Source organism: Dermochelys coriacea, chromosome 20 (assembly GCF_009764565.3).
Source record: "Dermochelys coriacea isolate rDerCor1 chromosome 20, rDerCor1.pri.v4, whole genome shotgun sequence".
In the NCBI taxonomy this organism is placed as follows: domain Eukaryota; kingdom Metazoa; phylum Chordata; order Testudines; family Dermochelyidae; genus Dermochelys; species Dermochelys coriacea.
The window spans coordinates 8,705,358-8,777,282 of record NC_050087.2 but is presented as its reverse complement, the minus strand read 5'-3'; the positions used below and the strand labels follow the sequence as shown (position 1 = coordinate 8,777,282).

At 50.1% G+C, this 71,925-nt stretch overlaps 2 long non-coding RNA genes and 1 pseudogene across 2 annotated transcripts in view; 1 reads left to right on the top strand and 2 right to left on the bottom strand.

The window, feature by feature from the left end:
* The first annotated feature begins 23,095 nt into the window (after window positions 1-23,095).
* Window positions 23,096-31,909, top strand: LOC122458371. Its single transcript, XR_006278390.1, has 3 exons — window positions 23,096-23,106; window positions 27,556-27,557; window positions 31,150-31,909. It is a non-coding gene; the product is annotated as an uncharacterized LOC122458371 (long non-coding RNA).
* LOC119845989 lies at window positions 25,012-52,199 on the bottom strand (annotated as a pseudogene).
* A 19,573-nt stretch (window positions 52,200-71,772) lies between these two features.
* LOC119845990 overlaps window positions 71,773-71,925 on the bottom strand; it is a 13,293-nt gene continuing 13,140 nt past the window's right edge. The window contains exon 3 of the long non-coding RNA XR_005289749.2: window positions 71,773-71,925. This exon is cut by the window's right edge and continues 5,369 nt beyond it. This is a non-coding gene — a long non-coding RNA (uncharacterized LOC119845990).

Below are 71,925 nucleotides of genomic sequence, written 5' to 3'. Positions count from 1 at the left end.
TAAAAAGAAGAGAATCATAGAATATCAGGGTTTCATAGATTCATAGATACTAAGGTCAGAAGGGACCATTCTGATCATCTAGTCTGACCTCCTGCACAGCACAGGCCACAGAATCTCACCCACCCACTCCTATGAAAAACCTCACCTATGTCTGAGCTTTGAAGTCCTTAAATCATGGTTTAAAGACTTCAAGGAGCAGAGAAGCCTCCCTCAAGTCACCCATGCCCCATGCTACAGAGGAAGGCGAAAAACCTCCAGGGCCTCTCCAATTTGCCCTGAAGGAAAATTCCTTCCCGAACCCAAATATGGCGATCAGCTAAACCCTGAGCATATGGGCAAGATTCACCAGCCAGATACTACAGAAAATTCTTTCCTGGGTAACTCAGATCCCATCCATCTAATATCCCATCTCAGGGGATTAGTCCTATTTACCCTGAATATTTAAAGATCAATTACTTACCAAAATCCCATTATCCCATCATACCATCTCCTCCATAAACTTATCGAGTAGAATCTTAAAACCAGATAGATCTTTTGCCCCCATTGCTTCCCTTGGAAGGCTATTCCAAAACTTCACTCTTCTGATGGTTAAAAACCCTCATCTGATTTCAAGTCTAAACTTCCTGGTGGCCAGTTTATACCCATTTGTTCTTGTGTCCACATTGGTGCTGAGCTTAAATAATTCCTCTCCCTCTCCGGTATTTATCCCTCTGATATATTTATAGAGAGCAATCATATCTCCCCTCAACCTTCTTTTAGTTAGGCTAAACAAGCCAAGCTCCTTAACTCTCCTTTCATAAGACAAGTTTTCCATTCCTAGGATCATCCTAGTAGCCCTTCTCTGTACCTGCTCCAGTTTGAATTCATCCTTTTTAAGCATGGGAGACCAGAACTGCACACAGTATTCTAGGTGAGGTCTCACCAGTGCCTTGTATAATGGTACAAAAACTTCCTTATCCCTACTGGAAATGCCTCTCCTGATGCATCCCAAAACCGCATTAGCTTTTTTCACAGCCATTGGCAGCTCATAGTCATCCTATGATCAACCAATACTACAAGGTCCTTCTCCTCTTCCGTTACTTCTAATTGATGCATCCCCAACTTATAACTAAATTTCTTGTTATTTATCCCTAAATGCATAACCTTACACTTCTCACTATTAAATTTCATCCTATTACTATTACTCCAGTTTACAAGGTCATCCAGATCCTCCTGTATAATATCCCGATCCTTCTCTGAATTGGCAATACCTCCCAGCTTTGTATCATCTGCAAACTTTATTAGCACACTCCCACTTGGAAGGGACCTCAGGAGGTCATCTAGTCCAACCCCCTGCTCAAAGCAGGACCAATCCCCAACTAAATCATCCCAGCCAGGGCTTTGTCAAGCCTGACCTTAAAAACCTCTAAGGAAGGAGATTCCACCACCTCCCTAGGTAACCCATTCCAGTGCTTCACCACTCTCCTAGTGAAAAAGTTTTTCCTAATATCCAACCTAAACTTCCCCCACTGCAACTTGAGACCATTACTTCTTGTTCTGTCATCTGCTACCACTGAGAACAGTCTAGATCCATCCTCTTTGGAACCCCCTTCAGGTAGTTGAAAGCAGCTATCAAATCCCCTCTCATTCTTCTCTTCTGCAGACTAAACAATCCCAGTTTCCTCAGCCTCTCCTTATAAGTCATGTGTTCTAGTCCCCTAATCATTTTTGTTGCCCTCCGCTGGACTCTTTCCAATTTTTCCACATCCTCCTTGTAGTGGGGAGCCCAAAATTGGACACAGTATTCCAGATGAGGCCTCACCAATGTTGAATAGAGGGGAATGATCACATTCCTCGATCTGCTGGCAATGCCCCTACTTATACAGCCCAAAATGCCGTTAGCCTTCTTGGCAACAAAGGCACACTGTTGACTCGTATCCAGCTTCTTGTCCACTGTAATACCATCCCCTAGGTCCTTTTCTGCAGAACTGCTGCCTAGCCATTCGGTCCCTAGTCTGTAGCAGTGCATGGGATTCTTCTGTCCTAAGTGCAGGACTCTGCGCTTGTCCTTGTTGAACCTCAGCAGATTTCTTTTGGCCCAATCCTCTAATTTGTCCAGGTCCCTCTGTATCCTGTCCCTACCCTCCAGCGTATCTACCACTCTTCCCAGTTTAGTGTCATCTGCAAACTTGCTGAGGGTGCAGTCCACGCCATTCTCCAGATCATTAATGACAGGTTTCAGAGTAGCAGCCGTGTTAGTCTGTATTCACAAAAAGAAAAGGAGGACTTGTGGTACCTTAGAGACTAACAAATTTATTTGAGCATAAGCTTTTGTGAGCTAAAGCTCACTTCACTGAATGTGAATGCATCCGATGAAATGAGCTTTAGCTCACGAAAGCTTATGCTCAAATAAATTTGTTAGTCTCTAAGGTGCCACAAGTCATCTGTATATTGTGTCCACTGTGCCTAGAAATAGTAGGGAAAGGTTTCTTTATTGGGGTATCATTTGTTGTTTTCTCAAATACCAAGGGAGGTTTTGTGGGTCTGAGCTTCAAGCTCCTAAACCAGTCACTGATTCACTGTTTGTTTATGCTTTTGTTTCTCCCCTATTTTACCCAGTTTCTGTACCTTTGCCCTTAAAACACTTACCTTTGTTTGTACTATATTACTTTGTCTTCTCTTTATTTTCAGGTTTCAGAGTAGCAGCCATGTTAGTCTGTATTCGCAAAAAAGAAAAGGAGTACTTGTGGCATCTTAGAGACTAACACATTTATTTGAGCATAAGCTTTCATGAGCTACAGCTCACTTCATCGGATGAAATAAATTTGTTAGTCTCTAAGGTGCCACAAGTACTCCTTTTTTTCTATCATATAGGGAGGGAGGGACACATCTATTGTCAGCTAATCTAACTGGTGACAGACACAGAAAAGAGTTGAGTCTGCCCTTCTGAGAAAAGGGGTTTTCCTTTTCTATTTCCCCCTCCTCTACCATTTCTAGAGTTTTCCCTTTTGAAGAGTTACCTTATTCCCCTTGTGGTAACAATAGCCACTGGATCACCCTTCTCCACATTCTTATTGACCACCTCAAAGAATTCTAGTCGATTGGTGTCTGATAATTCTGTTCTTTCCTATAGTTTCAACAATTTGCCTGGTACTGAACTCAGGCTTACCAGGCATCTGGAAACTTTTTAAAAATTCACTGTCACATTAGCTATCTCGTACAGAGGCCGATTTAAATGCTAGGTTACATACCACAGCACTGCACATAAGTCTGTCTGGATGTCTCATGAGATCTGCAACCTCTGCACCAGGCAGGCAATTTACCATGCGGTTCTCCCAGTCATCACAAACTCAGCTGCTTAGATGTCTATTGATTGAATCCCCCATTACTATTACTTGGCTTTTCTTTGTAAGTGGGGTTCCCACCTCAGGAGGGAACAGACACATTGGGGAAGGTCATGCCTGACTAACTTAATTGCCTTCTATGACAAAATAACTGGCTCAGTAGATGAGGGTAAAGCAGTGGACGTGTTATTCCTTGACTTTTGCAAAGCTTTTGATACGGTCTCCAACAGTATTCTTGCCAGCAAGTTAAAGAAGTATGGGTTGGATGAATGGACTATAAGGTGGACAGAAAGCTGGCTAGATCGTCGGGCTTAACGGGTAGTGATCAATGGCTCCATGTCTAGTTGGCAGCCGGTATCAAGTGGAGTGCCTAAAGGGTTGGTCCCGAGGCCGGTTTTGTTCTATATCTTCATTAATGATCTGCAAAAGAAAGGAGTACTTGTGGCACCTTAGAGACTAACAAATTTATTTGAGCATAAGCTTTCGTGAGCTACAGCTCACTTCATTGGATGCATTTGGTGGAAAATACAGTGGGGAGATTTATATACACACACAGAGAACATGAAACAATGGGTTTTATCATGCACACTGTAAGGAGAGTGATCACTTAAGATGAGCCATCACCAGCAGCAGGGGGGGGAAGGAGGAAAACCTTTCATGGTGACAAGCAAGGTAGGCCATTTCCAGCAGTTAACAAGAACATCTGAGGAACAGTGGGGGGTAGGGTGGGGGGAGAAATAACATGGGGAAATAGTTGTACTTTGTGTAATGACTCATCCATTCCCAGTCTCTATTCAAGCCTAAGTTAATTGTATCCAGTTTGCAAATTAATTCCGATTCAGCAGTCTCTCGTTGGAGTCTGTTTTTGAAGTTTTTTTGTTGAAGGATAGCCACCCTCAGATCTGTAATCAAGTGACCGGAGAGACTGAAGTGTTCTCCGACTGGTTTTTGAATGTTATAATTCTTGATATCTGATTTGCTCATTCACCTCGCCTCTACAAATCTAGCAATGTGATATATGCCATCATGTGCCAGCAATGCCCCTCTGCCATGTACATTGGTCAAACTGGACAGTCTCTACGTAAAAGAATAAATGGAAACAATAATTGCAGATCATTAATGAAGATATTGAACAAAACCGGCCTCGGGACCAACCCTTGAGGCACTCCACTTGATACCGGCTGCCAACTAGACATGGATCCATTGATCACTACCCGTTGAGCCCAACAATCTAGCCAGCTTTCTATCCACCTTATAGTCCATTCATCCAACCCATACTTCTTTAACTTGCTGGCAAGAATACTGTGGGAGACCGTATCAAAAGCTTTGCAAAAGTCAAGGAATAACACGTCCACTGCTTTACCCTCATCTACTGAGCCAGTTATCTTGTCATAGAAGGCAATTAAGTTAGTCAGGCATGACCTTCCCCAATGTGTCTCTGTTCCCTCCTAAGGTGGGAACCCCACTTACAAAGAAAAGCCAAGTAATAGTAATGGGGGATTCAATCAATAGACATCTAAGCAGCTGAGTTTGTGATGACTGGGAGAACCGCATGGTAAATTGCCTGCCTGGTGCAGAGGTTGCAGATCTCATGAGACATCCAGACAGACTTATGTGCAGTGCTGTGGTATGTAACCTAGTATTTAAATCGGCCTCTGTATGAGATAGCTAATGTGACAGTGAATTTTTAAAAAGTCTCCAGATGTGATCCCTGGTAAGCCTGAGTTCAGTACCAGGCAAATTATTGAAACTATAGGAAAGAACAGAATCATCAGACACCAATCGACTAGAATTCTTTGAGGGGGTCTACAAGAATGTGGAGAAGGGTGATCTAGTGGCTATTGTTACCACAAGGGGAATAAGGTAACTCTTCAAAAGGGAAAACTCTAGAAATGGTAGAGGAGGGGGAAATAGAAAAGGAAAACCCCTTTTCTCAGAAGGGCAGACTCGACTCTCTTCCGTGTCTGTCACCAGTTAAATTAGCTGACAATAGATGTGTCCTCCCTCCCTATATGATTCAGTGAAAATAAAGAAGAAAAGGAGTACTTGTGGCACCTTAGAGACTAACAAATTTATTTCATCCGATGAAGTGAGCTGTAGCTCATGAAAGCTTATGCTCAAATAAATGTGTTAGTCTCTAAGGTGCCACAAGTACTCCTTTTCTTTTTTGCGAATACAGACTAACATGGCTGCTACTCTGAAACCTGAAAATAAAGAGAAGACAAAGTAATATAGTACAAACAAAGGTAAGTGTTTTAAGGGCAAAGGTACAGAAACTGGGTAAAATAGGGGAGAAACAAAAGCATAAACAAACAGTGAATCAGTGACTGGTTTAGGAGCTTGAAGCTCAGTCCCACAAAACCTCCCTTGGTATTTGAGAAAACAACAAATGATACCCCAATAAAGAAACCTTTCCCTACTATTTTTAGGCACAGTGGACACAATATACAGATGACTTGTGGCATCTTAGAGACTAACAAATTTATTTGAGCATAAGCTTTCATGAGCTAAAGCTCACTTCATTGAATGTGTATGCATCCGATTAAGTGAAGTGAGCTTTAGCTCACAAAAGCTTATGCTCAAATAAATTTGTTAGTCTCTAAGGTACCAAATGTCCTCCTTTTCTTTTTGCGAATACAGACTAACATGGCTGCTACTCTGAAACCTGTCAATATACGGATGTGAGGCTCAGGACCTTCTGGTTTTAATGAAATCCAACATGGAGTATATGAACTGTGACCCTTGGACTCCATCTTTGTAAGCTGACTCGTTTACAGTTAAGACGCTGGATTCCCCTGGCTCAAACCGGACAGAACCAGCTTTTCCCGCCAGAGCCAACCCCAACATTCTATTCCCTCAGAACTCTCCCCGCCACAGAGACTACAGGAGATCTTGTTCAGCGTCTGCGCAGGGGTTGTCCATTCCAGTGGCAGCACGTGTATGGTCGGGTCTTCCCACTGTGCCAGAGCGAGTGGGAGGAAAACCGTCCATCCCGTAGCGAGACTGTGTCCTCCATCATGCACCACAGGGGCAGCAGGAGCTATGTTTTTAACTGCCTCTAAGGCTTCTGCTTTAATTGGGTACTGCCTATGAGCCTTGTGAGTTGTGAGTTGGTCCTCCTACAACTGTAGGCTCCATGTTCACTATCCTACAATCTTGTTGATCTGTTGCTCAAACTTCAGGGTCAAGGGAACACAGTGTCTCCACTGGACTTCCCCCCCACTCTGGTATTATTGCCTTACTACTAGCAATCATGGCTATATTTTGAGATGGTCTTTCCTGCTTGGACCCTCTGGCCCATTCAATGTTGCTGGCTCTGGGGTTGATTACCACCTCCCCCCAGTTCCTTAAGGAGATCTATGCCGCAATTTGTGTCTCCCTGCTTGGGGCAAACCCAGATTTAGCTTACATATGGTTTGACAGGTAAGAGGGAAGTCTTGGCTGGTTATCGATATTGAGGCTCCCATGTCTATTAACATACTGCACGGTCGGCCCCCCACTCATGCGTTAAGAAACATCCTGGAGTCACCTTAAGTCCCAACCACGGATGCCGCTATTACCTATTTGCTAGCCAGGAGTTTGAGCAAAAAGAGGAGAGACTGAAGGGTGACCATGAGGGGATTCCTGCTGTGGCTCCTGCTGCCCCTGTGGTGCATGATGGAGGATGCAAGTAGCGTGCCATGTGAAAGGGAGGACTGGGAATGGGTCACTAACCCCCCTCCTCCGGTTTTGCTTCACTTTAATTGCCGTACTAAAGAAATGCTTAGCTTTTGCAGGACACGTGCAGTAACCAGTAAACCAGTCTGGCTAGAGGTAAAGGTAGAGCTATGGTTAGGACATGAGCAGTCAGAACATAAGACGATTCAAATAAAATCATTCACTGATGATTATGTCAATAGGGAGACTAGTAAAATCACAATTCTAATAACAGCTGACTGCCCAGTTGTTCGTTGGTGTCAAGTGTCAGAAATTATGGAATTTTATGGAAGCATTTGGTGGGAAACATGGAATTACATGGGATCCCCACTTATAATGAAAGACACTATCAAATCATGTCGTGGCCCTCTCAGACAGAGAGTCTAAATTAATGCAACCAGCATCCAGATTACCTTTAAAGGCGGACAGCTGCATACTAATAGTGAAGGGGAAAACAAGGTCCTGGGCTTTCCCTCATTTAAATATAACTACCTTGCATACTGCAACAATACAGGCATCGAACAAAACACACAGGCCTCTGGACTGGAATTTGCGTCAGACTATGTAGTGAAGAAACCAAGTACTCATAAAAGGTCATGTGCCAATTATACCGGCACAGTGCCTGTGGAGGTTGGGCCTGTTGACTCTGGGTGGGGCCTACCACTTAAGGCACGGATGGAGGTAACCCTGGGAGCATGGTGGACATTTGTTGAACAATGGCCCGAACTAGAATGTCCACAGCTGGGAACAATTAACTGAGTTATCAAAAACAGGGTGGAACCACCCGACTGTGTGTTATGCCCTGAACAAATTCCCTCTTCCAGAGCCAGGATTGGTAATGATAGGACCAATGTTACCGGTCCTCACCTCGGTGGTATTCCACACCTACAGGGTCGAGGTGCACATCCCCTTAGAGAAAGTAAATAGACAATGTGCAAGGGTCAGGCCTCGAATGGGTAGGAACATTACTAGCCTGACAAATCAAATTGGTGAGCGCCTAACTAGACAGAGAAGGGGGTTAGTAGATACTATTGCAGGGTGGTTTGGTGCACATAATTCTGTTGGCAACATCTATGCCATAGCACACCAAACCAAGAGGAGGAACCGACTTGAATCAAGGCTGGCAGATGTTGTAATATCTAATGCCCAGGGAGGATTGGATACTAATAGGGGCAGTCAACTGATCCTAGACAGCTTAAAGGATCTGTCAAACTCTGTATCCACCTCATTGGATATAATAAAATACTTGGGTCAAGAATTCACGAGCCTGTTAATAAAGGTACCAAAATAAAGGAATTGGAGGAAAGCTGTTGGAGAGCAGGGCAAGCATTGGCCATCACCAAACAGGGAATTGTAACCGATCTCCTGGACAGCCGGGTCCACCCAGCCCTTATGGAAGTGGTAGGATCCCATCTCCCCAGTGCCTCTCGATGGGAATGGGGAAACAGAGCATCAATGAGAGTCCACAGACTGGTTTGGACAGGTCACAGCATAATCTTCAGTCTCCTAGTGCTTCTTGGAATCCCTCCCTCACAATGAGCTAGAATGGTGACCTCCCTGCCAGTATGGAGGAGTGGTCATGTTACTAAAATAGAAGACATTGCATATTCTGAGGTCGCTGGGAAAGCATTGTACCCTAGTGAATGTTGCACCCACTCTGATAAGGAAATTCTATGTATATGCCCTTATAATGTTCTAACAAATCTGTCTAGGTTCAAAGTGGCTGTCACTGAGAAACTGGTGCACACGGAGCTGGTCCAGATTAATGGTACCTACTGGTGTGTGACTGCCCAGAACCACTCCATCGAATTAAATGGAAAGCCCTGCTCCTTTACACATCCATCTGTGTGCATGACAATCCCCCGAAGGGCAACCCTGACTGTTGATGGGACAGGGCTCCACCGTACTCTGCCAATGACGGGTAACCTAACATGGGATCTGGAATGGCACTACAGCAGTAAGTATCTAGAGGAGGATCTACAGGCCCTGCAGGCGAAGATTGAGGAGTTGGTGGCCGAGGCCCAGAGACACATTGGGGAAGACCGTCTGAGGTACACTCAGATAGGGGAGACCATAGATCAGGCTGCTGTTAAGTACTCTGAGGCACAGAATCTGGCACTGGAGGTTAAATCAATGGGTAATGCTATCTCAGGTGACGAGATCCCCTGGGGATGGATCTGGGTGCTATTCTTCCAAATTATGTGGGTAGTGTCCATCCTGACATTCCTGATGGTACTGATACTTTACTGGCGACTCCGAAGAAAACGTTAAAATTGTTATATTTGATCTGGCAGGTTAGGGAACCCTAGGGTCAAGAGGAGGGACTGAAGGGCCATAATCCATTTAATGTGGATGTAAAATCTTAACTATAGTTTCTGTTAAGAATTTTTCATATAGGTCTGGATGAGGGCTAGCTAACAGAGAACAATATATGGCTAAGAGAAAGCTGGGGTAAACAGACAACCTTGTGTGTTTCAAGTCAGCGAGCGGAGTCAGCATAACTCCGAATGTAATTGGGTGTCCTGACCGCGAGTTATAGACACATGAAGCACTGAGAAAAGCCTCAAAGCTAACTCCCTAATGCAGGGAGAAGACAGTGGTACAATAACCCTCAGATTCCAGATAGAGTTTGGGGAGAGGCCTAATATGATTGACATGAGTTAGGACATCCTCCCCTCACAGATGTATGCCAATCCTAGCCCACAGAAATGCAAGGGTAAAACTATAAACTATCGTTATTGTTAAGTACTAATTACTGCTTTTTTGCTTTAAAAATCTCCAGGAATGCACGTGTTGACCAATAGAAAGCTGCTACCTCATTCTCCTGGACCCCAAAATTAGGATTTAACCTATACATTTTAATAGAAATAGTTTAAGGGTAATTACCTGTGTGTTAACAATATGTTAATTTGAACCATGGGCGGAGCCATTATGTAATCTTTTAGACCACTGGGTTATTGTGCTTATCTTGTCTTGCTGCTAGAACCTATCCAGGGGCTTGGAAGATCCCATTCCCGTAGCTTCTCTCCGCTCAATGAACACCCTATATAATCTATTGTAATCAATTGTTCTGTAGTATCTCTGAGCCTGATAAGCAAAGTGACACTCCACCAGCGCTGTGCATAATAAACTCCTGTGCTTGACTCTACGTGGTGTCCATTTCTGTTCATTCATTCAAACACCCAATGAGTATTTTATTTAAAAGGTCATAGCTTTAAAACAAAATAATCCATTTCAGGCTGTACAACAAACACAGGTTTTGTATTTATTTCTACCATTTTTAAAAAAAACAACAACCCGACAAACATTTTTAAAAACACATCTCATTTTGCAAAATAAAAACCAAAATGCTTTAAAACCAACTTTTAAAATCCATTTTAAAACACATTTTGCACAGAAATCCCTGTTAGTTGAAACACACCAAACCAATACTTTGCAGCCATATTCTTTTTTAAAAAAATCCAGCAATATACTTTCTAAAAAAAACCACACCTATGTTTTGCACAAACTCACTCCCCCCCAGCAATTTAAAACACCAAACCAACAGTTGTCAACAAAATACATTTTTAAACACCCACACTTATCTCTAGCTTAGGCCCCTGAATCACTAACAATTTAAACATTAAAGCCAACTCTTTTAAGAAGACAAACAACCTGTCAAGGTTTCTTCCTCACTCTAAACTCTAGGGTACAGATGTGGGGACCTGCATGAAAACCTCCTAAGCTTACTTTTACCAGCTTAGGTTAAAACTTCCCCAAGGTACAAACTATTTTACCTTTTGCCCTTGGACTTTCGCTGCCACCACCAAACGTCTAACTGGTTTTATTTCATCAAGAAAGAGCTGTTTGAAAACGTCTTTCCCGCCAAAATCCTCACCAAAACCTTGCACCCCCCTTCCTAGGAAAGGTTTGATAAAAATCCTCACCAATTTGCATAGGTGACTACAGACCCAAACCCTTGGATCTTAAGAACAATGAAAAAGCATTTAGTTTCTTAAAAGAAGAATTTTAATAGAAGTAAAAAGAATCACCCCTGTAAAATCAGGATGGTAAATACCTTACAGGGTAATTAGATTCAAAACATAGAGAATCCCTCTAGACAAAACCTTAAGTTACAAAAAGACACAAAGACAGGAATATCCATTCCATTCAGCACAGCTTATTTTCTCAGCCATTTAAACAAACAGAATCTAATGCATATCTAGCTAGATTACTTACTAAGTTCTAAGACTCCATTCCTGTTCTGTCCTCGGCAAAAGCATCAGACAGACAGACACAGACCCTTTGTTTCTCCCCGCCTCCAGCTTTGAAAGTATCTTGTCTCCTCATTGGTCATTGTTGTCAGGTGCCAGTGAGGTTATCCTAGCTTCTTAACCCTTTACAGGTGAAAGGGTTTTTCCTCTAGCCAGGAGGGATTTTTAAAGGTGTTTACCCTTCCCTTTATATTTATAACACAACCCCATTTAAAAAAAACAAAACAAAATACTTTTTTTTTTTTGGCAGAATAAGAACCAAACTTTTTTTTAAAACCAACTTTTAAAAACCATTTTAGGTCTCTCTCCTCTAACATTCCCTTTTGTGATTTGGGGTGGGGGAACTAAGTTGTCTCCACAACTGGGCTGCTTTTGGCTAATTTTTTTTTCTTTTAGTTTAAATACATTTTTCTTTGGGGCCTACTTTCAGTATTAAACAGTAAATCACCATACATAACAATCCTTAATGTTACTGTACCCATTCCCAAGTGTGGGGCCCCTTGCAGATATCAATGAATGTCTTGGGGCTTGTTTGTTTGTTTTTTAAATATGTTTCTTTCATGCTTAAAGTTTGAGGGTTGTTTTTGAAATAAAATGGGTGTATTACAACCATAGTAAGCACCCGACAAATACCCACAGCTTTTAAATGTTTTGATTGTCTTCAGATCAAATGCTTGTTCTAAAGTATGGTGGAGGTTAGTGAACCCGTGAAACATTTCAATTTTGGGTTAGACTCTTGTTTATTTTTGTAAATATATTATTTTAATGACTTTGAGTTCCTAGAAAGAGTGACCTATAGAGTTCTACCAACACCTGGGGTCATATTTAAACTGTACAATAGCATCTGCTAACTCCTGACGTTTTATTTCATTTCATATTAATCAGAACTCACCATCCTCACCCACCCACCTCCTTTACTGTGGGTGTACACCCATCAAATGTAATTACTCATCACTGATACGATTAACCCTGATGGCAACAAGGGTGGGTAATCTCAGTCACCCTGGCTATTTAGTGGGGGTGTGGTTAAAACCATTCAGTTTAACAGGGCGGGTCAGCTCTATTGTACTCAAACACATGTCTGAACCATTCCTGTTTTTTTTTTTAATCGTAAACAGGTTTTTAGGGGTTCTCCCCCCCCCCACATGATTCTACAACATACATTTCAGCTTTTTGCTGTAAATGGGTCTCTTTTACACAAAGACAACAGATCACACTGCAATAAAGATAGGTACCATTATTTAGTAAGGACAGCATGGCCAAAGAGTGATATTATATAATATATATTTTCAGAGTTAAAAACAGGGAGCATACCTCCTCTTGCAGTCCAGCAGCAATTCAATTCAAGATAGTTGCTGTTGAAAGAAGACTGAAGTTTTTATACCATCCTAACTCTTTGTTTCAAACAGACTTCAAAAGTCTGTAGTTAGCAGTTGGATTCGATCACCACAACTCTGAATGAATAGATACTTAAGGACTTTAGGCCCCTGTAGAGAGGTTAGCCGGGCTCGTCTCTCTCTGGGGCGATGGGGAACCACACTGCCTCACTAAATTGGGGAAAAGGTCTTGCGGGGAATTAGTCCGGCTGCAGGAGTCTTCCTCTGTGGCCTTTGTGAAGGTAGAAATAAACACAGTAAGCCCAGGCCCTACGTCAGGGCGGGGCACTGGTGAGTCAGGCACTCAGGCAGGAGCTAAGCAACAACAGTATATAATAGCAAGCCCAGGCCCGAGGTTTCAAAGGGTCTGGGAGAGTGGGAGACTGCTACCTCTGAGTTGGGTGGCACAGGGGACTCAGGCCCTCCCACTCCACTGCATCCCAGCCAAGGGCCTTAGCAGCGGCAGAAGACCCGCTGCTGCGTCAGTGGGGATCCTGGTCACAACACACTGACATGGGTTCTCATAGTGCTGCAGCCAGACTAGGGTAGGCTGCCCCCGGGCTACTTCCAGACTCCTCCTCTTGAAGTACCTGGGGCTGGGTGGGGTCCTTAGGGGAGTCCAGAACCATGGGTTCTTCGGGATAGCTGGCACGGGGCAGACTTGACAAATCCTCCGCGTAGCTGGCACGGGGCAGGTCGGGCCAGTCCTTGGGTTTACCGCAGGCTGCTGGGGTTTCCCAATTGCGAGCTAGGTCGGAGGTGTCTGGCCTCTCCAGCGGCTGCTCTCTCAGTGAGCTCTGGGGTGCCACGCCTGACCCTCTGGAGGGCTCAGAGCTCCCTGGCTCTGCCCACTCTGGTACCTAGAGGGACTTGTCTCTCTCCGGGGTGGCAGGGAACCACACCATCTCAATACACACACAACCCCCTCAAGTCTGGCCCGCTCATCGGGGCCAGACTCTTTCATACCTCCTAGGTGGGACAGAAAGTCTGCATTTGCGTGGTCTTTGCCAGCCCTATGCCGGATGGTGAAAGCAGAGGGCTGTAACGCCAAGTACCAGCACAGTAATCTAGCATTGTTGGTTTTCATTTTGGTTAACCACTGGAGTGGGGCATGGTCTGTGCCTAGTGGAAATGAGGCCCTGAGAAGGTAGTACCGCAGGGCATCACAGGCCCATTTCACCTCAAGTGCTTCTTTCTCTATAATCTCGTAGTTCTTCTCGCGTGTGTAATGATGCTGGTTCTGGTGGGACCCAACTGAGAGTGCCAATTCAGGACAAATTGCTTAAAGCAGGGCAGATACAGCCCAAGGCTGAAGTTCCTTTACTAGTAAGGCAAACTAAACCAGCCCAACAGAGAAGACTTCGGTTTCACCCCACTGGCTAACCACAAGTCACACAAGCAATTCCCTTAGACACTCCAGTTTCCCAGTATCACCACCAGTGCCACTTGTTATGGGGACGAATGGTTATGAAAACCAATACCCCAATAAAAGAAAAAAGGTTCTCTCAGTCCCAAAGGACCAAGCCCCAGACCCAAGTCAATATACAAATCAGATCTTACCCACAAATCATGCTGTTGCCAATCCTTTAGAATCTAAAATCTAAAGGTTTATTCATAAAAGGAAAAAGATATAGATGAGAGCTAGAATTGGTTAAATGGAATCAATTACATACAGTAATGGCAAAGTTCTTGGTTCAGGCTTATAGCAGTGATGGAATAAACTGCAGATTTAAATCAAGTCTCTGGAATACATCCACAGCTGGGAAGGGTCATTCAGTCCTTTGTTCCAGAGCTTCAGTTTGAAGCAAAGTCCCTCCAGAGGTCAGAAGCAAGATTGAAGACAAGATGGGAGAGCTGCAGCAGCTTTTTATAGTCTCTTGCCATGTGGTCTCTGCTTTCTTTGGCCCAAAGACAAGCTGCCCATCACATGGCATGGAAAAACCTCAGAATTCTGTCCATAGGCATGTCCCTGCATGCCTTGCTGAGTCACAAGGTGTATCTGCCTTCTCTCAATGGGTCAGTTCAATAGCTGATGGTCCTTAATAGGCCATCAAGCAGGCTAGGCAGAGCTGACACCAACATGTCTGGGGTGTCACCCAGAAGCATAGCACAAGTTTGAAATATAGACAGTATAGAGCCAAAACGTATAACTTTAAACACAAAAATGATGCATGCATACAGATAGAAAATCATAACCAGCAAACCATAACCTTGTCCACAGACATCTTACACGACAACCTTTGTACAATATTTACTGCAAATATATAACAGTGGGAGCAACAGTGATCTATATGGTTACACATTATGTCAATAATGTCACACCCCCCAATGCAAAATTGATGCAGGAAGGGATGACACAAACATCACTGACTGTATCCCAAGAGCTTTCCATCCTTGGTTCTGGCTTACCTCAGCTAGTATTGGGTTAGAAGCTGTACCAGCGTATAACAGAAATGGTTCATTAAAGTGATGTTCAATAACATGATTGAATCTCTTTACAAACTCAAGGTAAAACTTGAATAGAACAATAGTGGATTGGATCTGCTCTTGCAGCATGGTTCCTGTATGTCTCATGTGATCTTGCCAAGAGCTAAAGAACATAGCTACTTTATCCATACAAGCTCTGACAAATGTCCGGAACCCAATTAACATCAAGTAAATGTAGATATTACTGTTGTTTATAGTACACGAATCTTGGCATTTAACCGTGAAAGCAATATGGTAGTGTGCCTCAGTTTCCTGTTTCATACAGCATATTAGGCTTGGAATGTCTTTTCCCCTGTGAAAAGTTCCAATACTGTTTACAGGTGTGAAACATTAGTATAACAAGGCCTTTTAACATAAAGTGTGTTCTGATGTATCGCTTTTAACATATTCAAGGGATTTTCCAAAAGATTAGGCACATTGTACATTTTTTCAGTTTTTGGTAACAGCAACACAATAGTTACACAAATTACCATTAGCAATAACAATAAATTCATTGCAAGTATCCAGCTCTGCCGCTGTTGTGGTGGCAGCAATTCAGCGGCAACTGCTTGGGGTGGCAAAATTGGTAGAGCCGCCCCTGTCAAGAGGTCAGAAGCAGGATTGAAGACAAGATGGAGGAGCTGCAGCAGCAGCTTTTTATAGTGTAACTGTCTTCCCTCAATGGGTCAATTCAATAGCTGATGGTCCTTAATGGGCCATCGAGCAGGCTGACACCAACGTGTCTGGGGTGTCACCAAGAAGCATAGCACAAGTTTGAAAGACAGACAGTATAGAGCCAATACTTATAACTTTAAATACAAAAATGATGCATGCATACAGATAGCATAATCATAACCAGCAAACCATAACCTTGTCCATAGACACCTTACACGACAACCTTTGTACAATATTTGCTGCAAATATATAACAGAGGTTGCAACAGTGATCTCTACGGTTACAAATTATGTCAATAACATCACATGGAGGAATAATTTCCGGCTAAGATATAAGACCAGGTGGTCTTCTCCGTCGATTTCTTCGGACAGGACGGCCCCAAGCCCCATCTCTGAGGCATCCTTGTAGAGGATGAAGTCACGGTCGAAGTCCGGGCTATATGGGACCGGCTCCCGGCAGAGGCACTCCTTGAGTGTCTGGAAGGCATCTCCGCATTCTTGGATTCACGGCACGCGCCGGGGCTCTCCTTAGTCAAAAGTCCTGTCAAGGGGGCTACGATGGAAGCAAACTGGGGGATGAATCGCCAATAGTAGCTGGCAAGCCTCAGGAATTGTCACACTTGGCATTTCATGGTGGGTGGCAGGCAGGCTGCCAGTGCTTGAACCTTCCCCACGAGGGGTTTCATCCGTCCTCCCTCTATGGTGTATCTGTATCTATGGTTGCCTCTTTCCATCCAATGTGGCCCTTTTTTGGATTGGCCGTTAGTCCTGCCTTTTGCAGGGATCTCAGAACCGTGGCTACGTGTTCCAGGTGGTCCTCCCACTAGCAGCTGTAGACTACCACATCATCCAAATACGCCACTGCATAGTCTTGATTGGGCCATAGAAGGCAATCTATTAGTTGTTGGAACATCTCCAGGGCCCCATGGAGGCCAAAGGACATCCGGGTAAATTGGTAAAGTCCCGTTGGGGTGGCGAGTGCCATCTTCTCCTTAGAGATGTGTCGAGCGGGATCTGCCAGTACCCCTTACTGAAGTCAAGGGTGGTGATGAAACAGGCCTTCCCTAAGCGACCAAGCAGTTCATCCACACGGGGCATAGGATATGCATCGAACCTTGAGATTACATTGACCCACCGGAAGTCTATACAGAAGTGCCTTGTTCCATCGGGCTCGGGTACCAAGACCACCGGACTGCGCCACTCACTCTGCGACGGTTCAATGACTCCTAGGGTTGGCATGGCCTGTACTTCCTCCTCAACCTCCTGCCACATTCGGTGCGGCAGGGGCCTGGTCGTCTCCCAGATTACCTTCCCCAGTTCAGTCTGAATGGCATGATGGACCAGGGTCATGTAACCGGACAGGACCATAAAGGTTCTCCTGAAAGCCTGCAGGAGACATTGGGCCTGCTTGTGCTGCTCCTCCTTGAGCTGGGGGCCTGTGGGGTCCTCTGTCAGGGGTGCGCCAGGACCCAACTCTGGTTCTGGTGGGTAAAGGTTAATTAATAGGCCCTCCCACTCCCACCATGGTTTCAATAGATTCACATGATATCGCTGGGTCTTCTTGCACCGGTTGGGCTGGTGGACCTCATAGGTGACAGGCCCAACCTTTGGGCCACCTCATAGGGTCCCTGCCAACGGGCCAGCAGCTTTGATTCGATCAATGGTAGGAGAAGCAGGACGCGATCACCTGGCTCAAAGGCACGAACCTGAGCTTCCTGGTCATAGGTTCGTGCCTGGGCTTCCTACGTGGCTTTTAAGTTCTTGCGTGCTAGGGCTCCAGCCTGAGCGAGGTGCTCCTGGAGCTGGAGAACATACTTCAGGATGCCCTGGGTTGAAGATGGAGACTGCTCTCATGTCTCCTGCATTAAGTCTAATAGGCCCCATGGGCGGTGGCCATATAGTTGCTCGAACAGGGAAAATTTGTTGATGACTGGGGTACCTCGCGGATTGCTAGCAGTAAGGGAGGGAGTAGCTGGTCCTACCGGCGTAGCTTCTCTGGGGGGAACTTGCACAGCATCTCCTTCAGGGTCAGACTGAATCGTTCCATCAGCCCATTTGTCTGTGGATGGTAGATGGAGGTGCGTAACTGTTTAACTCCCAGGAGTTCACATACCTGATGCAACAGCTGGGAGGTGAAGTTGGTACCCTGATCCATTAGAATTTCCCAGGGCAGGCCCACTCGAGCGAAGACCTTCACTAGTTCACTGGCGACGGTTCGGGCGGTGGTGCTCCACAATGGCAAGGCCTCGGGAAAACGGGTGGCATAATCAACAATGACCATACTGGAATCCCGTGGCACTTCTCAGGAGCGGGCCCACCAGGTCCATGGCCATCCGCTCAAAGGGCATCTCCACTAGGGCATGGGAACCAAAGGGGCCTTGGGTACCTGTGGGGGAGCCACTAATTGGCACTCCGGGCAGGAGTTACAATAGTTCCTCACCTCCTGGTGAACGCCGGGCCAAAAGAACCGTGTCAAAATCTGGGTGAGGGTCTTTTCATGGCCCAAGTGCCCTGCGGCAGGGATGTCGTGTGCGAGCTTCATTACTGCTCATCGGTGGCATCGAGGCACCAGCAGCAGGGTCCGTGGTTCTTCTGTGCGGGGATCCCGTTCCACCTGGTAAAGACGGTCATGGCGTAGCTCAAAACGGGACCACTGATTTGCGCGATGCGGGTTGATCTTGGCCCCATTGACAGCGGCTAGTTGTCCATAGGCCCGACTAAGGGTGGGGTCTGCTCTTTGATCATGGCAAAAGTTGGTGTTAAGTCAGAGTTTGACAGCCAGCCCAGGTGGGAGGTCCTCGGGTTCCTGGGTCCTTCCCTCGGGGTCCGGGGCCTCCTCCTCCTCTGGTTGGGCCTTGGGGCAATCTCCTTCCATCACAGAGGTCGAGCGGAGGATCTCCTAGAACGCCTGCCAGTCATGCTCCAGAATCACCAGGCAGGCCAGTCGAGGAGCCAGACTGAAGACCATCCATCTTGTGACCCCGGCCAGCATTAGCAGGATCCGGGCACTGGGGTAGGGCTGCAAGTCGCCGTAGATGCATTGCAGCCGGATTGTCCCCAGGTGGGGGTCGGCCTGGAGCCCCAAGGTCTGACGGATTAGTGTCTGGCCACAGCCCGAATCGATCAGGGCCAGGGTTGGGTGGTCCCCAACAACTACCGGAACTATGGGGACCTTTGGCAGCCGGGCCCGGGTCTCTTCCACACAGACGTGGCCGAAGCTGCAGTCTATGTCAGTGCAGTCACACTGTAAAGGTTCATATTTCCCGCATAAAAGACAGGGCCCAAGTTCCGAGCGACTACACCGGGTGGGGGCTCCCATCGGGCCCCTGGTGGGACTCTGATTGATCTTCGAGACACTCGGCATGGGGGGCACAGATCCTTGTCAAGGTGGGAGTTCAGGGCGTCTGGCCCAAGCCCTGAGCAAGCCTCTTGCCCATGGGGGAGGCTCCGCACTTTGGTCTGAGTGTCCCCTTTCTTTTCGGGGTTAGGGCGCTCTGGCCCTGGGGGATGCGCTCTGGTAGCTGGCCCCACTAGTGTGTTGGCCGGGAGGAAGTCTTCCATCAATGCGACGGTGGCGGCTAGTGTCGCTGGCCGATGGTGAAGCACCCAGGCCCTTCCTCGCGCTGGGAGGATGTGTATGAACTGTTCTAAAATAATTTGCTCTGTGACCTCATCTGCGGTCCTTCTCTCTGGCTGTAGCCACTGCTTGCACGCTTCCTTCAGCTCTTGGGCCTGGTGCCTGTGGGGTAGGTCTGGCTCTGGAACAGCTGCTGAAAGGTTTCTGGGCTGACGTCCAAGGCATCCAGAATTCCTGCCTTTACCTGGCTCCTCCGTAGACAGCCCACTGTATACTGTTTGGGCTGTCCCGGTCAAGTATGGGGCCAAAAGAGTGGCCCATTGGTCAGGGGCCCATCCTGCAACCAGCGCCACTCTTTCAAAAGTTGCCAAAAAGGCTTCAGGGTCATCATCAGGTCCCATCTTGGTCAGCCGCACTGGCGCAGTGGTGTGGGATGACCCAGCCGCGTCTCCCAACTGGGGCTCTGCGGGGAGAGCCAGTACCGTCGCCAGCTGCTGCGGGCATTGCTGCTGTTGTTCCTGGTTCTGAACCCCCAGTCCCGAAGCAGCTGCTGCTGCTGTGCTCCCAGCTGCTGGATGAGCTGCTGCTGGAGCTGGGCCGTATGCTGCTGCTGCTGCTGGAGCTGGGCTGCCTGCTGCTGCTGCTCCTGGCTCTCAGTCAGGAGCTTGATAAGTTTGACCATGTCCATGACTCTTTCTGGGGTACGTTCCCCCCCAGACGTATTCTCACAGGGGTCGAGGGATCGTGCCTAGGTTCTCCACCACGTGTAGAGAGGTTAGCCGGAACTCATCTCTCTCTGGGGTGGCGGGGAACAACACTGCCTCACTAAATTCGGGAGGAGGTCTTGCAGGGAATTAGTCCGGCAGTGGGAGTCTTCCTTTGCGGCCTTTGTGAGGGCAGAAATAAACACAGTAAGCCCAAGCCCTAGGTCAGGGCGGGGCAATGGTGAGTCAGGCCCTCAGGCAGGGACTGACAAACCACAGTATATAAACAGTAAGTCCAGGCCCTTGGCTCCGAAGGGCCTGGGAGAGGGGGAGACTGCTACCTGCGAGTTGAGTGGGGACGCAGGCCCTCCAACTCCACTGCGTCCCAGCCCAAGGCCCTAACAGAAGCAGAAGACCCACTGCTGCGTCATTGGGATCCTGGCTGCAACACACTGATATGGGTTCTAGCAGTGCCGCAGCCAGACTAGGGTTGGCTGCCCCTGGGCTACTTCCAGACTCCCCCTCTTGAGGTACCTAGGTCAGGGTGGTGTCCAGACTCCCCCTCTTGAGGTACCTCAGCGGGGTCCAGCACCATGGGTTCCTCGGGAAGCTGGAAGGGCTGAGTAGCACGCAACTCCTTCTGGTAGCTGGCATTGGGCAGGTAAGACCACTCCTTGGGTTTACTGCAGGCCGCTGGGGTTTCCCAGTCGTGAGCTAGGCCAGAGATGTCTGGCCTCCCCAGCGGCTGCTCTCTCAGTGAGCTCTGGGGTCAGGCCTTTATACTTCTTGTGTCATTCCTGACCCTCTGGGGGGCGGGCTCAGAGATCCCTGGCTCTGCCCACTCTGGTGTCCAGAGGGACTTGTCTCTCTCTGAGGCAGCAGGGAACCATGCCTTCTCACTACAATCTGTAACTCAGAGAAGCAAGGAATGGATCTTCCTGCTGTCAGATGTTCTTGGCTGTCTGTACGGCTTTCTCAGCCTCTCCATTTGCTTGTGGGTAATGTGGTCTGCCAGTGATATGATCAAAATCATATTTCATTCAGACCAACTTAAATTCTGCTGCAGTGAATTGTGGGCCATTGTCCATCACTAGTTGTTCTGGATACCGAAGTGAGCAAACGTGCACTTCAGTTTCTCAAGAACACTGCAACGTTATGTCTTTCAAGTACATTATTTCTATTTAGCTGGAAAAATAGTCCACAATGACCTGGTAATGATGTCCTCTGAATTCACAGAAATCTGCAGCTAGTCCTTTCCCAGTTCTCTTTCTTGTAGAGATGGTTATTCACTGGTTCAGCATTGCCTGTTAAGTTGATTTGGATTAGATCACCTTTCAAAAGCCCAATAGCATCAGATCCTCAAGTTCTTCCATCTTTCTCACTAGGCCTATCATGGCTGCCACACTGCAGCTGAGAAGATTGTTGGTCTTTGATCACATACACACTGAACGCAAACCTTTTATCTTTGTAAATTGGTTTGGTGATAAATTGGCCCATGCGGTTCAGAATCCCTTCATGGAGGGTCAGAGCTGAGTCAGATGAAGCTCTGGGAGAGGTTGACGGTGATAGTAAGTCTCTTATGAGATGACTGTGACATTTGCTCTTGAGTCAATTTTAAAGTCAATAGTCTTGATCTGAATATTCAATGTCACTCTCCAACCATGCGCCATGTCATCACAAGTGATAGATCCCAGAAACAATGGGTCTTGATTATCTGCAATATAAGTCAACTCCCTGACTGCTTCAGTGCAATAAACAGCTGCAAAATGTCCATATTTCATGCATTTATTACTCCATACGCCTCTGGCTGGACTTGCATCATCCCTTGGGATATGACTTTTCCACACCTTATGCATGTAGGTTGGCATTTGTCCCTCTTAGCCTGGGAATTCTCTCTCCTTACCTCAGGGGTTTTATGATAAAGACTTTTAACACTTAAGTGTCTGTTTGTAACTGGGAACAGCTTTACTCAGGCCTGTGCCACTACTAAATAAAGAGCGGCAGGGTCCCAGCACAGTTAGGGAGGACTAAGGGTAGGATTTAGCATTGTGAGAGCTGGGAAGCTGGGTGGTCTCTCCAGGAGCCCACACTGGGGCGTTACCCCTGGAAGGCAGTAATGGATGAGGCCCTTGCTCCTGCCCGCTTTGCTGGATCTTGCCGTCCAGTGGGGAACTGAACATCAGTCTGGTGAGCTTGCCGGCAGGGGCCAGTTTGCAGTTATGAAAGGCCTGGGGAGAACTAACCCCTCCTTTGACACTGCCCTGCCATGAGAATGAAAGGGAGAGGAAAGGGCAGTAGCTGCAGAACCTACAAACAGACCCGTTTCCTTATGGAGCTGACAGGCCAGCTGTGGAATTACTGGCCAGGGAGGGAAGGGGCAGGATTTTCACCAGGGTATCGTCACTTGTCACCCGGGAAGCCAGCGAGAGCATTGCAGCACCCTGTGCTGCAGAGACCCCTTGCTGCATGCAGGCTCAGGAATGCATGTCCTTCCCCAAGGGGAGCCTCGTCCCCAGGCTGCCCTGATCCTTGTCAGCAGGCCTGCAGGACACCAGGATCCCCACCCTTACTGCCATACGCTCTGATGGAGAATGGGGTAGCAGAGGAAGGTGGGAATGGGCTCACATCATTTCCCCTGCAGAAGGAAGGTGTGAACATATTCACATTTAGAGGAAAGTATTCTACTTCTGGCAATCCCCTCACATTGCTTCACACCGGGGTCAGCTTGGCTGTTCACCTCTCCTGCCCCAGCCTCAAAGGCTAGATTATCAATTTAGACAGGACCCTGTGAGCACCTCGTCTGACTTGTGTAACACAGGCCACAGGAGTTCCTTGAATCAACTCCTGTTGGAATTGGAGCCGATCGTTTAGAAAAACCTCCCATCTCGATTTAAACAGCATCAATGATGAAGAATACACCAAGATGTTTGGTCAATTGTTCCAATGGCTAATTACTCCCCAGTTAAAAATCTGCCCTTTTCTCCAGTCTGAATGTTTCTAGTTTCAGCTTCCAGCCACTGGTTCTCCTTAGACCTTTGTCTGCTAGCGGGACTAGCCCATTATCACAGTTTTATTCCCCATGTGGGTACTTCTAGACAGGGATCACGGCACCCCTTAACCTTCTCTTTAAGAAGCTCCTTGCATCTCAGCATAAGGCAGGTTTCCCCCCATTTAATCGTTCTCATGGCAATTCTCTGCCCCTCTCCAGTTTTTCCCCTTCCTTCTCAAATTGTGGGTGTCAGACCTGGTCATGGTATTCCAGCAGCTGTCATCCCCCGCCAGACACCGAGATAAAATAACCTCTCCACTGCTGCTTGCGATGCCTGTTTATGCATCGGCCAGACGCCACCTCCCCATTTACGCGCGGACTCTTGCCCCTTGGGGCTTCCAACTCCAGGCGAGTTCAGTTCCCACTTAAGGCGGCCGCCGGCCCCCCGCTACATCCCTGAACTCCTTGGGCCTTCGGGGAGAGGAACAGCTCCCGGCTCATCACAGCCACGACAACTGTCCCCTAGAGCCGAACAGCCCACATGCCAGTCTGATTTTTTTTTTAAACAAAACTTTATTGGTAATTGTTTCAAATATGTTTACAACAAAGCACACTGTTAAAGAGGAAGTGGGGGCTGGGGGGGTTGTTTTGTTTTTTCCAGTGAAACAAATTTTGTTGGAGGACAGAGAGGTGTTTCCCAGGGCAGGGCGGATGATACCCCCACCCTCTAGATGGGACTCTCAAGCTTCTTTGTGGGAAAGGGGGATTTTGGGGGAAGGGGGGAGGGCTAGCCTCCTGACAGCACTCATGTATTTATAATATGTCTAATTTATCTATGAAACCAAAAGAAGCCCACACACCTTCGCCCCGGAGAGAAAGAAGAAATTCAACCGGCTGGTGAATATACGCAGTGGGAGACAGGCTGGGGGGGTTAGAACAGAACAACCCCACTGATGCACTGCCTTGGGGGTGGGGAGGATAAGTAAAGAGTCAGGCAGGAGGAAAAGTAAATGAACAGAACAAGAGCCCCCCCTCCATCTCTCCCCCCTCCAATTAAGTAGGATCATGGCTAGGTATCAGCACCCCTCCCCCCAGCTGTTCTCTCACTGGAGGGGCTAATCATGGCTTAACGCCCCTCCAACCTGACCACAGATCTAATGGGGTCGCTCCGGGGGGGGGCAGTTCAGAGTCGGGGGGGAGATCAGGGCCTAGTTGGGATCCTGTGTTCCTTACCCCCTCCCCCCATTTTTTGGTTTCTTCTCCCGCCTTATCATCTTAAAATGTAAATCAAGAACATAAAATCGGAGGTGCAGAATGGGGCCCCAGGAGGATTGTGAGTAAGGGGAACCCTTCCCCCCACCAGAAAATTCTTTAAGGTTATTTCTGCAGGGCACCATTTGGCCTATGGGGGGAGGGAGGGAGAAGAGTGTACAAGCCCCCACTGACCTGGGGGAAAATAACCAAGTGCCCTAGAACCAGATCCTCCTACACCCCCCACCCCGACACACAAGAGGACAGGCCAAAGAAGGGGTGAGGGGTGGGGGTGGGGGGCTGCTCACATTCATAGCCTAAATTCAAAAGGCAGCATTTTATTTCCAAAGGGAGCTAAAAATCCAAAACCCATCAGGGAGATCCCCTCTCCCAGCACCTCCATTCTATCCCGTAACTGACCCCCAGATCTCCCCCCGCCAGTGTAAGATACCCCCAAACCAGACACCCCACAGAGAGCAGCGGGGGTGGGGAAATACTGTCAGTTTCTACCTGAAAAAAACAGATCTCTCTCTCTTTTTTTTTCCTTGCTAAAACCTGGACACATGCAAAGCTTGGAGAGTTAAAATTCCTGGCACAGGGGGGAGGGGAAGGGCGGGGGCTGATGTAGGGTAAGTTAGCCCAACCCAGCCCTGCGCCTGAATTTTTAAAACCTCCCCCGCCACTCCCGGTCCCCCAGTGGAAAATAAGGTTTAATTTACTTATTTATTTTTAATTTAAAAAAAAAAAAAAAGGAGCCCAGTCCCCAAACCCCCAAGTTTATAAAATGAGACAAGATTTCCCTCCTTCTTCCTCTTTCCAGAGTGGCAGTGGGGGGCTGGGATTTTGTCTCCCCCATTGGGGGATGGGGGGATTCAAAGCTATTCCAGAAGCCAGGATGTTGATCTGCCCTGACCATGGGTGTTGGGGCAACTTTGCTCCACACCCTGCTCCCAGAAGCCTTTGCAAATAGCCATGAAGATCTGGGGGGGATTTGATGGCAAAATATGCCCCTCCCTTCAAAAACTAAAAGCCACCAATAAAGCCAGCCAGGATGGTGGGCATGCAGCATGTGTGGACTGAGAGGCAGTGTGGGGGTGGGGGTAACCGGATCAGTGTGAGGGGGTGGAAAGTAAACAGTGGGAGCTGAGTGTGGGTGGGGGGGAATCTGTTTAAACCCCAGGTGAGGGGGGATGATGAGAGCTGCTCGGGGGAGCTGCAGGCTTGTGATGGCGGGGGGAGGGGGGAAGCATGTGCAAGTGGGAGGATCAGGGGTGCGCATGGGAGAAATTAGACTCCTGCCCTTCTCTACTGTCATTTACTTAGTACAGGTTTAGAATAAGGGGTCTCCTGCTCCCCCCCAAACCAGATCCAGGCAAATCCCTACCCCCCTCCACAAAAATAAAACACATAGGTAAGGAACGCTGGTCTTTCTGCTGATCAAATCCAACCCTGCCCCCACCTGCTCCATGTGCACCCTCCCGGGGGGGCCACTGGCCCTGGAACTCAGGAAACTCCTTGGCGCACTTCTCAGTGATCGAGACAAGGATCTCCTCTTCCTTGTTGTCCTCGAAGTTACTTATGTCGCCGGGGCCTTTGCACTTTGGTATAAAGGGAGCTTCCACCTGCAAAGGGGGCGGGGGGAGGTTGGGGATGAGGTGAGGGATCAACATTTGTATACCCCCCCACTCCTGGGTCTGCTGGGACGCACGATCAGGGCCCAACTTTGTAACAAGGCAAGCAAGGATCAGTCCCCCGCCCCCAATCCAGCCAGAAACCTTCACACTTTGCAATCATGGAAGGGGGAGCCCATGACCCCGCTTAGGAGCCCATGATCAGGGAACCCAGCACTCTTAAGGTTACAGGATTGGGCCCCTTAGCAACCAGGTGAGGGACACAGGATCAGCACCTCCTCAAACCCCCTTTTATCTAGCTAGAACCCCCTCCTCTCACTTTGCAATCAGGGAAGAGCAGGGGTCATGAGCCCCTTGAATCCCCGTAAGAGCCCCCATTTGCATCATCAGGAGGGTTTTAATCAGGACCTTCAGCACAGCCCTCTCCCACCTGACACAGAGGAATAACCCCATTAGCTGGCAGCAGCAGTAGTAGACTGTTATCCTCAGGGGGTGGGGACAGGACCTTGCTTTTGCCACCATGTTACAAACAGGTGACTGAGGGCTCCCTATTTTAAACCAATGCTGGGTGAGCATATCTCCCCCTAATGGTTGGACCCAGCCACAACACCCTGCTACAGAGTCCCAGTAACCAAAGCGCTCCTAGAGGCCTGGGCACTGATGATCCCAGGTTCAATTCCTGCTGACGGAGGCTGCACGCAGGTGGAAGTTACCCAGGCTCTCCTCTGCCTGCCACCACCCTCCTACCTTCCTCTGGTAGACAGTGATTCTGTTGGTGGTAGCAAACCACTTGTGGTTCTTGATGTCGTTGACCCTGTTCTTGAGGTTGCCAAAGCGTTTGGTGAGGTCCACCTGCAGCAGGTTCCGGAGCAGGTCCTTCAGGTCTGAGCTGAAGTGAGAAGGGAACCGGACCTGGGGTGGGGAGGAGAGACAGAGGTCTGGCTTTTACCTGCCCTGCCCTTGTGGCTAGACTCATAGATACACTTAATAATGTACAGCCCCTAGCACAGGAGGGTCCTGGGCTATTTCTGGGGGCTGAGATACGACCATAATACACCTAATAATGTACAGCCCCATAGCACAGTGGGGTCCTGGGCTACACCTGGGCACCTAGGCACTACCGTAATACAGCTAGTAATGTAGAGCCCCATAGCACAGGGGGGTCCTGACCCATGACTGGAACTTGTAGGCACTATCGTAATGCACCTAATAATAAACAACAAGCCCTTTAAAAACACTCCAGGACAATGAGTGGACAAGAAGTTAGTCCTCAGGCTACTGAGAACTGACACAGGAGCTGAAATGTTTAATTAGCAGCAGTCCCCCAGCTCTTATTGAGCATTTTTCCTCCACAGATCTCAAAGCAGGGCTGCCGCATCACTATCCTCATTTTACATAAGGGGAAACTGAGGCATGGGGAGAAGTGACGTGCCCAAGGTCACTCAGCAGGCTGGTGGGAGAACCGGGAACACTAGGCCACACAACTTTGTTTTTTTTAAAATCGCACTAGGTTTAAAGCTGACCGTGTCCAACAGGAATGCTTGGAGATCCTTGGTGAGAAGGCGCTGGGGTGGGCAGAGGAATATTATGGGCTCTTGGTTACTATGGTGATGAGTGGTCTACCAGTGCCTGGAGATGACAGATGTCTTTAAGGAATGTTTAATCTTGCAACATAGCAGGGTCGAGGAGGGTTTTGCAATTCACAACAGTGTATAAGAAAACCAAAGGCACCAGTTTCAGGAGTCCCAATGAGAGTTACAGGGAACCCAATGGTGATGGGATGGGGTATGGAGTCCATGTGTTGGGGAAGTAGGGGTACGTGGTGAGGGAGGGTCCATGAGTGGGGGACACAATGGGGAGGATGTTCATGTGTTGGAGAACAGGGGTATGTGGCAAGGGAGGGTCTATGTGTTGGGGTGCAGGGGGAATGGGGTACATGACAAGGAGGATGCCCATGTGTTGGGGATTAGAGGAGCATGGGAGGGTATTAGCATGTGTGGGGGGCAGCATGTGAGCATCTCTCTGATCAGTTGCTGAGACTTGGCACCCCCCTTTTGCTCCCGAAATTCCCCCCCCCGCAAAATCACACAAGTGTCTCCTCCCCCAGCCCAAATACCTTGCCAGAGACGATCTTCTCATCGATCTGAATGGGCTGGTCTGCGAAGAACGGAGGGTAACCAGCTGCCATCTCATAGTTGAGGATGCTCAGAGCCCACCAGTCCACAGCCTTGTTATAACCCTGCCCAGGAAAAGCAGGCTAGGGTCACTCACCAAATATTTGGGGGAGTGGAGGAACCACCTGGTGGCCAGGGATCAGCTAGACATCAGGCAGCAGACAGGCCCTCCCCAGCTCACCTTGCTGAGGATGATCTCGGGGGCCAGGTATTCCAGGGTCCCACACAGAGTCCAGGTTCGGCCTTTCACCCGCTTGGCAAAACTAAAATCCGTCATCTGGAGCCAAAACACAGAGAGGGGAGAAGCTGGATCAGCCCGGGGGCTGTGATAGCAGGAGGGGAATGGGGGGAAGCAGATGACTGATGTATTTTGTCCGTGTTTCGTTCCTGGGGGTGTCTTGGCTTTGGGAAGGGGATGGCAGCAGAGAGAGACTTGGGCAAGGAGGAGATCACTGCAGGGAGGAGCCAGCGCTGGGATGGGGATGGGAAGGAGTGGGGGAGGGACATCAACGAGATGTAGCCCTGCTGATCTATCAGGAGATTCTCTGGCTTCAGGTCTCGGTAGATGAGATCCAGCGAGTGCAGGTACTCAAAGGTCAGGACGATCTGAGCAGCGTAGAACCAGGCATGAGGTTCACTGCAATGAGGTGGGAGGAGAACGTGGGCATCCCGGGCCAGATCCACCCCCTCTCAGCCAGCCCAGCACCCTCGGCCCCTTTCCGCCCCCACCTTCACCTTCCTTATAGATCCCCAGGCAAGATGCCGCAACTCTTTTAGGCCTGGTGGCCCCATCTGCCCAAGCCAGACCACTAGCCCTAGCACACACATCCCACCCACCATTGCTAGACCCCTGACTCCATCCAGCCTGGCAACCCAGGGCAAGCCCCTCCCAGACCAGCATCCCTAGCCTCAACACAGACACCCATGGACCCCCAGCTCCTTCCAGCATGACTCCATCTAGTCCTGGCATCCCTGCCACTGAGTGTGGCTAATGCTGGCAGAAGACCTCAGCAGCCCTCCCCATGGGGAATCCCTTCCTGACCAGCCCAGCTGGGGATCAGGTCATGCCCTGCAGCATGAGGATCAAAGCCAGTGTCACTGCAGATGCTGCTAGTGGATAAAAGGTCTAGTTCTCTACTGAACTAAATCCCAAATTTACAGCTGTGGAAACTGAGGCACAGAGTGATTCTCCCCCCTTCCCACAAGGAGAGAATGGCAGAGGCAGGAATAGGATGCAGGAGTCCTGACTCCCAGTCCCTCTGCTCTAAGTGCCAGGGATACAACCCAGAAGTCTAACCGCCACCCAGCTCTAACCATTAGCGACGCTGTCCCCAACATCGGCTCCCATGGCAACACTCACCTGAACCTCCCGTTCCGCCGGAGGTGGGAGAACATCTCCCCGCCCAGGATATATTCCATCACCATGAACAGATTGGAGTTATCCTAGAAGGAAATGCAGCAGAAACTGAGTGCAAGGGGTGGAGCCACTCTGGGACACAAGGATGAAGCTGCTCACCCCACCCTTGCTCCTTTATTAGCCCCATCCTTTTCAGGGCACTAACCCCACATGCCTCAAGGGAGCCTGATGCACTGGCCTGGCTTCACCATAGCACACAATGCAGTGCACCTGCTGTCTGGGAGATAACAGCCTACTACTGCCACCAGCTGCTGCTGTTACTCCTTTGGCTCAATGGCCAGAGGGGCTGCGCCGTGGTGCCGAAGGTCCCAGGCACACACCTGCAGTGGGAGTTGCTGCACAGATGCGGCTGGGGAACAGACTCACTAATGAGAGGGCACAAGGTTTATTTGCTTTAAGTATTTAGTACTAGAGCCCTAGAAAATTCAACCCCTCCCCCACCTCTGGTCTAGGGGCAGGGACGGGCGGGACCAAGAGGGATTTCCCAGCTGCAACGTCTACAATGAAAGGGGAAACCCAACCTGCCGCCAGGTCAGACACCCCAAAAGAGCAGATGCAGGAAGTGAAACTTGTTAAAAGCAGAGTGTTAAATTGACCAGGCTGGCTCCATCCTCTCTCACGGCTGCAAAGTCAAAGAGCAGCCTCCGAAGTAACTCCGCTGAGCCCAACAAAGCCATTCCACTAGTGAGACCTGACCCAGCTCAGTGATGAGAACGTGAGCACTAAGCACCCGCGCACGCGGAGACCACTGCCCCTGCCCTCAAGCCCAGTGTCAGTTTCCAGCTAGCCCTGGAGAGAGGGTGCAGCAGGGGCATGGGCACAGCATCCCATGCTGGACGGTCAGAGACCTTTTTCTGCAGCCACATTAGGAGAGCAGGAGCCAAGAAACAGAAAGTCACATCCTCACATTCCAGCTAAATTATGTCAAAACAATGTAATAGCGGGCTGTTAAGAAGGCTCCTGTCCTAATAGTGCCCAACATCACCAGGCAAAGGAATCACTTAGCAGCAGTGTGGGTGTGAAATCTCTACTTCTTGATTGTTTTCCCTTTCTGGTCCCCGCTTCTCTATTGTTTATTGGTCTGATTCTTTGATTGTTTCTGTTACATAACTAGTTTTGCCAGGTGTACATCAACAAAGGTGGCGAGGTACGCCTGGGTAAAGAATTGTTTCACAATTGTTCCACAATTCGGATTGGTCAGAGAATTGTTTTGTAATACTTTAGTAAAATGATAGGTTATGGTAGAGCTAAGCAGGACTCAAGTTTCACTATATAAACTGGGGTCCAAAAGGAAGTTCTTGGGAACCAACTCCAGGACACAGCCCAAGATCAGCGCTACCAGACCTCAACACCCTGCCAAGCACACCGTGCAGAAGCTGGAGTCCCAGGATGACCTGATCCTGACTGGCCAGCAGGGAAAGTTCGTCTGCCTTATTGGGAGTGATGGGCATTGTATGAGTAGCACATGTATTCTATTCTGGTAACTGTGATGAAGTGGGGGGTTCTCTTGGTTTTTCCTTGTTTTTTTCAATGGTTTGCATGCAGAGGGGGTGGGACTCAGTTTCCCTGGGTGTTACTGGTTGAACGAGGTGATGGGAGAGGGAGTTTGTTGTTACAGAGGACCAGGGATGGAACTTGGGACCCCGGCCAATGGCCTGGAGAATGGATACCCCAGCGACTGGTGACCTGGTGACCAGGAGGCCCAGCTCAGGAGTCACAGCTCGTTCTGGCCAGAGGGAAGACAAGGGGCTGTGAGGGGAGGACCCGGGTGACCTGACCAGGCAGTTCCAGCCAGAGGGGGCCAGAGGACGGCTGAGAGGAGAGGAGGCCCAGGAGACCCTGTTTATCAGGAGAGAAGACAATGGACAGAGGTGGGGCTTGGGGGTGGTGATATCGATGCCCAGCTGGGAAGCAAGGGGCCTCGGGACTGGAGAGAGAGAACAGGCAGAGCCCACCTGGAGGCAGGCGAGACTTGGATGTGCTGTGCTGGGGGAGGGCAGGCCCGAGGGCCCTGAGAGTTTCCTATGCTGTGTTCAGACGCTCAATAAACCCTCCTTTTTTATGCCGGCTCAGAGTTGCTCCGGTCTAGAGAACAAGGTTGCATTATTCCCTCTGGGAGTGGAGGCCCCGGGGTCCAGAGCCAGTGGACTCCCAGAGAGACAGATGTGCTAAGGCTCAGAGAGGTGCGGTTCCAGGAGAAGGAGGGGCTTAACCCCCGAGAGAGACTGGACCCCCGAGAAGGGCTGTTGCACTGAAGGGGGTTTCCCCCAGGGACTGCACAGGACCAAGAGTGGGCATGACCTGTGAGTCCGTGACAGTAACTGTTAATAAATAGAGGTTAAGGATATTTCTGAGTAAGGCTCTTTCACTGGGAAAAGACCCTGCAAACCCCCAGAGTGTGAGGAGATGCCCTGAGCCCACGGAAGGGTGAGGGTGGGTGCCTAAATTAAGAGCCCTTGAGCCCCAGGACCAGGGTAAAGGTGGGTGCCCTAGAGTGTATGGGGAACAATGCCTGAACCCTGCTGTCTCTAAGGGGATGAAGGGAGCTCAGCCTTGGCAGCGTAGCCCATCCTTGGTCTCCCTGCTCAGGCAGTTCTGGTCTGCATGACATGGGCCTTCCTGACCCTCTTTCAACTAAACAGGCCCCAACACCCTAGTGGTACCTTGATGGGGTCCAGTCAGCACGTACCAGGACAGACTGCTAGCTCAGTGGGGTAAATCCAGAGCAGTCGCATTGATTTCAACAAAGTTCTCCCACATTTACACCCACAGATTCAGGTATTTATTTTACACTGTCATAGGAGAATCGATTGGCTCAGCGAGCAGCCTGTGTAACAGCAGCTGCTGGCCCCAGTGCTACTGTGTCACTTGAGAGCTACACACAACTGAGCAGGAGTGACAATTCCATTGTAACAGTTTCCACAGACAAGGGGCCAGAGATCAAAGCTATTTAACCCTAGAATGATGAGGGGCCCCAAGAAAATGACTCTCTCAGCACTGCCTGCTGCTAACACGCCCATCACCCTAGCCTCCAGGCTCCCGCAGGGGCTGCGATTTATCCTGCAGCCTCCTCTGAGCTGACGACTCTTCATCGCTAGAACCCACTAGCCTCAGGCTGACAGACAGGAGGCAGGTCTCCCTTCAGGGCCAGCCCCTCTTTAATTAGGCCAACCCCAGGGGGTGCTGTGGAGCTCTAAGGCACAACTATCTTTGCTCTCCCTCCTACACACAGGGTGTAGCTCACAGGCCCCAAAATCCAGGTTCAGGGAAGAGGGTCCAAGCCCCATCGCTGGGGCCTGAATTTTAGCTTTCACAGAAACTCCATCAGGAGGAAATGATCTCACGCGATGGTTTCAAAGTCTCCACAAAGCCAATTGTGCATGAAGTTAAGTTAGGACTTCCCCTGCAAGCCAGACCTCATGCCCTAGGGTCAGCACATGGGACTGGAAACTGAAACTGACTAGGAAAGAAAGCAAAACTGACCAGGTTGGGGTGGGGGAAGTATCACTGTTCAAAACCTGGAGTCAAAAGCAGAACAGAAGAAAGTGCAAAAGGGGAATGATCCAAACGGATTTTTCTTAGCTCCAAACTTGTCATGCCAGGAAGGTTTGTTCTCAGGATACAAGAGACGCAGACTGTGCCCTTCGTCCCCTTCAGCACAGCTTTGGTTTTAAATAGGAAACAAATCAAGGGGATTGTGGGAGTCGGGGGCAGACAGAGTCCAGGCCGGGCTGGCAAGCAAAGGACACCTACCTTGAAAGAATACTCAAGCTTGACGAGGAATGGAAAGTTGATGGCCTGGAGGATCCATTGATGGCCTGGAGCATATTGTTGAGGGTCAATCTGTTTTAATTTCACTACCGGGGAGAGAAAAGAACATCAGATCTTCTGCTGGTGCAGCACCCCCTATGCCTCCCACGCACTCCCCTCTCCAGCGTCCCCATGCAGGGTTCAACCCCACATCCGTCCCCTGCACTGGGGATTCCATGGCCCCAGGCCAGATCTCTGTGGCAGCCCCCAGCATCTCACCTTCTGTTTATCCAGGACCTTCATGGCATAGAGATTCCCGGTCTCTTTGTGTTTCACCAGCATCACCCTCCCAAATGAGCCCGTGCCCAGGGTCTTGATTTGATCAAACTGATGCGAACTGGCTGTGTTCTGGAAGGGGGAAAACAAACCTTATGTGGGACCAGACTGGTCCTTGGGGCATCAGGAAGGAACCTGCTCGCGACATTGGGATTTGCACTGCAGGACTGGAGGGGTCTTTAATGACCATGAGGGGGTCAGAGCTTCAGTTTTTATAGCTCACTAGAAAGGCAGCCCCTCCAGGGTCAGTGATGGGAGAACGCTCCCTACTGAGCCCGCCACTCCCTGCAGCACAGCACCCCCTAGCCCCGCACTGGGGTTGTTTTTGAGAACATTGATATGAAGACAGAAAAGGAGTACTTGTGGCACCTTAGAGACTAACAAATTTATTTGAGCATAAGCTTTCATGGGCTACAGCCCACTTCATTGGATGCATGCAGTGGAAAATACAGTGGGGAGATTTTATATACACAGAGAACATGAAACAATGGCTGTCACCATACACACTGTAATGAGAGTGATCAGGTAAGGTGAGCTATTTCCAGCAGGAGAGCAGGGCGAGGGGGGCGGGGGGAATCTTTTGTAGTGATAATCAAGGTGGGCCATTTCCAGCAGTTGACAAGAACGTGTGAGGAAGAGTACAGGGGGGAAATGAACATGGGGAAATAGTTTTACTTTACACATCCACTCCCAGTCTTTATACAAGTCTAAGTTAATTGTGTCCAGTTTGCAAATTAATTCCAATTCAGCAGTCTCTCATTGGAGTCTGTTTTTGAAGTTTTTTTGTTGAAGTATTGCCACTTTTAGGTCTATAATCGAGTGACCAAAGAGATTGAAGTGTTCTCCGACTGATTTTTGAATGTTACAATTCTTGACGTCTGATTTGTGTCCATTTATTCTTTTACGTAGAGACTGTCCAGTTTGGCCAATGTACATGGCAGTGGGGCATTGCTGGCACATGATGGCATGTATCACATTGGTAGATGTGCAGGTGAACGATCCTCTGATAGTGTGGCTGATGTGATTAGGCCCTATGATGGTGTCCCCTGAATAGATATGTGGACAGAGTTGGCAACGGGCTTTATTGCAAGAATAGGTTCCTGGGCTAGTGTTTTTGTTGTGTGGTGTGTGTGGTGTGTGGTTTTTGTTGTGTGGTGTGTGGAGTATTTGTTTCAGGTTGGGGGGGTGTCTGTAAGCAAGGACTGGCCTGTCTCCCAAGATCTGTGAGAGTGATGGGTCGTCCTTCAGGATACGTTGTAGATCCTTGATGATGCGTTGGAGAGGTTTTAGTTGGGGGTTGAAGGTGATGGCTAGTGGCGTTCTGTTATTTTCTTTGTTGGGCCTGTCCTGTAGTAGGTAACTTCTGGGTACTCTTCTGGCTCTGTCAATCTGTTTCTTCACTTCAGCAGGTGAGTACTGTAGTTGTAAGAATACTTGATTGAGATCTTGTAGGTGTTTGTCTCTGTCTGAGGGGTTGAAGCAAATGCGGTTGTATCGTAGAGCTTGGCTGTAGACAATGGATCATGTGGTGTGGTCTGGATGAAAGCTGGAGGCATGTAGGTAAGGATAGCCGTCAGTAGGTTTCCGGTATAGGGTGGTTTTTATGTGACCATTGCTTATTAGCACCGTAGTGCCCAGGAAGTGGGTTTCTTGTGTGGACTGGTCCAGGCTGAGGTTGATGGTGGGATGGCCTTCTCTGGATTGGCAACTGACATGGCACAACTCTGGGGAGTGGCTGGCAGCTGAGAAGGCCAATGCTATTTCCGAGCACCCCACAGTGCATTGTGCCCATTCCAAGGGGGGGCTGCCCCACATTGCTCCCACAGTGTTCCCTGGCCTTGGCTGCCCAGCCCGGGACACTACGAAGGGGCCTAGTTCTATCCCGCGCAGGGCACTCGAGTCCATTCGGAGTCCGGGGCGCCTCAGGGGCTCAGAGACCTGAAAACCAGGCTGAACAGAAGCTACATCCCCCTTCCCCAGTCTAATGGGGCTGCAGGCAAGCGAGGGAGTGGGGTGGCTGCCCCATGGGGCTGGTTCCTTGACTCCGCAGTTGATGGTGGGATGGAAATATGAAGAAGTAGATGTCACATTTCACCACCAGAGGGAGCCAAAGGAAACCACTACATTTTGACAGGTTTCAGAGTAGCAGCCATGTTAGTCTGTATTCGCAAAAAGAAAAGGAGGACTTGTGCAGCACCTTAGAGACTAACAAATTTGTTAGTCTCTAAGGTGCCACAAGTACTCCTTTTCTTTTCACTACATTTTGAATGAGACACAGACAAGGGATTCCCTGCTCCTTGGGCAGAACCAAACTCCAGTTCCAGGCAGGCGACCCACCCAGCTCCATTCAGTGGGGCTGGTGGGTTAGAGGCGGGGGTGGGCCTGAGAGTCAGGACTCCTGGGTTCTAGCCCTCGGTCTGTGAGGAGAGGGAGTGAAGTGTAGTGGTTAGAGGGCAGGAGACTAGGAGTCAAAAGATCTTTTCCTAGTTCTGCCACCAACTTCCTATACCCATGACCAAGTCCCTTTCCCCTCTGGGCCTCAGTTTCCCCATATGTGCCATGGCGTTAATGACACAGGGTGTGCGGGAGGACTAGCAAAGTGACAGTGCTGCAGAGGGCCCAGCAGCTCTGCCTCAGGAATTACCCAGAACCACCCGAGACAGGATTTCCAGTAGGGACGGACCCAGGGCTGACCCTAAAAGCTTTTCTGGCACCTACGAACTGGGGCACTGTGCTCAAGCGCAGGCAGCAAATGGAGGCCCTTTGAACAGAGTCCCTGTTAACACAACCCCCCAGGAGCCAATCTGGGGCTGGGCTGGACAACCACCCTGGAGCCTCGGGAGGAGGATGGGAAAGAGGGAGACAGGCTGGATCAGGAGGAGTCCCACATGGTTAGTGACTCCCTCCCCCAGCAGAGAGGAGTTGAACTGACAGAGTTCTTGGCCCTTCAGTTACCAGAGGGCAGATTGGAGGAGAAAGGGGGGAAGAAGAGCAACATGGTCCACTCAGCCCCACCCCCCAAGAGCAAAAATAATCCCAGACCCTCAACGGAGGCTGTGTGGCAAGGTGGAAAGAGATCCAGGGGGTGACTGCAGAGTAATCAGCCTGGGGCTGCAAAGGCCTTGATTGGGCAGGGGTGGGGGGTTATCTGGGTTGGGGGCACAGTACCTGGGAGGGGTTCTCCCATTTCTTGAGGAAGTCTTCTTTGACTTTGGCTAGGAACTCCTTCACTGTAAGGGAAAGAGAGAGGGAACAGCGTGAGGAGGCAGGAAGTGGGGCACCCAGCCTGGTGGACAGAAAGGGTCCCCTTTCAGCCCCACCCCGGCTCAGCGAAGAAACACGCAGTCACAACAGGGCTGGGGATTTTAAGTGTATCAGCGGGATGGCAGTGCCTGATTGGCTACAAAGGGCAGCTCAGCTGGGGATTGGCTAGAGAGAGGTCCATGCTGGTGCGCTCCCGCAACACCGCCACCCCCGTGCCTGCCCCTTGCCACACCAAACAGCCCCATCAGGGAGGGCTAATGCAGCCCCCAGTGCCTACCAAATGGGCACACTTGTGCCTCTACCCCCCGCTCCCCACTGAACATGCCACTTGGGAGGGGGCCTGTTCCACACCCCTTGACCACAACCTGCACCTCACAAGGAGACACTTGTACAACCCTCCAGTCAAATGACGTTAAGATGCGTGGATCACGTTGCCCTAATGGGAGGATACGGGGTCTACTACTGCTGCCAGCAAAGGGGGGTGAAGGGGAAGGATTCCCCCTTAGCTCAAAGGGCAGAGGCCTGTGTGTAGCCTTCTCTCAACCATACAGGCAGCACAGATCAATGACACCAACAGCCCACAAGGGGGTGCTATACACACACACACAGAGCTGCTGAAAGTCAGAAACCCCAGTTGGGCTTTGCCCACAAAAAGAAAAGGAGTACCCGTGGCACCTTAGAGACTAACAAATTTATTAGAGCATAAGCTTTCGTGAGCTACAGCTCACTTCATCGGATGCATCCGATGAAGTGAGCTGTAGCTCACGAAAGCTTATGCTCTAATAAATTTGTTAGTCTCTAAGGTGCCACGGGTACTCCTTTTCTTTTTGCGAATACAGACTAACACGGCTGCTACTCTGAAATTTGCCCACAAAGGGGTTAAAACAACCTGCCACAGCCTCCACTGCAGCAGCCTGGGACCAGCCAAGTGCCCCACTCTCTGGCATCCAGCCAAGTGATCTTTCCTTCACTAGCCGGGCTCCCTGTCCTTGCTGCCAGATCCCAGAACCATGGGAGGGAGCGAGCGGGATGGAGATTGGAGCAATCTGCAGCATCTGGAGGGATATTTGGTACCGAGAGCCCCTTTTATCTTCGCTGCCTCCTGCTGCTCCCGACAGGGACAAGTCCCTCAGCTCTTAACAGTGCAAGAGATGCCCACAGGATTTGAATGGCTGCAGCAGTGAGGCCAAGCACAGAGCCGCAGCAAGGGGTGGCTTTGAGCCCAGAGCTCACCCCTGCCCCCACCATCACAGGCAAGTATCCCCCACACCGGAGGTATATAAAGTTAATTGCCTCCACCGGGGATCATTGGTGCTCAGACGCCAGGGATGGGACAAGCTAAAAGCCTAGATCCATATCGGGATGCTGCAGTTCTTGGGGTCACAGATGCACAACCCAGGAATCAAGTCCCTGCCGCCCCACTCTCACCACCACAACCCACTCCCTTCCCAGAGCTTGGGACAGAACCCCAGGAGCCCCCCACTTTAATCGCTCAATAGCAACACTTCTGTGGAAACCCGGCATCACTGCGCTCTAGTTCTGTCATCCCTGCCCTAAAGAAAGGGCTGAGAAATAGGCCAGGCGAGGGCCTCAAATGCACCAGCGAAACAGGACAACGTCCTACAGATGTGACTGATTCACTGCTGGAGGGAAGGAGATCAAGATTATGGGGATTCCCCTGATCCCACAGGACAGGGCAGGGCAGCCCTGAAAGGGTTCCGGGGATCAGCTATTTGCTGGCTAACTACTCCCGCCCACACCCCCTTCATCCTCTAGTTCCCACAGTCCATCTCCCGTGGAGCCCCACACAGCAGGATTGAATTCACATCTGCTTCCCCCAGACACTCAGTCTGTCTGACCTACTTTCACTTTGTCTCCTACTCTCTCCAGATTATTTATAGAAACAGGCTTGGCTCACCAGCTACTGTTTCCTGCCATCGATCCTAGCCCCAAGGGGTCGGGGAAGAGGGATCCTTGCATGGACACGGGACAGAAAAGACAATTTCCTGCATTATCCTGGCCGTACCTTACGGAACTAAGTTTAAGTAGCTTAGGAGTTCATTGTATTACAAAGGCAGGCTGTTATGTATTATTGTGGGATTGTATGTGACGTCTCCAATGGAAACTCAGGGAAGGGTTATGGGCTTTGAGGGACCATCTTAAACTATTAAAGTTAAGTATGTTTCCCAGGAAACCTCTACGGGGAGGGGTATGCAAATGTAACGCCTCTGGTTATGCAAAACCTCAGCTGCTGGAAGCCGTTCCCCAGAAGAAATCCACTGCCTGTGAGTTACATAGCTGGAAGCAGGGTGATCTTTGGAAAGCTTATTAGCAGGCATATTGGTTCTTTGCTGGTTTTTAAGAGGTTTTCCCTGCAATGCTTTACCATAGGAAAAAGCAGGCCGGCTGAGGTAGTCTGGCTTGCTGGGGAACTCACAGTGTAGGCAGGGAGCTGTGTAGCCTGGAAATCCCTCAGGCAGGAAGGAGAGAGACGCAGGTCTCTGCCCAAGAGAGGTGATAACTGGGAGCCAGAAGCCTAAGTGGCTTCCCTGGCTGGACCACGAGGGGCAAATACAGATGCAGTTGCCCTGACCTGCGACACCGCTCTACCCACAGTTCTTCCCTGGCATCATCCACAACAGATCAATGCCTTGGGAGGGGAGATCAGCCAATCTGCCTTCTGCTGGAGGTCTAAGAAGACTTGTGAGTCTCTGCTAATCAGTTACATAAACTGGGGGCAGCTCTAGACAGTGATGGAGGAATCTTCTCTGCACCACCAGCCTCTAATTCACGTGCCCCAACACCAATAATTTGTTCCCTTTTTGGGCCTGTCTCATCTTAATCTCGTTTTTTCTCTTCAAGGCCCTAGGTCTGGGCCAGGAACCCCTAGAGCTGAAAACTCTGGGATGGGGATTGTGGCTGACAGCCCCACTCCTCCAGTCCCATGGCACTTTCTATCACCCAGGTGAAGTTCATCTGTGAGAGAGACAGAGCTTCTTTGGGAGCCCAACCAAGAGGGTGGAACTGACTGCCACAGGATCTAAGGATCATCTCAAACTTCCCCACCTCTTCCTCCTAGTGCTATGTGCTAAACACAGCACAGCAGAGGCACATAAAAACAGACCCTACCAAAACCAACACCTCCACTGCACACACAGCTCTCCTACTGGTGAAAGTACAGAACCCAGGCACAAGGAGTCCTTGGTTGCAATCAACATCTCTGGGGACTACGGTAATTAAAAAACCATTTAACGAGCAGCCAATTCAAATTTGGCCTCCAAAAATGTAAGTTTTGGTTAACCCCCACCCCACAATGCTGTCTAAAAACAAATCCTGAAATATTCCAATTATTTTTAAACTAAGTCCCACTTGAAACAGACGAAGGGTCCCTCACCCCTCTTGCAGCTGAGAGAGCCCTAGAGTGAAACTGACTTTCAGCAGGAGTGAAATTGATACCACTGAGATCTCCTTTGCTAAGCAGACAGACTTGCCTATTTCAGGGTTTTATACGGATGCCCAGTTCACTAGTATATAAGCAAAAGCAATAGCGGGAACAGGGTAACATTTTCCAAAGGGCTTATAGGCTTTAGGAGCCTGCATGCCATTGACGGTAATTCGTAAATAGTAAATGGCAACCTGGATTTTTAGAATCCTCTCGTTTTAATAACCCCGAGATTTTGTAGCCGTTCCTTTCCAACTCAGTGGCCTTTCAGCTGAGAGAGCCCCTTTAAAGACCCATGAACACATTTCTATTCATGTCAGTTTTGTCAGATGGCACGAATCTGGCATATGAAACTAATTAACTGTGTCTAATTACACAATAGACTAACACACTGACCTGTGCAAGGAAAAACACCAGTGGATATCGGCTAATGGAGAAGTTTTCATACCGCTAATCTTTTGTAACACCTTTCAAAGAACTTAGCAAAACCTTAACTTCCTTAGTCCTTCAAGGAGTTAAGTACTATTCCCGTTTTTATGGGCAGGGAAACTGAGGCAGGTAGATGTGACCTTGCCCACTGTTGCCCAGGAAGTGGAAGAATTGAGAAGAGCACCAAGGACTCTCAGGAATAGAACCCAGGAGTTCTGATTCTCAGCCCCCTGCTCTAACCACTAGATCCCACTGTCCATCCCAAAGCCAGGAATCCCAACTCCCATTCCTTACTCTGACCGCTAGACTGCACTCTTGCTTATCACAATGCATCCAGTTCTCTTGTATCTGATGCAGCAGCACAAGGTATTATTCGAATACCTGGGACAGGGATCAACCCTGGTACACAGAAAGGAAAATGCATGAGAAGATCGGACCACTTAGGACCACAGATCCGGTTAACAAAGCCATTCTCTGCGGAATGGAAATCAGCGCCTGATTCAAAGCCCAGCAGAGCCCAGCACCAGGGCTCTAGGGACCTGTAATTAGGAGAGATCAGAGTTATCTGGAAGAGAGCTGAGTCTCCTAATTAGAGGCCAGACTGCTCTTAAAGAGACATGACAAGTTTTAGGCCCAATATTTGTGATTACAGAAATCTACAGCACACCAGCTTGTGGGTAGCAGTTTCCAACCTCATGCTTCACCTTCGAGCCTCTGCCTTTCAAACCAAGTTCAAGTTCTCAGTCCCCATCTTCAAGGCCTCCATGGTCTGCACCAAGAGGGATCTAAATGAGCGTACGACTTTGGCAGAAAGATAACGGCTAACAACTCTACTTCCTCTACTTCTACCCTGACTTCTCCGGAGAGCTGAGGAGAGACCTGAGCCAGCACAGGGGCCAGTGCAGCTCCAGGGCATGTCTGTGGCACGACCTCTCCCTCTGCTGCATTGGAGGGGCCGCGTTTATGCCAGGCTGGACGGAGGGTCCCATCGCGCTGCCCGGATCCTCCGGTGACAGCTGCCTACAAGCTCCCTTGGCGCAGGGGGCTGTGCCTGTTAGCGCCTATTGCCCCTGGATACAGCAGCGTCCGCCCCCAAGGTCAGCCTTGCCCCAGACTCCTGGGTTCTTGTTTGCCGCTAGAAGTGGATCTGCCAGTGGATCTGCCAATCCCACCTGCCTGGGGATGGAGGCAGCAACGAGGCGAGAGCAACTCCCCAGAGCGTCCCCTCACCACCCCGGTACGTGGGGCAGCTGGTTCCGGAAAGCAGAGCCTGCCGCCAGCCCTTCCATGGGTTCTGAGCTCTCAACGCGAGGACGCGCACCCAGGGAGGGGGTGGGGAGGACTGGGACAGAGCTGATCACATGGTGGCAGTGCAAATAAAGCGAGACAACATTCACACAGGGATGCTCTAGGGATCTATTTATACACAACAACTGCAGCTTCCCCCCACCCATGCTGCTCTAACTGGGTTCTTACCCAACACCCCATTACCCATACCCCCTTGGGGCATCTGGACACTGCCCTGATCCACTACTAGAGAAGGAAGAGAGGATCCCCAACTCCTCTCCCCGCCCACTTCGGCCGCCTCACTGTAACTTGTTATCCCCCTATGACTTATGAAAGCCCTTCTCTATCCTCCCACCCTGAGGATCTCAAAGCACATTAGAATTCCCATGGCATACAATCAACCCCAGTTAACAGGTGGGAAAACTGAGGCAGAGCGAAGGGAAGGAATCTTGCTGAAGGTCACATGGCAGAACAGTGGCAAAAGGGGAACAGAACCCAGGAGTCCTGGTTCTCCACACCTTCGCTAAGCAATACACCACCCCTCCCTGCCTCGTGCTGGGAATAGAACCCAAGAGTCCTGTCTCCAAGCCCCCCGCCCCTTTCCTGCTCTAATTCACTAAATCATGCCCCTCTATAGGGCACCGCACAAAGCAGAGATGCTAAACAGAGATCCTTTATCCAGGCTACTTGACACCCTAGGATTCTCTCTGGCTTGCCACTGCCAAGCTGGCAATACATGGTATCACCACTAGGGATCTCCCCTAAATTCTGGCCTGGAGCAGCACGGAAGGCATACCTGATATAACCCCGCTACTATCCACACACACAAATGCCTCTGACCCCAGTTGGGAGGGGCTAGCCGGCCAAGTGGAGGTGGGAGATGGAGCCCAGGGGCTAGCCGGCCTAGCTGGGGGCACGGTAGGGGTTAAGCTCTGCTTTTACTTGGGCTGGAACCCACCCACTCTGCAGAGGCTAAACCCTCGTGTGCCGACAGTCCCCCAGGGCCTTCCCACAATTCCCCTGCAGGGCAGACAACTTCTCCCGCGATGGCCAGGGAAAGAATCTGAGCGTCTCAGCACAAAGAGCCCTGGGATTCTCCCCCGGAACAAGTGCAGAGTCAGTGAGGACACAGTTACTCAGGCAGGGCTTTGCAGGGTGGCTGCTCAGACCCAGACTAGGCTACCGGGGAGCTGATCAGCCTGGCTAACTCGGGAGCAAAGATCCACCCATAGGCTCCCAGGAGCTGGCTTAGCTCTGAGAAACTTGCAATTGACCAGCACAAGATCAAAGCTAGCCAGGTCCAGAGAGAGTGCAAGGGGTGGTGACAACCACTGTTTCGGTCAACACCAAGAACTGAACCAGGGACCTGAGGAGCTAAAGGCCAGAGTCTTTACAACTTTTCATCACAGCCAGGCTCTGCAGCTGGGGCAGGAACAAATTCGCAGAGTCTATGGGTCAGGGACACACAACACACACTAGGTTACACTTGCCCCTCCTCCCCCAAGGGAGCATGGGCCAGGGTGGTGAAAAGCTCCAGCGGATGCCAAGAAAGCCAAATGCCTCCTGCTGCCTGGCCATCCCCAGGCATGTAACTGTACCCTCATGCCAAGAGATAACGTCAAAGACATGACTTGAAATCCCTTCCTGCCCTCTCTCCTTCATACGCTGGCTCATCCCTAAGCACATTCATGGCAGCCACCTCTGGGGTGGGTCATGGCAGCTGGTCAACAGCGCACAGCAATGCTGCATGGGGACTGCTCACCCAGCACCAAAATGCAGCTGCTTCTGGGGTGGGGACAGCAGCTGCTTAACAGGCACATTGCGGTGCAGAAGAGTGAAGGATCCAACACACTGGGAGGTGGACTTCAGAGGAGGTGGTATACCCTTAACCACGCTGGCATTTGGTCAGGGTTATTGTGGGACCTGCTCCAATGCCCAGTGAGATAACGGGGCATCTTGACATCACTTTGGATAAGCCAGGAGCGCTCAGGAGGCCTGACTGACTGTGTGAGTTCAGCCAAGTCATTTTCCAGCTCTGTAAACTGGGGATGAGGATTGTGCTGGGGGGCGGAGTTCATTCACAAAAGTGCTTACAAGTTCCTTGGCTTGAGGCTGGCGAACATCATGAAGGATGAGTTGGCCACTGTGGCCACCTGGACTAGTCAATTTGAGGGCTGGCAATCCCAGCACTGGGCATCCCACCCACTCCCCCACTCCTGTATTTCTGACAAGAAGCCCGACTTTTTCAACTCTGGGATATTGCCAGGATCTCTTCCCTCCTTGGCAAACGCCACCCGGATCCCCTCATCCAGAGAGCGCCAGGCTACAGCCGGATCCTGGACGGAGCTCCTGGAGTTTCCAATCCCGATGCCAGCACGCTGCCCCACCCCCACTGCCCACTATCGGAACAGATGAAGGACAGAACTTTTGCCCCTGGGCTCGAAGCTGATGGAGCAGCGGCCCCAATTGATTTCCCAGTGGCCAGATTTAATGCCACACTCAATAAACACAGCTCTGGAGCGGATCCATGAGTGTGAGGGGAGGGGCCAAAGCTAAAAGCAGGACAGAGCCCTGCCCTCTTTGATTAATCCCTGGCCCAGCTGTACCTCAGCTGCAGACCACGCTGGGAGACAGCATCAGGCTGGCTAAGGAGGGGAAGCTGCTTTGTGCTGCTCTGAGACAAGGGAAGCAGCAGCAACGGCTCTGGCAGGGGAAGGGGGGACTGGAATAGCGTAAGGGGAAATTCATCCTCCACCATCGGTTAACCAGAAGGGCCATCGCCCGCAAGGGAAAGGCTGGAGGCTCCCTCCCTGTAGATGCTTAATACTGGAACAATCCTGTACTACCCCTCAGTACAGCTACCCCTATATTGCTCCTGATCTGACCACTAGACTCTGCTCTCCCTGAGCTGGAACAGAACCCAGGAGTCCTGATTCCTTCAGCCCTACTCTAACCATTAGACAACACTCGCCGCCCAGAGCCAGGGACAAGAACGCAGGAGCCCTGCCTTCCAGCCTCTAACCACTACAACCAATACAGAAGCAGGTGGGTGAATTTCTCTAGCCTTAGAATCTCGGCCAGCACTCCCCTCGCAGAGTTGGGAATGGAACCCAGGAGTCCTGGCTCTCAGGCTACGGCTTGAGAGAACGCTCTCAATGTCCCTAGACAGCTGTTGGGAGGACCCAATGTCATCTACACCCTAATTCTGTGGCACCTCTGTTCCCCCAAAGCCCAGCCACCAGCTCAAGTGCAAAACCTCTGCTATTGGCTGATGCGCTGCCTGGCGCACGGGGGACAGAATCAGGGACTTCGAGAGATAAAACCAGGGGCTGCTCCAGCTTGAGCTAAAGCATCCCGGTTCCCTGGGTAGGCCAGTAAGATTCAGATCCTCAGCACATCAGACACAGACGGGGAACCCCTCATGCATGCTTAGCAGTCAGTTACACAGGCCCTGCGGAAGTGAGTGAAGCCAGATAGGAGGGCTTTCCCCCTCTCCCCTGGCCCCAAGACCGGCTCCATTGATCCTGGCTAGCGCCTCCTCCCGTGACAAGCAGCAAAGCAGCCATCATTTATATTCACACAGCATCCAGACTGGGTCACGGCACCATTGGCATCGCATCAGCCCCCAGCACCGGAGTCCATATTGAGCAGGGAGAGCACCACCCTGCAGCGCAGCGCCCCCTAGCACCAAGTCGGGGCATTGGGCTCAGCACTGGTGGAGGGGAGAGAGCAGCCCCAATGCTGCTCCCTGCAGCACAGCGCCCCCTAGTGCAGCACTGCTTGCGAGGCGCAGTGACCCCCTGCAACTCAGCACCCTGAGCTGCACGCTGGGGCATAAGGGTCAGCCCCCAACCCCTGCGGCACGCTGCGGTTCCTAGGAGAGCTCCCAGGCATGACAGTTGGGAAACCCAACTTCCTCCTCAGCCCCCCACAGAGCATCCAGTTTCCCGCTGGCTTGAACATTCACCACCAAGGCAACAGACCAGGTGCTTTGCCACCTGCGGGCGAGGAAAGAGGCCATCGCAGGCAGAAAGGGGTTAACGCCAAGAAGCAGAGTCTCAGTTACCCAAGGTCAGAGAGGAGTCAGCTCTGTTTCAGATGGTTAAAACCCCTCCTCTCAGCTAGAGTCCTGTGAGCTTCCCCCACCACTACCACAGCGCCACCTGGCTGCAGCGGGGAAACAGAGCGCAGACCAGGAGGATCAGCTCATCGGGGGAGTGAAGGGGCTGTACATCTTTGCTATGCGGATCCTAGGTGGGAATCAGGCTCCAGGTCAGCAGAGCAATTTATTCTAACTCCAGGGCACTTTGAGATGCAAACTGGTTTCACGCAGGGGCTGTTGGCCCGGGTCCTAGAGGGAATTGCCCCAATTTCTAGTGCCAGTCCAATAGCAGCCTCAGATGAGGAGGGAGCAGGGTCTGGCACCAGGGGCCCTTTTTCCCAGCCACCGGGAGGGTCCCTCCAGGGCAGACAGCGCAGGGATGGCAGACCTGTTGGGGTTCTCAGCTGGGAGGGCCAGGACTGCTGATCTAGTGTGAAATTAACCAAGGGTAACAATACCAAAGCCTAAAGAAAAGGAGTACTTGTGGCACCTTAGAGACTAACAAATGTATTAGAGCATAAGCTTTCGTGAGCTACAGCTCACTTCATCGGATGCATTTAAATGAAGTGAGCTGTAGCTCACGAAAGCTTATGCCCTAATACATTTGTTAGTCTCTAAGGTGCCACAAGTACTCCTTTTCTTTTTGCGAATACAGACTAACACGGCTGCTACTCTGAATACCAAAGCCTGGATGTCTAAGACAAAGAGGCGGGTGGGACCCTGCAGGGGGAGATTTGGTTGCGACTGGGCAGTGATCTATGAGGAGTCTCCTCACCTCCAGCCAGTCAACAGTTACTCTAGATCGCAGCTGGATGGGCGGCTGTGGTGTAACTTTGCTTCTCTACAAAAGAAAAAGGACACTAAACTACTACATGCCACAAGGGGCCACAACAGTGGTTCCTGTAACCCACCCAGCAATATTGTTAATCTATCCAACTATACTCTTAACCCAGCAGAAGAATCTGTCCTATCTAGGGGCCTCTCCTTTTGCCCCTCCACCCCCACAAACATGATACAGTTCTGTGGTGACCTAGAATCCTATTTTCGACATCTCCGACTCAAGGAATATTTCCAACACACCTCTGACCAACATATTAACCCACAGAGACCTTCCTACCAACAATACAAAAAGAAGGATTCTGGGTGGACTCCTCCTGGAGGTCGAAACAGCAGACTGGACTTCTACATAGAGTGCTTCCGCCGACGTGCACGGGCTGAAATTGTGGAAAAGCAGCATCACTTGCCCCATAACCTCAGCCATGCAGAACACAATGCCATCCACAGCCTCAGAAACAACTCTGACATCATAATCAAAAAGGCCGACAAAGGAGGTGCTGTCGTCATCATGAATAGGTCGGAATATGAACAAGAGGCTACTAGGCAGCTCTCCAACACCGCTTTCTACAAGCCATTACCCTCTGATCCCACTGAGGGTTACCAAAAGAAACTACAGCATTTGCTCAAGAAACTCCCTGAAAAAGCACAAGAACAAATCCTCACAGACACACCCCTGGAACCCGGACCTGGGGTATTCTATCTGCTACCCAAGATCCATAAACCTGGAAATCCTGGACGCCCCATCATTTCAGGCATTGGCACCCTGACAGCAGGATTGTCTGGCTATGTAGACTCCCTCCTCAGGTCCTACGTTACCAGCACTCCCAGCTATTTTCGAGACACCACTGACTTCCTGAGGAAACTACAATCTATCGGTGATCTTCCTAAAAACACCATGCTAGCCACTATGGATGTAGAAGCCTCTACACCAACATTCCACACAAAGATGGGCTACAAGCCGTCAGGAACAGTATACCCGATAATGTCACGGCTAACCTGGTCGCTGAACTTTGTGACTTTGTCCTCACCCACAACTATTTCACATTTGGGGACAATGTATACCTTCAAATCAGCGGCACTGCGATGAGTACCCGCATGGCCCCACAATATGCCAACATTTTTATGGCTGACTTAGAACAACTCTTCCTCAGCTCTCGTCCCCTAATGCCCCTACTCTACTTGCGCTACATTGATGACATCTTCATCATCTGGACCCATGGAAAAGAAGCCCTTGAGGAATTCCACCAGGATTTCAACAATTTCCATCCCACCATCAACCTCAGCCTGGATCAGTTCACACAAGAGATCCACTTCCTGGACACTACGGTGATAATAAGTGATGGTCACATAAACACCACCCTATATCGGAAACCTACTGACCACTATTCCTACCTACATGCCTCCAGCTTTCACCCAGATCACACCACACGATCCATTGTCTACAGCCAAGCTCTGCGATACAACCACATTTGCTCCAACCCCTCAGACAGAGACAAAAACCTACAAGATCTCTATCATGCATTCTTACAACTACAATACCCACCTGCTGAAGTGAAGAAACAGATTGACAGAGCCAGAAGAGTACCCAGAAGTCACCTACTACCGGACAGGCCCAACAAAGAAAATAACAGAACACCACTAGCCATCACCTTCAGCCCCCAACTAAAACCTCTCCAACGCATCATCAAGGATCTACAGCCTATCCTGAAGGACGACCCATCGCTTTCACAGATCTTGGGAGACAGGCCAGTTCTTGCTTACAGACAGCCCCCCAACCTGAAGCAAATACTCACCAGCAACCACACACCACACAACAGAACCACTAACCCAGGAACCTATCCTTGCAACAAAGCCCGTTGCCAACTCTGTCCACATATCTATTCAGGGGACATCATCATAGGGCCTAATCACATCAGCCACACTATCAGAGGCTCGTTCACCTGCACATCTACCAATGTGATATATGCCATCATGTGCTAGCAATGCCCCTCTGCCATGTACATTGGTCAAACTGGACAGTCTCTACGTAAAAGAATAAATGGACACAAATCAGACGTCAAGAATTATAACATTCAAAAACCAGTTGGAGAACACTTCAATCTCTCCGGTCACTCGATTACAGACCTGAGAGTGGCTATCCTTCAACAAAAAAACTTCAGAAACAGACTCCAGCAAGAGACTGCTGAATTGGAATTAATTTGCAAACTGGATACAATTAACTTAGGCTTGAATAGAGACTGGGAGTGGATGAGTCATTACACAAAGTGAAACTATTTCCCCATGTTATTTCTCCCCCCCACCCCACTCCCCACTGTTCCTCAGACATTCTTGTTAACTGCTGGAAATGGCCCACCTTGCTTGTCACCATGAAAGGTTTTCCTCCTTCCCCCCGCCCCGCTGGTGATGGCTCATCTTAAGTGATCACTCTCCTTACAGTGTGTATGATAAAACCCATTGTTTCATGTTCTCTGTGTGTGTATATAACTCTCCCCACTGTATTTTCCACCAAATGCATCCGATGAAGTGAGCTGTAGCTCACAAAAGTTTATGCTCAAATAAATTTGTTAGTCTCTAAGGTGCCACAAGTACTCCTTTTCTTTTTGCGAATACAGAGTAACAAGGCTGCTACACTGAAACCTGTGGTGTAACTAACACACAGAGGGTCTGTCCCCTTTAACAGGCAGCAGCTAGAAAAGAAGGCTACACCTCCATAGGGCCCTTCCTACTCCCTCCTGACAGCAAACCTATGCTGGGTCTGGAAACTAACTGATGATGCTCCACCCAGGAGCTTCTGCAGCGCTGCCCTCAACGCGAAGCAGAGGAAACCCCCGATGCCCTGCCCGATATCAGTGCCTTGTTCTGCTGGGTCAGAGAAGTGGGCAGAATCAGTGCCAACCAGTGGATCAGACCCTGGCCTGGGAATCAGGAGACCTAGTTCTAATCCTGGCTCTGCCACTGACTTGCCATGAGACCCTGGAGATGTTGCTTTGTGCCTCAGGTTCCCCATTTGTACACTGGGGATGATAGCCCTGCCTCACAGGCAAGCTGTAAGGATAAATGCATTGACTGAGGTGCTCAGATGCTACCGTGATGGGCTCTCAGAAGTACCTTAGATCAAGAGAATAAACCCAGGAGTTCTGGCTCCCAGCCCTCCTGCTCTAACCACTAGACCCCATTCTCCTCCCAGAGCCAGGGAGAGAACCCAGGAGTCCCGACTCCTGGTGCTACCAAACCGTGGTGTATAGTCCTCACTCACTAGGCTATCAAGAAATCAAACTTCCCCCCAGCACCATGCCCACTGGATCTGGAGGCAGCACTCGGAAGGCCGAGACAGCAGAGGATTAAAAGTGCCGGAGAAGCCACTGGCACCAGGTGCTTTACACTCTGCTATTTTAATCCTGGCTGCGCTGCCAAGGCACGAGTGTTACAACCTTGTTTGAACATCCAGCATGGGCCTGGGATTGGCCTGGGATTGGTGGGCGGGTCAGAGATAGCTCATACCCCACATCCCCCCTCCCTTCCCCCACCAAGCTAGCCCAGAGATCCCAGTAGAGGGAGCAGAGCCGCTTAATGTCACGTGGGGACTTCCAGATCCCCCACGTGAATCCCACCCACCCAAAACTACAGCCCGGGCCACAGAGTCAGGATGTGACCTCAACCCAAGCGGCTGTGCAGTTAATTCAAGAGTACGAGCTGATCAACACCCAGGTAACACTTGACAGGCTGCAAACAGGGAGTGGGAGGAGTTTTCATCTTTGATGAGTCACGGCTGGGGGAAGGGAGGAATAAAAGGAGGGAATGAGGGAAAGAAAGAGGGAGCGTGAAAGAGAAGGAGGAAATGAAAGTGGATGAGAAAGAGAGACAGGATGTCAGAGAGGAAGTGTAAGTGACACATGAGAGGGCACAAATCTGTCCCAGCAGCACAGAGAAGTAGCCATGACTATCCCACGGAGGGGAGCCAGTGGGTCCTTGTGCCACTCAGGGCAAAGGGATCCGAGCGCCCAGCCTCCCACCCACACCAAAGATCTGCAGCAATCAAGGATCAGGCGTTTGGCCTGCAGCTTCCCAGGAGCAGTGGGGGGAATGGGGGGTGCCACACACCAGGGACTGGCCTTTGGAATGGAGGGAGAGTGGGAATAGAGAGGGGAAGAAAGACAGAGAGAGAGTAATGAGGAAGAGAAGAATCCACAGACCCCAATCCCTTCCCAGACCTGGGGACAGAACCCAGGAGTCCTGATGCCCAGGCCCTGCTCTAACTATTAAACCAGTATGGAAGACTGGGAGCCAGGACTCCTGGGTTCCATAGCCAGCTCCGCCCCCAAGTCTTTAGGCAAGTCACTTCCCCTCTGTGCACGTCAGTTTCCCCCCATCACAAAACAAAGATAATCTCTCCCTTCAGAGGGGTTGTGTGTGTGTGGGATTAGCTACCATCGGCAGAACAGCCAGAGCCGATGGAGCTGCATACTCTGCACAAACCGGTTTGGACGCCTGGCGCAGACACTCAGCGAGCAGAGAAGTCACACTCGGATTGGCGGGTTCAACCCTCCTGACATAAGAGCTGCCAGCTCCAGAACCCACATCCCACCCCACGCCTCCACTGCGCCACCATCAGTTCCTCAGCATGGCAAGAGGCTCGCGTGGCTGGCGCAACATGGCCGATGGCTCAGGAGTGGCAGGAAGACGAGTCCCTTGATGTCAAACTGCTGCCAGCAGTGACTGGGAACTGAGAGCTCCTAATGCCTCATCCACTGAGTGAGCTTCCCCCTCACCTTGACCCTGCCCCGCAGGGAACCTTTCCAGGGGGGAGCTGGGCAGACCAGACTCAATCCGTGGTCTCCCCACAGAAGCCACCACAAACTTCAATGGCGCCTGCCTCACAGGGACACCCCCCCCATTCCCACTAGGACTCAGATGCTGCATCTCTTTTCCCCAGCACTGAATCATGGCAGCCCGACCCCCTGGGATCTGGGGATGCACATGGTCCTACTAACAGGGCTCCCATCCCAACTCACTCTGCTCATTCCTGGCGGCAGTGTGCTCAGACACATGGGCCGTCTTGCTGCCGGCCAGGGCCCCCGCCTTGCTGCGCAGCCCCCAGTAGAAGATCTGCCCAGCCAGGCTCTCCAGCTTCTGACATCTTAGCGCCTTTGTTCCTGCTGGGGTTCGGGCAGGTCATTTCTGCTCCATGGCTCATGTTTCCCTTCATTTATTTATCTCCCTCTCTCCCCAGCCCTCACAACCAGAGTTGACGCAAAGCTCGGACCCGATCCAGGAATCCTTCAGCCTTAGTCATTACCCAGCAGCGGAGAAGACAGCAGGATCAAGGACTAGAGGGACGGCCCCAAGCCTCAGCAAAACTCCTCCACTCCTGACAGAGACGGGGCTTGAGCTGATTGCTCTTGACTTCAAACCAGGAGACAGAATCTACATCCACCAGCTCCCCCGTCCTGCAGCATCCCCAGAGCGTGGCTGTCAACTCAGAGAGAGGTGCGAGGACACAAACAACAACAGATCCTGCATCAGAACTGATGGGACAATGGCCAGTGGAAGGGGAAACACCCACACAGCAGGGTTTAAAACAGCGTCCTGGGTCTCCGCTCCTCTCAGATCCTTGGGCCAAAAGCAGCGTGAAAGGCTCCTCTGGCTTCACAGCTGATCCTGCATGCACTGGGGGGCAGACCCCTAGAAAAAACGCCATCCTACAAGTACAGTGTCCCCCAGGCCAAGCCACTGGGGCTGCAAAGGAAATTGAGGGCGGGAAGGTGGGCTTGTGGCTCCAGTGAGGCCTGAGTCAGAGGGGTGCAGGTCCTTAAATCCACTGCTGGGGGCCCCGATCGCAGAGTCGAACAGCAGGGGGTTGCAGCACATATAAGGTGGCTCTCCAAGTGGCGTTCAAAGAGTCCCACAGTCGGAAACCCTTGGCCCTCGGCGGCCCCCGCAGCAGCACCCCAGGGAGGAGATCTCGAAGCACCACAGAGTTTGACTCTCATGCCGTGCAGCCCCAGGCGGTACCGACCGCCGGCAGGGGAGGGATCCAGGACTAGTCGCCTGGAGGGTTCTTTACTTTGCCTTTCCCAAACAAGCGCTGCTGCGCTCCTTGCCCTTGGGAGCGGGAAGCCACTGTCAGCGGAAGCCAAAGAGAGCCGGGTAGTGCTCCAGGGGAGAAGCAAGAGGGTGGGATGGGGAAGGAGGAGGCCCTTCCTTGCGAGTCTCAATTTCCAAGCAGCCGGGGTCTGCAGAGACGGGGACTCTGCAGGCGGGAAGCAGGGGGGATCCGGAAAGGAAGGAGCGGGGGAGGCATAGGCGTGTGCACGGAGTGTGCCCAGGAACATCCTAATCGGGGCCGTCCCAAGCGCAAAAAAAAAGGGCGGCCGGACTGCCGGAGATGGGGGCGGGGAATCCGGGGTAGGGCGGGCCCCAGCCCGGCCTCTCTTCTCCGCCCCTGCGGGGGCAGAAGCTTGGTGGTGTTGCGCCCTGGGATCTGTCCTGCTGCCCCACAGCAGCCGGCAGCCAAGCTCCCGCCTCTTCCCCCAGTGCGCTACGGACTCACCCCGCTTCCACTCCCTGCCCCCTGCCCCCAGTCAGCGGTGTGCCGGGCAGAGAGAGGAGGAAGTGGAGAAGAGGCGGGAGCAGGGCCTTGGGAAAGGGGGTGGAATGGGGGTATACCCCCTCCAGCCCCCTGCTGTGAACCGCTCAGGGCAGGGGGCTGGGAGCACCCCCATGACCCAGCCCACCTCCACAGCCCTGACCCCTGCACCCCCCTCACACACCCAGCCCTCTGCCCTGACTCCTGCACCCTGTCCCACACCCTGCCCTGACTCCTGCACCCCCACACCCCAGCCCTGACTCCTGCACCTCCACACATCCCCATCCCCTCATCCCCCATGTCCTGACTCCTGCACCCCCCCACATCCCCACGCCCACCCTGAGCACCAAATGGGGAGCTCCTGTGCCCTCTTGCCCACATATCCACCTGCACCCCTCGCACCAAATGGGAGCTACCCCAGGTAAGCGCTCCACATCCCAGCCTCCTGCCTCAACCCTGAGCCCCCTCCCTCATTCTAGCTCCTGGCCAGACCCTGCATCCCAACCCCCAGCCTGCTCCTTCACCCTAACTCCCTCTCAGACCCTGAACCCCAGTCCTGTACTCAGTGCACCCCCACCCTTAGCTCGGTGCGGAGAGAGACTAAGAGAATGGTCTAGAACCAGGGAGAATGTAGGTACCTGCTCTATGTGGGCAGGAGTGGGGGGGATCCTGTTAATCCCCTCCCCAGCCCTGCTGCACTTGCAGTTTACCCCCAGCCCCTCCCTTGCTCTAGGGACCAACCCTAGCTCCCGCCCCACTGTGCTTTTGCCCCCGGCCCCTGCCTTGTTCCAGTCAGCAGGGACTAATCCTCCCCCCATGCCCCACTGTGCTCCTCTTGCCCCGGGCCCCTGCCTCACTCCAGCTGGGGACCAATCCCCCCTATGCCCTGCTGTGCTTTTGCCCCTGGCCCCTGCCTCGCTCCAGCTGGGGACCAATCCTTCCCCTTGTCCCCACCATGCCCAGCTGTTAGGGTGGATAAAAATCAATGACTTAAAAAAAAATCAAAAATATCGGATTTTTTTAATTTAAATTGGATTTTTGAGGAAAAAATATATCTAAAGATTAGTTTTAATTAAGATACATTATATCTCATCATGGAATAGGGATTATAAATTCTAATTCCATAGTATGAGACAATATATTAATGTAATGTTTAAGAAAACTTTGTAAATGAGTTCTAATAGTTCATGGATTAGGGACCCAATCTTATGGGGTTCCACAGGCTTCTATATAGATTATTTAGGTTAATCTTTCTATCTACCTAATGGGACTCAGTGCTCAGTCTAGAAGATACCATCAGAAATGCTTAGTTTTGCAGTTGTATTATGTTGTATTATGCACTAAGCGCCGAATTGCGTAATATAGATGTTGTAGAAATGTCTAGAAAGCCCGCGTTCGCTCGCCGCATGCGTCCCCACTACTGTGACGCCGCATTACCATTGGTCCTCCCCTCCCCCTTCGACTACTATTCTAGAAAATTCTTTGACCTATTGTGACGTTATTGACATAATCTGGGACCGTATAGATCATCATTGCAACCCAGGTCCTGTAGTGGCACCAAATCTTATATAAAGGGGGTCAAATGAGGTGTCTAAGACAAGGTTATGGTTTGCTGATTATGATTAAGCTGTCTATATGTGTGTATCATTTTTATCGTTGAAGTGATGAATATTGGCTCTATACTGTCTGTAGTTCAAATTTGTGCAATGCTTCTGGGTGACATCCCAGACAAGTTGGTGTCAGCTCCGCCTAGCCTGCTAGATGGCCCATTAAGGACCATCAGCTATACAAGTGACCCATTGAGAGAAGGCAGACACACCTTGCGACTCAACAAGGCATGCAGGGACATGCCTATGGACAGAACTCTGAGGTTTTTCCAGGCCATGTGATGGACAGCTTGTCTTTGGAACAAAGAAAGAAAGACCACATGGCAAGAGAATATAAAAAGCTGCTGCAGGTCCTCCATCTTGTCTTCAATCCTGCTTCTTACCTCTGGAGGGACTTTGCTAAACTAAAGCTTTGAACTAAGGACTGAATGACCCATCCCAGCTGTGAATGTACTCCAGAGACTTGATTTGAACCTGCAGTTTATTCCATCACTGCTTCAAGCCTGAACCAAGAACTTTGCCATTACTGTATGTAATTGATTCCATTTAAACAATTCTAGCTCTCATCTATATTTCTCTCCTTTTATGAATAAACCTTTAGATTTTAGATTCTAAAAGATTGGCAACAGCGTGATTTGTGGATAAGATCTGATTTGTATATTGACCTGCGTCTGGGGCTTGATCCTTTGGGATCGAGAGAACCTTTTTTCTTTTACTGGGGTATTGGTTTTCATAACCATTTATCCCCATAACGAGTGGCACTGGTGGAGATACTGGGAAACTGGAGTGTCTAAGGGAATTGCTTGTGTGACTTGTGGTTAGCCAGTAGGGTGAGACCAAAGTCTGCTCTGTTTGGCTGGTTTGGTTCGCCTTAGAGGTGGAAAAACCCTAGCCTGGGGCTTTAACTGCCCTGCTTTAAGCAATTTGTCCTGAATTGGCACTCTCAGTTGGGTCCCGCCAGAACCAGCCTCGTTACACCTATATAAGAGGCCGCATCAGGTGTGCCCAGCGCAGTGTCTACAGTGTTTGTAATCTTTGTCGCGTGTACTCTACTGAAATAGCATAACAAGCCCTTGGCTTTATGTTTTAATTCAATCGTATGATACCCCCCGTTAATTTCAAAATATGGATTTGTTCGTTGTTAAGATAAGAAAAGGAGCAGACAAACTGAATGATAATGAATGTGCTGATAGTAGTGCAAATATCTTGTGGACTCCTTGGTTAAGAACTTACGTGAAGATAATCATAGAATCATAGAATATCAGGGTTGGAAGGGACCTCAAGAGGTCATCTAGTCCAACCCCCTGCTCAAAGCCGCCACCAGTTCCAGTGCGTGAAATAAACTGAGTAATGACCAACAGAAACAGACTTTGTCTCTTAGTTCAGGTCAGTGTAGTTCCTATTCAAAGCCATCAAACATTCCATCTGATGACCCGGTCTGTGATATTCCAAAAAATAGATTAGAACACCAGTCTCGATTATCTAGAGGTCCTTATCAGCATAGATCGAGTATGTTTCCTAGAAGTAAAATAGGGAATAAACAAAGAAGTTTTCAGTCCAATTGGTATGAAAAGTATAAATGGTTAGAATATAGCCCACCAAAGGATGCAGCATTTTGCTTTTACTGCCGTTTCATCTCTTCTAATGATGCAGCAAACAAAGGTCACACTGATCCAGCATTTATTGATAAGGAAACTGGCATAGGGCTAATGAATGTTTTAAAAACCACCAACTGTCAAAATCCAATGTGTTGAGCTGTTCTTCATGGTCAAGTTTCAATGAAGGGAAACCTATTGATGTATCATTGGATGAGGGCAAGCAGGCTTATCAGTCTAAACGAGAAGAAGAACAGTGCCATAACCGAAGTGTAATGGAGAAACTGATTGACATTGTTCTGTGTTTGGCGAAAGGTGGGAGACCATTCAGGATCACAATGAAAAAGCCAACAGTTTTGAGAAAGGTTTATTTCTAAATCTTGTCAATATGCTCCAAAAATATGATCCCGTAATGGCAAAGCATGTGCAAATATCTCCTCGAAATGCTACCTATCTGAGTAATCGCATCCAAAATGATTGAATTGTAGCCTTGCACAACGTTGTGCAACAAAAGATTGTGTCTTCAGTAAATGGAAAAATGGTCTCAATAATTGCAGACAACACTACTGATTGTGGACACCATGAACAGATGTCCATTGTGGTGCGGTATTCTGACAATGAAAAACATAGTCCAGTTGAACATTTTGTGTCTGTTCAGAGACTATTAACAGTAGATGCTCAGTGTATTTTTGACCAGTTAAATGACATCCTTGGCATTCTTAAAATTGACTGGTCATCAGTGATGTCTGTCTGTTTTGATGGCACATCTACTATGTCTGAATGTACTATGGGAATTCAAATGAAATGTAAAGAAAGAAACAGTGAAATACTCTATGTACAATGCTATGCGCATTGTTTGAACCTCGTCCTAGAAGATGCATGCACTGCAAGTAAACAAAACAGAACTGTCTTTGATTTTTTTCATGTTTTTCAGACTCTTTATGCCTTCATGGAGGGCAGTCCTGTGCGATATGCAGTAATAGAGAAGATTTCACAGGAAGTAGGATCCCAGTTGAAGACTTTGAAGTCCCTGTCAAACACAAGATGGGCATGCAGAGCAGAAGCAGTGGCTGCTGTAAAACAAAACTACTCCAACTTAAAACTTAAAACTTACAAGCTTTAAAAGAGATTATTGAAACAACTCGCCTTATGATGCTAAAATAAAAGCCAGGGGCCTTATCCATGAACTAAATTCATTCAAGTTCATCTTTGCCCTTCACATGATGCACCCTATTCTCCAGATGGTGGTAAAAGTGAGTAAGGCTCTTCAAGCTTCAGATCTCAACTTACTTACTGCAATGACAGGGCTGAAAAGCTTGTGTAACTCTTCGGCTGCGATGAGAAGTGGCCCAGAATATTTTCAGTCTATTTTCAATGACAGTGTCAAAATGCGTGTAGAGAGAATGATATATCGATTCCTTCAGTTAAGAAGAGAAAAACGTCCACTCGTATTGATGACACGTTTGAGTCCCAGCATCACTTTGATACAAAAGAGGAGCAGGAGAGAATAACTTCGTTCTACCCACTCCTAGACTCAGTGATTACCAGCATTGACCAGCGATTTGAACAGGAGACTTGTAAAATTGTGACTGCAATGGGAAAACTACTGAGCTTAGACATTGGCAGGGATGATATGAGAATCATTACCAACAAATTTAAAGTGTCCTTGGATGAGCTGGAAGCTGAAGTCAGATTGCTTCGAGGTTATTACAGATCTGTTCCTAAAGGTAGCACTACGAACACCACCAGAGAGTGGCTTGATTGACTAAAGGAATCGGATCGGTCTTCCAGGCCTTTTACAAATCTATTCAATACTTTGCAGTCTTACCTTTACAAGCTGTGCACGTGAAAAAGCCTTTTCGAAACTAGCACAATGTAAAAAAAACCCTAAGAAGTACAATGTCCAAAGAGCGCCTCGACTCACTCATGATTTTGTACATTAAACAAGAATTGGCTTCATCAGTTAATTACAATGATCTGATTGAGGAATTTATGTCCATAACACCTGGTGAGCGACATCTCATTCTCTAGGACAGGAAGATGAAGAAACTTAATCTGTTTTGGTCAATTTGGGTTAGCTTATTATCTGGTTAAAGATACAGTCAATTTTCATGATCTTTATCTTTGTATATGCCTGGTTATCACTACAGCAAAAATTTGGTATTTTGTTTCTCATTTTTCAAGTTTGTATTTTTTAAGTAAAGTTTAGTTGTTAATTTAAAAAACATTGTTCAGTTAAGTTTTAGTTTATTTAGTTTGTTTGAAGAATAAAAATAATGTCCTATATAATTGGCTATTCAATAAATGTTCGCCTTAAAAAAAATTAAAATTCCCTGGGTGCACACCCTAATGAAATGTGCTGCGCACGCCTATGCTGCTCACCGTGGATGCAACGGACAAGGGGGTTACTGTGTCAGCCCCCAAAAGTGCGGAGGAGGTAATGGACCAGCTGGCCAAACAACTGCACCCACAGGAAGAGCTGAATCCAGAACTCGAAGTCAAAAACTGAGCCTTCCTCAATCCCATAAAGGTGGCTGGGTCTGAGCTCCATGCTGCTGCCCCCGGTGACGGAGACCTTGGCTCCTGGCTGCTGGGATTCTGATTCAGGCTGCCCTCCTTATCTATGCCACCCAAGGCTCCCTCATGGCTGCATGGCTTCCAACCGGACCTCTGGGACCCTTTGAGGGGCGGAAGTGGGATCTCCGAGGGAGAAATGTCTGGACGGTAGTAGGATGAGAAGCAGCCGGCTTCGCTCCTGTCGCTTCCCACGCTCAGGGCTCAGCCTGCCCCGGTGAGAAGCGTGCTAGGTATTGTTTCAGAAAGTGCCCTATGGGAGCAGCCTCAAAGTGGGAGGGAGAGCCAGGGCTGGGCACACCGCCAGGTTCACATGAAGCCCTTAAAGGCGTTGGCTCCCTGCTCCACATCTGCTCTCGGCTGCTCCATCAGCCGCCGCAGCTAGCCACCGGACAAGCCACTGGTGCTCCCCGGGGAACTCAACACATGGACCCATGTGGCAGGACAGGAGGGTGGAATCCCCTGGAACCTGGCCCAGCAGCTCCCTCATCTCAGGAGAAGAAGGAGGGGTGGGGTGATCTACAGCAGCTTAGGGCAGCAGTTCAAACCCCGTCCAATGTGAAATTAATTTGGCAGGTCTCAGTCCAATTCCCAGAGGAGAGACCGCCGCGTCACAGAATCCACCTAGACCGACAGGACTCCTGGGTTCATTCTCACCATTAGATCATGCTGCCTCCCCAAGCCAGATTAGAACCCAGGAGTCCTAATTCTCAGCCCCCGCTCTAAACACACACACACACACACACACACACACATCCCAGCCCCCACTCACTACATAAGAGGAAAGGCCATGTTAGTTGCTTCTATCCCTTTTGGAGAGAGAGGCTGGTGAGGGGCAGATTATCTTCTGGGCTCCCATTCAAGCCCCTTTCAGGCATGGGACTGGGGATGGGGTGGGGTCTCCCCACAGTTCCCAGATGGGAGGGAGATGGTTTTGTGATGGGGAGGCCCCTCCCTTTGGGAATTGGACTGACACCAGTCAAACACCTTTCACATTGCAGTGGGTTTGAGCGGGACTATTGGGAGTCAGGACTCCCAGCTTGGAGGGCTGAGAGTCTGATCTTCCTGACTCATCTAGTCTTTGTCAATACAGCCAGCTGAGGCCAGTGCTGCTCCCGCATGCAACATGATCGGCTTATTTGAGCTGCGCCTGGGTGAACAGAAGCCTTGACGTTGACCAGCCAACAAGAGCAGATCAGCTGAGCAGCTGGGCGGGAAGGTCTCCGCCAGCTCCTGCATGCTCAGCACCCTGGGGGTGGGTCTTGAGACAGCCCCTCCCACCTGAGACCTGTGCTGGAGCTCCCCCCATCACTATAAGGCCTAAAAGGGGGTTGATTGGAAGCCACTCTCCATGGAAGGGACTGGAGCAGGCCATCAGTGTCTGTCCTCCAGAGCTGGAGCCTAAACCCCCTTCCATGGAACCCGGAGTGTTCAAGCTGTTCAGGTCAGAACGATTCCTTTGCCAGCCTCGTCTGAAGGCACCTGCAGAGGGAATTAACTAGCTGATCGGAGTGGAGTAACAGATATGTAGCTGAGTCCGCACTCCTGAGGGGCTGCCCCCCCCCAAGTGCCAATCCGACAGGCTGGCGAGAGCAGCGCCGAAAGGGTTAACCTTGTGCAGGTGCAGCTTTGGCAGCACCAGGGGAATTTTCTGCCGTCTCAGGTGGCGGGTCCTGCAGGCTCAGCACAAACGGTTTAAAATATTCCAGCGTGCTCACTAAAAATCATCTACCTGCAACCAGCAACAAGCAGCAGCAGGAGGGACAAGCAGACACAGCAGATGGCATTCTGCCCTCCTCAGCAATCAGAGCACCATGGCCTGGCCACAGATGGTGACCCCAGGGCAGTCAGCCTCATGGTGCAGCACCAGTGAGAGCCCCACTTGGTACACCCGGTCTAACTAGGGGCTTGTCTGCTCTGGCAGCCTGAAGCTCATTAATTGTTCATTTCAGCAGTGGAATCCCTGCTCCACCCCAGAAGTGGGCACATCAGGGAAGTGTTGAAAGTTCATTGCCTGAACAGCCCTGTGAACCCAGGGAGGTACCACTGGGAGTACAGGCCATTTAACCCAGATAGGTTCATTTTGGCCTAGCAGGCAAAAGCCACCCCGCTTCAGAAGCCACTGCAAGGACTCATGATCTTTGAACAACTGAAGCCCACCCAAGCAGTTGCAGGTATAGAACATACACATCGCGCCCCCCCTTAACCCTGCTTCTGCTCCCCCAACAGCAGACAGCTGGGTCTGTGACACGCAGGGAAAAGGGAAGATGTAACACATCAAGGGGGCGGGGGCAGGGGAGGCAAGAGACAACATGAAATATAGATCTAGGCTCTGCACAGAATCCTCCACTCCCTAAGTTACAGCAAGCTTTCTGTCACAGTTTACCAGGGGCTGTGGCGGATTCTCCAGCACAGCCAATTTTCAAAACAAATGTGGATGCTTTTCTAAGAGATCTGCTCTAAGTCAAACGGGCAAGTCCTATGGCCTGTGCCACGCTGGAAGTCAGACTAGCCCAGTGGTCTTCAACCTTTTTTATTTGCAGACCCCTAAACAATTTCAAATGGAAATGCAGACCCCTTGGAAATCTTAGACACTGTCTGCAGACCCCCAGGAGTCTGCCGACTACAGGTTGAAAAGCGCCAGACAACATGAACACGGTGGTCTCTGCTGGCTTTGGGATCTCTGACCAATGGCCTTGTGGTAAAGGCAAGGGATGGAGATTTGGATTCCATTCCCCGTTTGGACACCAACTTCACGCAACCTTGGATGAGTCATTTCAACTCAGCTTCCTGTCTGTAAAATGGGGCTACGAATCCCTCCATTGTCTGTCTGCTCTCTTTAGATTCAAAGCTCTTTAGGGCAGAGACTCTTTCTAGGTGTCGAAGGGCTGCGGATCGGGTCATCACATTCTACTGTAATACAAATAATACAAACCCAGCCCATTCTTAATCAGGTAAAGACTAACCAGAAGGAATGCAGGAAGTCACCTGGGATGCTCACATCACAAACAAGCTGATGCAGGAGAGAATTGTACCAAAACTATGTATATTTACAAAAGAAGAGTTCCTCAAAAACCAAATGCAGAGAGCAATTTTGCAGGATTTCAAATGAAAATTGAGTAAACAAAAAAAAGTTTGCTTGAGGATTTAGACAGATGTTACTGGTTTAAAAAAACATTACAACAAAAACTGTTTCCTTCTTGTGTTACCAGCACCTGGGTTTATTAAACTTAAAGCTTATTTTTAATATAAATCCCTCCACACTTATTGCCTTTGCAGGTATTTCAGCATGGACAAATGGAGGGGGGACGGGACACCCACTACAGCTGGTCAATTTCACTCCAGTTCAAGTCAGTTTCACTTCTGGTACTTAACTCACTCCACATTGCTACTCTGAACTGTGTTTATTAGATGACAGGAACATGGTCTAACACAGAGCTTGTAGGTGCAGAGAACAGTACCCCTCAGCTGGGTCCATTGTGGGGGGCAGTGAGCCAGACAACCACGTCTGCACTTCTCTCCATGTCCCCAGCCAGCCCCAAACTGAAAAACTCTCTCCAGCCCCTCCTCCTCTGGACTTTGTCCCTTTCCCGGGCCAGGAGACCACCTGATTCCTTTGTTCTCCAACCCTTTAGCTCTCACCTTGCAGGGGGGAAGGCCCAGGCCATCAGTTGCCAGGAAATAGGGTGTTGGCCATTCTCTGTGTCCAGACCACTGCACACACCTGCCCTCTAGGGCTCTGCAACGATCATACAGCCTTATCCCACCCCCTAGACACTTAAGAACTGTATAGGGGAAACTGAGGCACCCCCACAATATTCAGAGGAAACATAAAGAACAGTCCCGTTTCATCACACCCTGCTATCAGAAATCTTCTCCTAGTGTATTTATAGCTAGTGATCAAACCACCTTCTCTTTGTTAGACTGAACAGATTGAGCCTCTTACCTCTCTCACTCAGACCTAGTAGATCTTTTCTGAGCCCACTCTGTCCCCCACCTCCCATCTGATTTAAAGCACAGACACCAGAATGGGACACAGTTCGATGGTGAAAGGCTAGAAACAGATTGTGCAACTGGCCAGGTGAATTTCCCTGTCCCACGCTCAGTCAGATGCAAGAGAACATTAACCAAACAGCATCAGCTGTGAACATTGGTAACATTTTCAGACAGTAGGAGACATTTATTTGAGTTTTATGTTGATAGCGTCCCTTGAATTTCCTCAGCCTGCCTGTCACAAGAGACAGAGGAGCCAGAATCCTCTTACACTGGGCTGAAAAAATGATCTTAAGTAATAGCATAATCTGCTTGTGAAAAGGGTATCACATCTAGCATGTGGACCTCATAGAGGATGACAGCTTACTAGTGCTGCCAGTTAATAGAGATCACACCTTCAGGTGACGTGGTAGAGGACCTCACTTGAACACTGAGAATCCTGGGTTCATACCCCACCAGGACAGGGTTTGTTATAACATCACCCCTGCTGAGAACTAATCGACCATCCCAGAAATCAGAACTCTCACACTAGAGTAATTATGGGAGACAGATTCTCCCACAGATCATGCTGGTGTAAGCCCCAAGGTACCAGGGCGATGGGGGCACCCCCGGCAGAGTTACACAGGTGCCACAAAAGAATTTGAACCCACAGTTTTGATATTTACTAACGGAGACCAGATCATGAAGCAAACCCCTCAGAGCAGCAACATAACTAAGAGCTGCACTCATCTCCTCTAGACAATTCAGTCTCTTGTCCCTTTTCCCCTTCTGTTCCCCCCCCCCGCCCCCGAAATCAGTCTGTTCCTTGGTCCTGCCCACACATCTCATACACTTCCCCTCACAGCCTGCTCACCCCTGAGGAGGAAGCAGCTGGGGGTGGTTGAGTCCCAGGGACAATAGGACCTGGATTGTGATTCAAGAGACCAAAGTTCAATGCCCAGCTCTGCCTACAGTTCCTTGTGTGACCTTGGGAGATTCACTTCCCCCGCCCTGCTCCGTGCTTCAGTGTTCAGATCTGTGAAATGGGGATAATACTCTCTTGCTTCACTGCAAGGATCGAGTCTGTTAATGACCGGGAGGGGCTCAGATCCTATGTCAATGGGAGCCATACAAACCCCTAGATTGGTCCACACACGCCTTCCCACCCCCAATACTGATCACTGGCGTTTAACAATCCCATGGGAAGGGACTGCCCTCAAGATCACCGTTCAAATCACTGGAGGAAAGAACAGACCATTCCTCTGCACCCCAGCCATGTACCCGACACATCCCAAGCCAGAAAATTCATTTGAAGACTTACCACCCTCCACCAAGAAATTCAGAATCAAGGCCCCACCCCTTTCTGGGAGGCTCCTCCCACAGCCCTAGGCTGGAGATGAAAGCATGTTCCCATGGCAACCACCAATTCCAATTTTTTTTTTAATTCAAACTGCTTAATTTTCCTTCTTTGAATTATTTAGTGGATTTAGTGCTGGGATTGGGGCCTGACGCCCAGCCGTGGAGAATGAGGCTTCTGGGTTCCCCCTAAAAAAAGGGGTAGGAGGGCACCCCACCACCTCCGCACACAGATGGGGCTTAGTCCCCAGCGCCCATCCAATCCTTGGTCTCTTTGCCAGCCAGGGGCCCAGTCAGTGCCCATGGGGTGGTGACACTGGACATCCATGCCACTCGGACTGACCCGAGACCCAAACCCTTTCCAGGGGCCGGTGAATGGGGCATCACAGGGGACCTCGGGCCAGCCCTGACCTGCCACCATAGAGGACGAGTGACCCCTATTGGGGGCCAGCAGAAGTGATCCATATCCTGTGGGGCAGAACAGGGCCCGGGGCAGGGGAATAACCAGCACCCCCTAGAGGGAAAAGGCCCTGTGTCCATTCCCCATCCCGCCCACCCGCCAGGACCCTCACTCCCACCCCGGCTCACCTTCAGCCTCCATCTTGCTGGCCCAGCATGTGGCCTCCTCTGCGCTCGGCCTACGGCTCCTCGGCAGGGCCAATCCACCCGGGCCCTGTGCCTGCTGCTGCAGGGGGCGAGAGAGGCACTTGCTCTCAGCCAGGGCCCCCGGCGCCCTGCCAAGCGTGGGGCAGACTGACCCCGCCAGGGAGCTGTAGCTGGGAGAGGAGGATGGGAGCCACCCAGGATCTGAGTCCTCTGGGATTCCATAGATGAGGGGCAGGCTGGGGAGCCAATGGGGGGTGGGCGCAAGGGCTTGGCCCCATGGGGGCTGGAGGGCCGAGGCTAGGGGATCTGCCCCTGCACAGGGCTGGGAGGGCGACAGATTTAAAGCAGAGGAAAATCAGTGCGATACGAGGGGGCAAGCAGACACCCCTTGGAAGCCACACAAACCTCATGGGCTGCAGTTCGGGGCAAGGGCAGCAAGTGGCATAAAAAAATCCTTCCCCCTCCTCTCCAGACTGTGTGTTTGTGTTTGTCCTACCGATGGACAGGCCATTACTGTCAGAGAGGCGGCAGCAGCAATCTCACATGATGCAGGTTTGCCAGAGGGCAATCGCTGCTCTCTGCCTCAGGAAGATCGGTGCCAGAATGGCATTCTTCCCCTGCCTCTCAACCAAATCCCTCCAAGAACCGAGTGTTTCCCCCATGCCGGCCGATTTCTCTCTCTAGCATCCACTTACCCCTCACGTTTTATTTAACCAGATCTTTCACATCATAGACGGAGGCTGGTGCAATGGTTAGAGAGCTAGCCTGGGACTTGGGAGATCCTGGCTCAATTCCCTGCTCTATCCCAGACTAACCTTGGGCAAGTCACTTAGTCCATGCCTCAGTTTCCCCATGCTACAGAGGGGGATGATAGCACGTCCTTGCCTCCCCGGGAAGGTTGGAGGATAAATATATTACCAGTTGTGAGAAGCTCGGATACTATCATAACCGGAGCCAGATAAGGACCTTAGACAGAAAGATAATGCACTTCCTTATTGTCCATACATGTTTTATCCCCATTTCTTGTTCAACAGCATTAAAAAAAAAAGCAGCTCAGCAGCTCTTAGTCATTTTAAGATCATTAACTTTATCTCCCTATCCATCAACGAGACAATGCACCTCTGCTATTTACTTAGTTTACTCCTGAGGTCTGCAAAAGCCCTGTTTTCCCTTAACACTTTTTCTGATTTTCTGCTCCAGCTGCCTGGCGTGATTCCATTCTGCCTCCTTGAAATACCCACCACAATTCAACTGGGATTCCTTCATCTTCACTTCCTGTCCTAAATTCCTAGCCCCACTCCCTCTCATCCCCTGCTTTATTGTAGCTGCTACAGGGGAACCCAGGTCAGCAGCTCACAGCGAGAAAGCGAGAGGCTGAAGGGGGAAGGTGCAGTCCAGGCAAAGGGGAGGGGTCGCCGGTTTGATCCCTCCTGGGACTCACTCAGGCATGTCCCAAGAAGTCAGAGGCCCTGGTGGCTCAGTTTGCCCAATGCCAGCAATCGCCTCAAGGCTCACACAGACTCTGATTCATCCCAGCAGAGCCAGAGTAGGGTGGGCAGCCGTTTACATACTAATCCTGCACCACACCCAGGGGGCACATTGTCTAATTGCCACCCCAGGCAGAGCGACTCCCAGCTCAGCTGCACCCTCAGGCAGCCAAAGGGGAGGAGACAAGCACCCACTGCCCTCGCACTGTTGCTCAATGCAAGCATCTTTGAGCTATGCCCAGTTTGCCCAGCTGAAAACAACTGCTCCAAGATGGGGAGAGTTTAGATACATGCTCAGGGCTGGTCTTCACTGCACGGTTAACTCAGGTGCAGCTCTTAACTCAAGTCGCCTCCAGTCGCCCCACAAGTCGGCTGGCCCAAGAGAGGCTACGGGCTACAGCGCAAGTTAGCCCAACTCGTCAGCTGCTAAGACAACTGCTCTATAGCGTAGACACAGGCCAACCTCCCTCGAGTGTCACTAGTCCTCCAATGGCTTCCCCACCCCTCACCCAACCCCTCCCTGGGCCCTTCCCAATGGACCCCCATCCCCTGCCTCTGCTTGGATCTCTGCCCCACCCAGGCAGTACCGGGTTTACCATGGCGCCAGTGGCTCCATGGCACCAGGCCCACACTGGCCACAAGGCCACGCCTCCGCATAGGAGCCGGGGAAGGAACATACTGCTGCTGCTTCTGGGAGCTGCTTGAGGTAAGCGCCACCCGGAGCCTGTACCCTGAGCCTCTCCTCACGCCCCAACCCTCTGCCCCAGCCCTGATCACCCTCCCACCCGCCGAACCCCTCAGTCCCAGCCCAGAGCACCCTCCTGCACCCCAAACCTCTCATCCCCAACCCCATCCAGAGCCCGCACCCCCAACCAGAGCCCTTTCCCTCCCCCCCCCCCCCGCACCCCAACCCCAATTTTGTGAGCATTCATGGCTCGCCATACAATTTCTATTCCCCGATGTGGCCCTCAGGCCAAAAAGTTTGCCCACCCCTGATCTAGGTTATTGAGGCAAAGGCCCTCTAGAACCTAGATCACAACAATATTTTGCAAAAAGAAAAGGAGTACTTGTGGCACCTTAGAGACTAACAAATTTATTTGAGCATAAGCTTTCATGAGCTACAGCTCACTTAATTGGATGCATTTGGTGGAAAATACAGTGGGGAGATTTATATACACACACAGAGAACATGAAACAATGGGTTTTATCATACACACTGTAAGGAGAGTGATCACTTAAGATGAGCCATCACCAGCGGGGGTGGGGGGGAAGGAGGAAAACCTTTCATGGTGACAAGCAAGGTAGGCCATTTCCAGCAGTTAACAAGAATGTCTGAGGAACAGTGGGGGGTGGGGTGGAGGGGAGAAATAACATGGGGAAATAGTTGTACTTTGTGTAATGATTCATCCACTTCCAGTCTCTATTCAAGCCTAAATTAATGGTATCCAGTTTGCAAATTAATTCCAATTCAGCAGTCTCTTGCTGGAGTCTGTTTCTGAAGTTTTTTTGTTGAAGGATAGCCACTCTCAGGTCTGTAATCGAGTGACCGGAGAGATTGAAGTGTTCTCCGACTGGTTTTTGAATGTTATAATTCTTGATGTCTGATTTGGGTCCATTTATTCTTTTACGTAGAGATTGTCCAGTTTGACCAATGTACATGGCAGACGGGCATTGCTGGCACATGATGGCATATATCACATTGGTAGATGTGCAGGTGAACGAGCCTCTGATAGTGTGGCTGATGTGATTAGGCCCTATGATGGTGTCCCCTGAATAGATATGTGGACAGAGTTGGCAACGGGCTTTGTTGCAAGGATAGGTTCCTGGGTTAGTGGTTCTGTTGTGTGGTGTGTGGTTGCTGGTGAGTATTTGCTTCAGGTTGGGGGGCTGTCTGTAAGCAAGGACTGGCCTGTCTCCCAAGATCTGTGAGAATGATGGGTCATCCTTCAGTATAGGTTGTAGATCCTTGATGATGCGTTGGAGAGGTTTTAGTTGGGGGCTGAAGGTGATGACTAGTGGTGTTATGTTATTTTCTTTGTTGGGCCTGTCCTGTAGTAGGTAACTTCTGGGTACTCTTCTGGCTCTGTCAATCTGTTTCTTCACTTCAATATTTTGAAGTGAAGAAACAATATTTTGGCATTTTTCTAGCCCACATCATTTTAGTATTGATCTAGAACATGCCGCACCATTCTGGAGCCCGAGTCTAGAAACACAGTGGCATTTTGTTGTTCGTGTTTACACTGGGGTGTGGTCAGGGATCACCCGGCACTGTACATAGATGCAAGAAAATGACACAGGAGATGATGGCCGTAGCATTTTGGAGGTTGGCTCCAGAAAGCAGTGGGGGCAATGCACCCCAGGGGCCAGCACTCTGCCCTGTGACTCAGAAGCCAACGGTTCCAGCCCTGGGTCTATCAGAGCCCTGGGCTGAATAGGTGCTGCTCCATAGCCCAGTTATTACCATTTCAGATGAAATGGTAATATCATATCATCTGTCAGAAGCTGTGATTATTTTTCCTCCTCCAAATAGAGCTATTCCTCCCCTCCCTTTGCCTGTTTCCGAGAGCCCTGGCTGCCACGCTTCCCCATGAGTCACCCTCAGAGCAACGTATGGTACTTTAAAGCAAATCGGAGAACTAAAATTGGTATCAAAGAGTCCAGTGTGCTAGGCCAGGCGTCTGTGAATGGAGAGCCACCCTGTTGCGCTAATCATGGAAGGCATCCAAAATGGTGGATGGGGACAGTCTGCAGAGATGTAGCCAACGTAGGCGGGGTGGAGAAAAGGACTTGGAGAATCCAGACTCCGGGGTTCTATTTCCACCGGTAGGAGAGGAGTGGTGTCTAGTGGTTTGGGGAGGGGCTGGAAGCCAGGACGCCTGGGTTCTGTGTGTGCTCTACTCTGTAAAAAGGGGATAATAACTGACACACACATTAAAGACAGTCAACATACAATCTCAGTGATTTTTAAAAAAGGAACTAAGAGTAGCTTAGGTGCAATGCCAGCCCCCACCCCAAAATCCTCTGCCAATTTTTATACACTTTTTAGGCCCCCCACTCGTGTAAGACCCACACCAAACAAACAGGGGGATCTGCCCATAGACAGACAGCAACAGAGACCCAAGAAAATGCTGCAAAGCATAAACTGGGCAAACTAGGAAGGCTATTTGCCTGGCTCCCGTCGCTGCAGCGATCCCAACCCCGACTGGTGAAAAATAACGATGGGCCTCAAACCAAATCTTGAGATTGGCTTCAAAATCATGAGATTTTATAAATACTTGACAGGGTGTTTTTATTCACTTCCTGCTATGGGGACTTTTAAAAGGTCACCTGGTTCAAGCTTTTCTCTGCAGTGAAGAAGACTAGACAGGGAGAGTTTTTCCACCTGAGGAAATTAACAGAAAGAGCTACAGTGGAACATAGTGACTCCAGTCAAATTTCCCCATGCAGACAAGCCCGGAGTGCTTTTTAATCAAGCCGGGGAGGCTCACATGATTTGGTGACTGGTGCCTTAAGAAAAAAAAACCCCACACACAAATCCTGTCAGCCTTGTGCCCAAAGCACAAAAATTGCTACGAGTAACAATATGAAGGTTACATTAAAAAATTTCAGCCGGGTTCCTTTGTACAGGCAATGGTGCCCAGAGGCAGAGCGGGGCAGTTTTATCACCAGAAAATGCTGATTTATAGACAACAAAACTTTTCAAGGACAAGTTGAAAGGTTTCTCAGGTCAAAACAAGACCCTGCAGTAACCCAGTGGTTTGGGCACTCACCTCTGCTGTGGAAAAGCAAGGTCCTGCTCTGACTCACTCCAATGAAGAATGGGAACAAATTTGAAACTCTCAAATTCTCTCACAAAACACAATCAGTTTCCAGCCCAATCGCGCTTGGAACCCCCTTGTGCGAGGGGCTGTACAGAAGGGCTCATCACTTTCATTTTATTCCTGATAAACTGCCTTTCATTCATAGGGGTTTCCTCTCCCCACCCCCCACCACACCAGGAATTAGCTGACATCTTATGACCTGATCCCCTTTGGAAGCAGATTCATACACATGGCAGGAGTTCCCCTGCAGTAAGGAAGGTGTGCACATATCCACTTTTAGAGGAAAGTATTCTGCTTCTGGCAATCCCCCCCGCTGCTAGCGCACTGCACTGCTGCACACCGGGGTCGGCCTGGCTGTTCACCTCTCCTGCCCCGGCCTCATAAGGCTAGATTATCGATTCAGACAGGACCACTGTGAGCACCTCCTCTGACCGGTTTAACACAGGCCACAGGACTTCCCTGAATCAACTCCTGTTGGAATTGAAGCTGATCGTTTATAAAAACCTCCCATCTCGATTTAAACAGCGTCAGTGATGAAGAATCCACCACGATGCTTGGTGAATTGTTCCAATGGCTAATTACACCCCCTCCCCCAACCCAAAATCTGCCCTTTTTTCCTGTCTGAATGTTTCTAGTTTCAGCTTCCAGCCACTAGCTTTCCTTAGACCTTTGTCTTCTAGCAGGACTAGCCCATTATCATAGTTTTATTCCCCACATAGGTACTTCGAGACAGAGATCACGGCACCCCTTAACCTTCGCTTTAAGAAGCTCCTTGCCTCTCAGCATAAGGCAGGTTCCCCCCCATTTAATCGTTCTCATGGCAACTCTCTGCCAATTTTTCCCCTTCCTTCTCGAACTGTGGCACTAGACCTGGCCATGGTATTCCAGCAGCTGTCGTCCCCCCCACCCCACCCCAACCTGGCAGACACCGAGATAAAATAACCACTCGCTCCTGCTTGCAATGCCCATTTATCCATCGGCCAGATGCCACCTCCCCATTTATGCGCGGACACTCGCCCCTTGGGGCTTCCTACTCCAGCGAGTTCAGGTACCACTTATGGCGTCTGCCGGACCCCCGGCTACATCCCTGAACTCCTTGGGCCTCCGGGGAGAGGAACAGCTCCCGGCTCATCACAGCCACGACAACTGTCCCCTAGAGCCGAACAACCCACACGCCAGTCTGATTTTTTTTTTTAAACAAAACTTTATTGGTAATTGTTTCAAATATGTTTACAACAAAGCACACTGTTAAAGAGGAAGTGCGGGCTGGGGGGGTTTCTTTGTTTTTTCCAGTGAAACAAATTTTGTTGGAGGACACAGATGTGTTTCCCAGGGTGAGGCAG